The sequence below is a fragment of the Ctenocephalides felis genome, unplaced genomic scaffold, assembly GCF_003426905.1.
Source record: "Ctenocephalides felis isolate EL2017-DRISC unplaced genomic scaffold, ASM342690v1 CF-g0.4_SCAFFOLD_01886, whole genome shotgun sequence".
Classification (NCBI taxonomy): domain Eukaryota; kingdom Metazoa; phylum Arthropoda; class Insecta; order Siphonaptera; family Pulicidae; genus Ctenocephalides; species Ctenocephalides felis.
The window spans coordinates 20,076,505-20,137,452 of record NW_020538040.1 but is presented as its reverse complement, the minus strand read 5'-3'; the positions used below and the strand labels follow the sequence as shown (position 1 = coordinate 20,137,452).

At 27.0% G+C, this 60,948-nt stretch overlaps 1 protein-coding gene across 1 annotated transcript; it reads right to left on the bottom strand.

Annotated features, from left to right (window-relative positions):
- Nucleotides 1–7,688: 7,688 nt before the first annotated feature.
- Nucleotides 7,689–30,464, bottom strand: LOC113374736 (putative fatty acyl-CoA reductase CG5065). The gene is given in 10 exon segments (XM_026614708.1): nt 7,689–7,839; nt 9,941–10,198; nt 13,303–13,435; nt 13,760–13,861; nt 15,116–15,307; nt 17,720–17,978; nt 21,816–21,941; nt 23,895–24,017; nt 30,217–30,338; nt 30,341–30,464. Coding segments are annotated over 10 exon segments (1,590 nt in total).
- Between the last annotated feature and the right edge of the window lie 30,484 nt (nt 30,465–60,948).

Here is a 60,948-nt window from a genome sequence, read left to right as displayed (position 1 = left end):
ACTATACCTGAATACGTATATACATTAAAAATTTAAATAAATAATGTACATTACCCTTGGTGTAACTGACATTTAAGGGCCAATTCTGCAGTAAATAGGCGATAACATAGGGTTGTTATGGCAACGCTATGTTATCCTTCTTTCTTGGTACTAAAAACTGTAAAAAAATTTTTATTTGTTGTGCGATCAGGCGTATTTAGATATAAAAAAACGAGAAAGAATGTTATTACAACTGCGCATTTATCAAGTACGGTTTTTTTGTGTAAAACGCCTGAACGCAGCACATAGATATACATTTTTACAGTTTTTAGTACCAAGAAAGAATGATATATAGCGTTGCCATAACAACCCTATGTTATCGTCTATTTTACCGCAGAATTGGCCCCTTAATGTCATTTATCCTTTAATGTTAAAATTTAGCTTATAGACTTGCCACAACTTTGCGTTGTTTTAAAATAACTAAAAAAAGTTTAGTATTACCTTTTATGTATAAATGAAACTATAAAATTAATTGATGAATCACTATATATATTTATATAAATATAAAAATATTTATATATGTATTTATTTATATACATATATTAGATGATTCAAGTTTAGAACAAGGATTTATTTTTATATAAATTTAAGATGGTTACCAAAATCAAGTTAAAACTATTGATTAACAAATTGTTTAGAGCATACAATTCTTGTATTAAAATTAGAATATTCTGTAGCCATGACAAAGTACAATATGCATATTATTAATATATTATAGACATACTTATAAATAGGGACTACGGATTTGAAATATTCTATATTCTATTCTAATTATTTGCACAATATTTGTTATCAAACTTGAAACATGAATATTTAGTATTGAGTTAGGTAATTATGTTAAAATATTTCATAGAAATGGTATTGAAAATATTGATAATCAAATATTTTGTACGTCTATTAAATAATACGTAGAGAAATGTAGACCAATTATATTGATTACTATTATAAATAGTTATGAAAAAGTTTAAAGGTATTATGAGTTTTTCACTTGTGTAAGATAGCTTATTTAATAAAAAGTCGCACAAATCTGTTTTAATATTTTTTGGGGGTTTTATTCTGAGCAATAAAACAAAAAAAGAATTTATTTTTTGCAGTATCTTGTAAATTTCCATTATGGTTTTAAATCTATATTTCGGGGACGCTAGAGTCGATGTAAAATTTATTTACAAAAAATTGGGAATTGAATTTGAAAAATATCAATAATGCACATTACTTTTTAAAAGCTTGTCGTTACTTTTAATGAAAGTTCATTATAAATCTACAAATTTAATTTTGCATTAATATGTTATTATAGTAGCAGTAGATTTAGTTATCCCATATTTCTATATTATCATCTGAATTCATTAGATTAATCTTATTTATCCTCTTGCGATTTTTTATTTCCTGAAGGAAAGGTTAACATTTTTTTGCAGAAAATGCGATATGCTGAATTTATGAATTCTCATCGTTCCAAATAAAAAAAACAATTCCCCTCTATTTAAATATCTGCAAAATTGTTCGTGCCTTCAAAAAAAAAAATAGATCAAAAGATTATTTTTATTTTCTCCGTAAAATTTTATTTTTACTTTGCTATCATAAACTTTTGAGTTATATCGCTTTCAAGTACGACTTAGAGCTTTCGTCAAATAATCCCTATTTTTAGGTTAGTGTTAATAATTTGAATTAATTTTATCAATTCAAACTTTGGAATCATAACCGTGAATAACATTTCTAAAACCGCAGTAAAAAATAAAAATTAGGCATATTTTGGTCATAATTTATCAAAGCTTTAGGTTGCACTTAAAAGCTCATAATTTCCAAACAACGTGAGATTTTTTTTTCTTACTGAACAATTAAGAAAAATTATTTCACATTGTTTGCAAATTATGAGATTACCAGTGCTACCCAGAGCTTTCGTCAAATTATCACTATTTTTCGGTTATTGTTGTTAATTTGAATTAATTTTATCAATTAAAACTTTGGACCCATAACCGTTAATAATACTTTTAGAACGACAATATAAAAGCTCACTTGCACTTAAAAGCTCATAATTTTCAAACAACGTGAGATTTTTTATCACATTTTTTTGGACAGTTAAGGTCAATACTATCACCTCATTTCGGCTTGACGTTAAGTTTTGGGACACCCTGTATATTTATAAACGCTATTTTCAAATCTAATATGAACAGTGAAGTTTGTGAACTTTAAATGTGATTTATTTTCTTGTAATAATAAACGTCTCATGCAACTGAAAAATTATCATTTCTAAAAATGAATAAAACACATTCATATTCAGCGGTATTTATTTAATATAATAATATTTGTAACATCATTTCAATTTAATTTATTTAATTTAATGCTAATCTGTTGTTGTTATATCTCTACTTACTTACTTTTAAAAACTACCACATTCATTCATGTTTTTTCCAATCTATAATAATCAAGCGAGACAGGTTATAGTAATTATTATTATTAAAATGTTAATAGATTTGATGATTGTATAATATTTCCAGTAATTTGATAAAGGCATTTTAAAATTAAATTAATCAAATAAATATATTTTAAAAATACCCAATAATAATTTACTGCATATACAAAAAAGTTTTGACAAAAAAATCAACTTTACTCTGTTTTTATTACATATTATTGTATTTTATTGCTGACATTACTTCATTTTCAAGTTTGGCTTTCATGAAGGCCTTAGCCAAGTTTGTGGTGGGTTATCGTAACATATATTTATAAATTATTAATTCTAATACAATTCACATCAATTCACAATTCACTTGCAGAAAAATAAGTATTCATAATAATTAGTAATGGCTAAAAAATCGGGTATAACTTTAGTATCGTGGCATATTTTTATTATGAAAATAATAATAAGCTTATACAGAAAAGTGGCCTAATATAGAATTTTGACTAAATTGTAACGAAATGATAAACGTTATATATTACATTTTTACCAGGGCACCTAGCTTGCTAATTTCGGATTTTGTTCTTGAAAGAACTGAAAGATTTTTTAAGTTCTTATGATAATACTTTCTTTGGGTACCAAAAAGATTGTTCAAAATTCCAAATATAAAATATTTTAAAATTAATTGCATTGGAAACAATTTTTCGATTGAGAATACGTACATATAATAGTTTGAACTTTATAATAGTAAAATGAAACTGAACGTCAATTTACTGCCGAATTCCATAGATTTGCTGAACTCAAAACAACTTAAGAATATTTGGTTATTTTAATTGTTATTTTTCATTTTTGTTATGTTATTTGTGGCAAATTATGCAGTAAATTAAATTTAAAATTCTATTTTTTTTTGCATATTATCTGTTTTGTTCAAATAATCTTATACGTATAAATTAAATTTGAGTGTATGTAATATTGAAATAACCGTTTTTAATAAATGAACATGATTATAAATAGAGCACAAATACCAAATCAATATTTTTTAAATTTTTGTTTGTTTATTTGAGCTAATTTTTTCGAAGCGTTTTGTCCGTTTTTATTTTAAGACTGAGAAAAACATTTCCATATTTAGATTTTTTAAGGAATTTATTTGAAGATTAATGTTGATTAAATAAATAAATTAAATTGAATAATTTTTATGCTAGTAGTTAATACTGTGGTCCCCAATCTGTGGGCGCCGCAAGGGACGCAGCTGTTTCCAAAATATTATTTCCAAAAATAAATAAAAAATGATAAAAAATATAAAATTAAATTAACCCCATCCACTCGCGAATTCCGAAATTTATAATAATTTTGCCTTCGGACCGACGGCTTCCGAGTGGAAAGGGTTAATAAATAATTATTTATGTGCATATTTTTACATAATATTGATTATTAATTGGTAGACCAATAAATAAAATATAGTTTTAGTTGAGTATTTATAAAATTAGACTGTTAAAAAAATTAAGGGTGTAGCAACTATTTTTAAAAATGGGGTGGACAGAGGCGTGGTGCGAAAAGATTGGAAACCACTGAGTCTTAAAACACAAGAAATTCTATATTCGGCCACTTTCCTGTTCTGAACTATGTTGGCGGTGGAAAAGTCAATGATTCGCTTGAAAAGTAAAACGTGTACGTACATCATATAGATTCCTTACTCAGGAAACTATTAGACTAACCTAGGCAGTATGAAATTTAAAGCCCTTTTAGCCAAAGGCTCCCATAACGGCAAGTATTTTTTAGCAAATCTGATTCTTTGATGCAATCGGCTTTTACATAGCATATTATGCGGTTTTGTGGATTGAATATTCATTAGAATTTCATTTTTCAATTTGGCAAGCTAAATTTAATCCTATTCAGTTTTCCCACATTTACAACAGTTAGGTACATGAAATGAGTATAGCGAATAATATTCATTCATTTATCAATAATAATTATTTACACGTTTAAACCAAAGCTGCCTATTTTTCTAATTTGGCGAAACGCCTTACGTACAAATGACTTGATTTAAGCCATTTTAATTAGTTTCGTTGTACTAATTGTCTAGATTATGAAATATTTTCACCTAGCACTAGCAAAACTACTTTTTTATACATAGTTGTAAATGGCTATCGGCTGCTTAAAAATTTAATTTTATGAGGAATAGTTTTTTTCATATTTTTTATGTGATAACATCTTCGTTATTAAACTATTTGCTACTTATTAGCCCCGTTTTCGCACACAGATTATAATCGTTGCTGTAATAATAAGATACAAAGCACTACTTACATACTAATTTGTTCATAATTATTATCTATAACAATATATTATTCGAGTAATCGAAACTTAAGCACTTAATTACTAGAATCAGAGCTGGATACTATTTTGTTCAAGTTGTTTTATTTGTTGGTCCAATTTTTATGAAGACATAAAAATTCGAAACGGATCTAGCAAGTTTTCAACACCTTCATAAAGAAATTGAATCAGTATAAAACATTTTGGTTTTTATTCGACTATGGATTCTATGTTTTGAGATTTTTACAAAAGAAGATGATTATTACTAATATCGGTGCCTTATAGCAAAAGTCAAGGTTTAAGAGCTCTTTTAGTTTGCCAAAATCTGGTTTAGCAACACGTATTACAAACTACAATACAAACTACTACTGACTTAGACTTAAATTTAAAAGATAGCATAAATTATTTACAATCGGAGACGGCAGTCATGTTGTACATATAATAATTTTACTAATCTACTGAGAGTTCTTTTCTGAATTAGTCGGAACGACATGGATTCGATACTTTTATTTTTTATAATTAGAAGGAGCAAGAATAGAAATTATCTAAGTTGGTATTTAACCAAACTAGTTGTTAAGAGCTTTTATCTTAATAATTGCGCAGTCACTAATTATAAGTAAGACTTGAATATCAGTACGATATCAATGTCGTTGCGAAAACATAGAGAAGACCTTATTTGGAAATCTATTTTTTCATCAATGTTTTCTATTGATTCATATTTTAATTGAGCATAGATTATTTTTGCACTTTTAACCATACGTTATTTTAGATATTATGGTGGACCAATTCTGCGGTAACATAGACGATAACATAGCGTTGTTATGGCAACGATATCTATCCTTCTTTATTGGTACTAAAAACTATAAAAATGCCATTTATTTGCAGTACTATCAGGCGTTTTTTACCTAAAACCGTATGTTATAAATACGCATCACAAAGATGCACGTTTGATCGCTCAGCAAACAGATAGCATTTTGCACAGTTTTTAGTACCAAGAAAGAAGGATAAGATAGCGTTGCCTTAACAACGCTATGTTGTCGGCTATGTTACCGCAAATTGGCCCTTATATTTCATATTATAACAATGCTCGATAGCAGTGCTAAAAAGATAAAGATAAAATCGACACAACTCGACCGTTTTTTTTTTCTTCATTGAAAACTTTACTTTTATATGAAATTATCACTATATGCTTTTCAACGCATGGGTCCTGACAATATGGCATAAATTGAATAAATTGCCTGTGTGAATGCAATCACTTTAACATTTTTCGTTCTAAATTAATTCAGCTTAATTTAGAAAATCTCATAAAAAATAATATTTTATCATTAAAATAATAGTTACATAACTTTAAAGATACTCATGACTTATTGCTATATAAATGTTTTGCAATTTGATCTCCATGATGCTTAAACTCTATGTAGTTTTAAAAATATTTATAATTTTGAATTTAGAATTTTATATGAAGATGCGCTTCAATGAGTATTGTAGTTTTTCCTAATATTCAATTATTAGGGCAACTGGTATATATTTGATTCTTAATTTATATATTACAGTTTCACAGCATTAAATCATGAAAACCATTACGCCAATAACAAAAAAAAAACAGTTACAAAATGAGTAAAAAAATGTTAATTTTTATGTCATTGTTTTTACCAGATTAATATCTCTTTGCTCTTTTGAAGAGTTTGTTTCAACTTATATAAGGTATGTTTTTGTGCAAAATTTGTGGAAATTTGGTTAATCAGGAACGCTAAGGATTATATAAAATTGCAAATTTAATTTGCATGGAAGCATAAAGTAAAATACATATAAAAATTAAATAAAAAACAAATATAGAAATTAAAAAAATCTATTTCACATATTCACATATATAATAAAAATAATAATTTATAATAAGCATCCAAATTATATGGAAATACAAATTATGAAGGTAAAAAATATACTTAAATAATACTATATAATTTTGATTGAATAAATATATGTTAAATAATAATAAAATAATATAAATACAAATTTATAATAAATATTTTTGGAGTAAAACTTAGATATGATTTTCAAATAAATTATCAACTCAATTACCTTTAAAATTTTAAATAGTCTTTGTAGGCGATTTTAATAATAAGATAGATAAAATTTGGAACGACTTTATGACTGTCAATATCAAAATGTATTTGAATTCTTTTGACAATTTAAAGTATGAATTTGCTTCAAAAACTAAAAATGTTAGTCATGAACTTCTTTAAAGATCGTCGTAGATTTAACTATTGTACAAAAATTGCAAAACTCATATATTCAATTAATGAAATAATATTAATTAACTTGAATATAAATGTTCAATTTCAAACAGGTTCCAAATTGTCACTTGTGTCGCTAGATTAAATCTTTTGCAGCTTTTTTAGATCTTCAAAAAACAGCTGCAAACGCCTTTTATAAATGACGAGCCTTTTTTATAAAAAAAACTTAGTTCTATAATTCAATAGAACAGTTTTTTTCCTACAAAATATTTTAAAATCTAAATATATGTTTGATTATTATAAATTATGGAATATCTTTAATTTATTAAATATCGACAAAAATATTGCTAAGCAATCGATAACTTATTCATCGGTAAAGAATTAGCAATTTATGATTATTTATATTAAATTTAATTTTGACCAATCAATATTGTTTGCTCAAATTGACGTCTAATTCGCCCGAACAAATCTTTGAACAGTTCACAAAAATCATAGTCAACAGACACAGACCCAGAAAAAATTAAATTTTGATCACCACAAATCTAAACAATTGGCAATTAAGCTTCAAGATGTTTTCTTCTATACATTATAATTTGTAATGAATTTTAATTTTATAAAATTTATTCTATGCGTCATTTTTGGGACGTTTTGTCTGTTGTACATTTTGTTTGTGAAAAGTAATGACATTCGTGACGATCAATCAGTGGCAGTCGTTCTCAAACAATAAGTGGTATAAGTCTGAGTAGACCCAGTAGCATCTGTATGGCGTTATTCCACAAAGTTTGGAAATGTTTCGATCTGTTGTAGAGAAATCTCCAGGACATCAGGAACATGGCCACTTTGGACATCTGGTGCAGCCAGTATAATCTAGGGATAATAGTAATCGATTAGTAATACAATATTTATAGTCCTTCTGAAAATTCAGTAACGTCAGATGTGATCCAGAATGTCCATTGTGATCAAACAATTTAATTCAATTTTTTTGCACAAATTTACGAGTGCAGATAAAAATATTATAAATAAATATGGTAAATTTTTAACTAAAGTAGAGATAAATTCCAAGGTACGCAGCATTTCGTAAACCAGTAGCTTTCATATGTGAAAGAAGTTCCTAATTCGAAATCACGGTATTACTTAAAAACAAAACTCTTATACGCAATCAGTAGATATTTATTAATTCTAGGATACAGCTTTTTATGTAACAAGGTACCGAGTGGTTCATTTGTTATGAGATACTTAATTGTTGCATTTTACCAACATTTTTGTGATTCAAATATTTATAGACCTGTTAATTTGAATCAAATATTTGTTGTAGACAATTGTGCAAACATAATCTTCTTGCACATCCTGTTTTTACACGTGAAATTCTTTTTGGATATTTTTATTTTTACGAAATATATCGAGGAATTAAAGTTGTGAGCATATAATCAAATGAACTCTTTCTATATTTATAGTTCACTAATTTTATACTATCAGTAAAATAACATTAACGAAGGAGAAATTGCATTCGATGCAATTCTGTAGCAATGAAGAAAATTATGTTGGATCAACATTGCTAGATACCACGGGTTCTTGGAAAAAATTTACTAATAGGTGCGATGTTTTCCAATGTGTTTTTATCACCAAACACAAATCTAAAATCAAAATTGGGAGTCAAACTGGAAAAAGCTGCAAAAAATCTCCTATCTAGAATTTTGCATAATAAAAATCCTATAATTTTTGTAGTTTTCTGACCTTAAATGATCAATGTCTAGAGTAACGGATTTCAGCATAACATTTTTCATCTGTCGAGTATCTTTTTGCAGCTTCCAGCAATATTTTTCAAATATATTTTGAGAGAACTGCAAATGTGTTTGTAGATTATCTGGGGGGCTATGGGGAGCAAATGATGTTAGCAAATTACTGCTAAAATTTAAAAAAAATACTGAATAGAGATAAAAAAGCGTTGCAGAAACCCGTTGCCACTGGTCATGTATAATAACTCAAATAAAACGTCGATGTGGTCTTAGCAATGTATTAATATCAACTTTATTTTACATAAATAATAAAATAATAATGAAAAGCTCAAAATGGCCTACCATATTATGGTGATTTGCAAAAGCACATCGTTAGATGGCGACGTAATTATGGAACTTTTTTTTGGCGGTTTGTATCATGGTCTTATAAAACTTACTGAAATATTACGGCCTTACGACAAGTAGTTTAATTTTAAAAATTCAACAAAGTTTTAGTTGTTTGAAAATGAGTAGTTTTTTTGACGTTTGTTAAAATTAAAATTAGACGATAAATTTAACGATAGAGTACTTAGTCTTAGTGATCATACTAAACCATTGAAGTCCTACGGAACTGGTTCAATTACAAAAATTATTGATTTTTGATTACTTGATATTAGAAAATACTCTGAGTTAACGTGTTCGTTCGTTTTCAAATATATGTAATAAATTCACTCGGAAAACTACTAATCACTCATAAATTAATTTGTTTTTTTATTGATTAAGTCGATTATTTACATATATCGGAAAGTTTATGTAACTTGCCTCAAGGCAAAATACAATTCCAACTAGTTAACTTTATTTGATCCAGGTCATTTTAGTAAAAAAGGATCAGGTAACGACAAAAATTATAAGGTTTTATTTGTCATGCAGAAAATTTTCTAGATCAGAGATTTTGTGGTTTTTTAATATATTTTAATATATTTTTTGCAGTTAGACCCCCAATTTTGACTTTAGGTTCGTATTTAGCGGTAATGAACACATATATCACACACCCACCTAATACAGGCAACTTTTTTGTAGACCTGTATAATTGTCACCAATTGCATGTAAAAATACGGCAAAAATGACTGATGCAGAACAAAACCAAGAATGTGGAAAGTGGAAAGTGAATCCATATGCATGTATTATCGAAATACTATCGAAAGCAAGTTTGACAATACACACAAATCATCTAAATACGTCATTCCATTTACCTCGTCATATGGACTCGTGCCTTCTTAGCTTGTTCCTCTGTTTCTTTGAACAAAAATTTTCTGACTCCCAAAACGTAACTTTCGATGTAATGCGGCCAATCGATTTGGCGCACGTCGAACGGGAACGCCTCTCTATCGGACGCCGTTAGGGCGTCGCTCAGGTTCCTAACATTGGTGTCACTGAAGCGCCACTGTTGCGTCGTGAAGTACTCCAGGCATTGGACGGCTTTGGACAGCCTGAATTGGACGCGACCCATACTGGAAAATAATAAATACACATATAGATATAGATACAACACAGATAAATATTTTGTAGTTTTATTTATTCAGAATAATGGCACTACTGTATGTGCGTTACGTAGTTATGAAATTTATTAAAACTCTCCTTCGATCACTCAGGTTGTTGGTTTATAATTTAACCCTTATAGCTGTAGACTATATTAAACATTGATTTGTTGGTATATTATGTATTTGTTGCAGTTCTTATTACAATCACTGGTTTCTCACTAAGTTATGAAAAGAAGATATATTTATTGGTTATTTATAACACATGTTGTTTCGCGGACTTTTCTTTTAGAAGTGACAATTAGTTCCACCAAACTCTTTGCTACCCCCTCTACCAGGGGTAGCAACCATCCCGTGTAAAAGCTCAATGCCATGAAGATTGTCGCTTTCATGGCCAATATAATAAAATAAAAATACGTTCGAACACTACATTTTAAAATTATTGTCGATAATAGTTAACGTCGTTAATATGTATCAAATACAATTAACAATTTCCAAAAACTTTTAAAGAAAATTTGAAATAGAGAATATAAATCATTCATTGAATAAAAAAACGCTGGTGGATAGACTACGTACTCTTATAAATCAGAACCTAATTATTTCATACATTATACTTAATAAGTATGATCAAATTAAGAACTTCTATTAGCTTTTTAATAATTCAAATCATTTTTTAAATGAAAAAATGCGCAGGTAAACAGACTAAAACAAATAGAAGAACGGTGTTTTAGAGTTCTTTGGATGAAATATAGTACACAGTTATGTTCGTAGATCTTCTTAGAATAGCAGATATAACTTTTAATATTTGCAAATATCGTACATATCATTTGTAAAATAATCGAGTTTCAAAAATTCGGTCAGATCTAATATAATATTTTTCATTATTGAATATGGCAGGTTTAAAATATAATAATAAATGGACATTATGAAGTTGAAATACGTTTATTACCTACATGACATATTACGACTTGGTTAAAAAACGATAACGCACCTCAAATAAAATTCACATAAATATTAAACTAACTTGAACTCTATAATTTTTCAGTTATTTACTAAAATTGTTAGACATTCTTTATATCTCCTTTATATTTTTATAAAATTATCGTCCAAACTTGCATATTAGTACTTTCAGAAAAAGTTTGGATTTGTGTTTTTTTGCTATTCGATCTTGCAGAAATTTAATAATAATATATAGTGATAAAAAAGAATAGCCGAGAAAAAAATATTTCACAAATATTAGGGGCCGTTCATTAATCATGCCATAGATTTCTAAGGATTTTTGGACTCTTCTTTCGTGATACGTAGTAATTTTTAAAAAATTCATGTCATCCCTCTTTACACGCAACATTACGTAATTTTTTAGTATCTAAAAAAGTTGAAAAACTTTAATTTTTTTTTGTAAATTTAGGTACAAAATAAATACACGTGATTCGTTATTTTTTGTCAACCCCTCTACCCCTTTAGGCCTCACGAGATTAATGAACGCCCTCTTAAAAAAGCCATACTTAATTATTTACTTTATTAATTAGTTATTATCAACTAGTTTTTTTTTTAATATTTGTTTGATTTAATTCATATTTAGTGAAATTATTTAGTTACCAAATTTTCTTGTGCAATCTTAATTTTCAGCACGTCTAAATTTTCAATTTTCATTTTTATCTTCCCGTAGAAGCTTGTTTTCATCAAAAAATACAATTTGCTAATTTTATGTTTTCTCGACGTTACAAGTCATTCTGCATCGAAATAGACCAAATTTGGAGTAAAAGTGTGTGTGTGTGTATGTTTAGATGCGTGTTGTGAGTCGATTTTTGACCTTTTGTCGACGTTTTCTCAAAATTCGCTGAACCGATTTCAAAAATTTAAAAGCCATTAGATGTATCTCGATGAGGACTAGCGTTTATCAGATTCGCGGGACGATCAGCCGAGTCACTTCTTTGTAATTAGCAAAAAAGTGTGATAGGTGTAAATAAATCTACGTTCATCCAGACAAAATATTAATTTGAATTTTTACAGCATACGACTCTTAATGATTACAGTGTTCATACAAGCGTTCATTTGAAAATAATTCACAACTCCAAGGATAATAAACGAAAATCATAATATAATGGGTGAATTAATTTAGTGAACACGGTAAACAATTTTTTTTAAATAAATACAGTGAATAAAAATATCTCATTGTCAGTAATTACGTTGATTGTCTCTTACATTAATCATTAATCGATGTTATGACGATCGATGGAATGTCAATATTGATTCATGTGAAATAATTTATCCAGTTTCGTATTTAAAATTGATAATTAACCGTTTATAAACATGTGCATTAAATAATAAATATATATCAGTTAGGCTTGTGGTTTTCAAAGTGTGGGATGCGCTGAAATACAATTTTCGAAAATACATGAAAAAAGTTAAATGATATAAAAAAAATGAATAAAAAAAAACATTATTTTTTTTTCATAATATTGCATATTAATTTGCAGTCTGATAATATCAGAATTATCATGAAGGAAAATTGTTGAAAATATTACGGAAAGAGCAACCTTTTTTTAGCACGGGGGGAGAGAGAGGCATTGCGAAAAAGGTTGGAAGCCACTGAGTTAGGCTTTTATGGGTATTCTAATTATATTTTTGTAATTGAACTGAAAAGGTATTTAATAAACTCTATTTTTTGTGTTTAACAAAATCTCTTGATCATTTTGATTTTTTTAAATTGAGGAAATAATTTACCTATTGGAAGAAAACTTTTGTATGAAGCAATCCATAATTTCTTATACCAGGCACCCCTGCCTGAGTGAGATATGGAGATGTATATATTGCTAAATAAATGAATAAATTATTACAAAAAAAAACGATTTGATCGTATGTGTATAAATATGTATATAAACGTTTTTGAAATCCTTGCATTGTACTACTGTTTTCGTAAATATTGTTTGTTCCATTCTGAAGATGTTTGCTATTTTCACGTTGTGTAGATTTTATTTTTATCCATATGTCTGGACCAAATATAGCAATTTGTCGTAAGATACAATGTCATACACGACTATATCTTTTATTAAGATTTTTAAAATTTCACTTACATTGGTCGTTTTCCTGCAATTTTTGCAAAAATATCCATGATGAAAGCTGGAAGTGAGTGGACCAAAAAGGAAACAGTTTGATTCATGAATTTGTTACTACGCAGAGTTCCAGTTGGGTACCAGATACAGCCATCTGAAATTACACATTTATATGAAAAAAATTCGATCGAAGATTATTATGCACCTGTACAAATATTTAATTAATTGGGCTGAATTAAACAAATATTTGTTCTGTCATTGATCATAATATTTAAACAATATTTGACGAAATTTTGCATGCTCTTGGAAAAGGTGGTTATTGTATTTTTATACCAGTCATATGAAGACGATTGATTGAAGGTTTAATAGGAAAAATAATTCTAAAAATATACTCAAAGTCGAATAATATTGCGCAATAATAAACGGTCAAAACAATGTTTTGTTATTTATATATATTAAATAGTAATGAAAATTTTACCTAAGGGATGCTTTCGCATGTTGTCGATGCATATTTCTACAAAATCTTTCCACGTGATGGGTTTCTGCTGACCTGTACAACAGTTGTATACTGTTACTGTGTCTTTCCTGTAAAAAGGATAAAAAATTGTTAAAAAAAAATCATTTGAGAAAAACAAACAAATTGAGGAAAATAACAATCCAACAACATTTAGATCAGGAATAGTGTGGAGTAGTTTATATATAGTTTTTACTTAAGCTTGGCTAAGTTCAGTTGCTTAGTAGGTAACTCATTTCTCAGAGTGTGTTAGCAGTAAGTTTAAATAAATAATAAAACAATTAATAACTAATTAATGATTATACACTTGTCATCAAAAGTAGTTGTAATAGAACGAAACACACAATTTATCACAAAGACCATTCCAGAAATATAAACTTATAAACTAAAAAAAACTTGCACAAAATAGATGTTAATGTAAAAAAAAGATTTAGGGAAGAATTTTAGGAAGAATTTTAGCCTATTTAATGAAAGGTTTTATTACTTTTTCTTGTCTATATTTTTCAATTAATTAAATTATGGCACACCCTATGTTCCATTTATATTCCATTTTCTATGGAAAGATTTTTATTTGATTTCTACTATATTTAACACACTTCATTATGTATATTTTCTACATTATATTAACATACCATATTCATTTAATACTTAATCAGCTTTTTATAGAAAGCATTGGAATTCGATATGAGTACCTTCTCTATTGAACGCCCGCGGCAATTTTAATTTGTGGATCACTAGTTTATAAAGTGGCCCACAAAACTATTTATCAATTTGCAAAAACAAAACTGCAGATATCTAGCAATAGCTCAGTAATTCTTAAATAGTTTATTTTGCACACGTGTTCTAAGACGCCCTGTTAAAAATTAATTACTTTCAAAATACTTCTAAAATAAATCAATCAAATAAACTTCTACATATTAAATTAATACCATAATAGTTTAATACCAGATATATTGTAAAAAAGTGTTATGTTTGCGCAATTTCCAATTTTTTTCTTAGAAATTTTCTTTAATGCATCAGATTTGTATACAAATGTAATTTTTAGAAGCAACATAAAAGGCAAAACCAAAACCATTCTTTGCAGAAGTAATCTCGAATTTAAGGAATTTTGTTAATTTTGTTAAAGCTTTTTTTGCAAAAGGAATATCAAAAAACTTAAAATTCTTGGAATTCTATCAGAGCTCATAATTATTAAAGTAAAAGTTTCAAAATTTGATATTTTTTTTATTCAATATTTTGTGGCAACTGACAGCGAGTATTGCACCATCTACTTTAGAAATTACCGAAGAAAATATGTAAAGTAAAATATGACTATTTTACCTTTCTTGAGCTGTTTCCAGGCCGAGACCACTAAAAGATTAATAACTGTATCTACTGGCACCAAATCGGCAACTTTGTCATGGTGGCATATTATTGTCCTGAAGAAACCTTTTCCAACTGCCGAAATAATTCCAGTCGGACCGTTCCAATTATCTACCCAACCCGACATGGGCTCATTTTTACTTGATAACACTAAAAGAAAAATGATAGATAGAAACTAATAGTTTTCTTAGCAATTTAGATTTACAAGTTTGAAACCAAGTATATTCATAACAAATTTATTGAAACTTTTGTAAAATAGTGTATCTATATACAAAATTTAGTATTTTATAGCCATATCAAGCAATAAGATTTTTATATGAAATTTAATAAAACGCATATTTTTTCCATTTACACATTCTTCGAGAGAACACTCAAAACAAACATTTCAACTATTCGAGTAAAACTTTCAAATTTTATTCGAAAACTTAAAAAGTCCGTGCTTACACAGAAGAAACTTTGCACACATAAATAACAACTATTTTAAATATAGGACTACAACTTTTTATATTTATTCATATTTTTAGTCTTTAGTCTAATAACAAAATATTTTTCGGGCTATGAAATTGTTAGCAAAATAAAAAAAAAAGGTATTTGTAATAATAATTTAAATATGACACATGAAAATTTAAAATAAAATAGATAAAATTTGAAACATTGGAAAATACTACAACAAAAGGCAATTAAAATTCCGTGCTGTTTTTACGTCAATTACAAACTTTATCTGTAATTAAATTAATATTATTATATAAATTTATTTTATCTACGTCATTTATTTATTCATTTTTCGTTTTCCACAATCAAGATATTATTCAAATGCAATCAAACATATTCGAAAATGGAAAGTGAAATAAATCCCCTGGAATTGCGTAAAAAGTAGAAAACTCATTATAAAGCATCAAAACGTTTGAATATATTTTAGCAATTCAGAAGAAGAATTCTCTAAGCCATTATTTGCATAGCAGTGACAGATTTAAGCATATAATTGCGATGAACGCGCAATATTTGATGACAAACATGTTTTTTTGGAAATATATTTATAGAGAAAGTAAAGAGAGACACATGTATAACGGCAAGTTACCAAAGTTACAATTCCAAAAAACGTATCGTAAGGGCCCTATTAACCGTCGATATTTTTTTTTCAGTTAATCTTAACATTTTTTGTGTATTTTGGTTATAAACTATTTTAATATACTATTAATATAATTTGCATTTATAAGAAACATTTTTAATCAAGATATTAAAGTCTGAACTTAACATAATGAGAAAACATAATTTTGGACGGTGCGTCAATTGTATATTTGATGCGCCCAACCGTTCTCTTTTTACAAAATTAATGAAAATAAAACATTTTGAATAATTTTAAATATTGAGATCTGTCAAAAAATCACATTTTTAAAATACGCGTGAGATTCATATTGAAGACATATAGGATTTACCCTCAGCTAATTATTTCAGTGAAAATTTGGAATTTTGTTGAGACTTCGGAACAACCTTGTTCCAAAAAATTGTTGCCTCCACCCCTAACTTTTAAAAAAAAAATTATTTCATATATAGGGCTGATGTTTTCAGACTACAAATTAATATGCAATATTATGTATAAAACATACTAATTTTTTTGTTTATTTTTAACTTCTCGTAGGGTAAATTATAGTAATCGCAAAAAAATCGAAAATGAAAATTTTTATTTATCTGCACGTTTCAGGGTTTCTATACATTTTGGCATGCCTTAGAAAAAATGGCTGAATGTGTGTGTGTGCGGATACAAATTTTCGTCGACGATTTCGCAAAATACGGATCAACCGTTTTGAATAATTCAAAAAACATTCGATTCAACTAGACGTGCTGACAAAGGCAAATCTAGTCGTTTTGGAGATACGAGCCAAAAAGTGCCAAAAATTATATTTCAGTTTTTGAGATAACGGAGCGTCCTATGTTCATAAAACGTTTCACTTGTATTGACGAAATAAACAACTGGCGAAATTTTTGTAAAGGCAGGTCCAGCGTTTCCGGAGATCCAATAAAAAAAGTGAAAGAAAATGCCATTTGGCGGTCAAAAATGATCATTAGTCATATACACATATTTTTTTTAGATATTTTATAGAGATTAGAATAATAAGCACAAATTTTGTGTACATTTATATGGGTTCTGTAATGTTTACACATTAGACGAATACGCCGCGCTTACGCGCTTTGATATTTCGAAAATTAGCCATGCAGCGCGATTGCTTAAAAAAATGTTCAAATACAAAATAAAATATAAAAAAATCTAATTTGCCAAAGTCTCAAATTTTTTCAAAGTTTTGCCAAGTATTTTTTTTAAATTTAGCTTTCGGTAGGTAATTCTAGCAATTTGCCTTAAGGCACGATGCCATGCACTACTAGTTTTATATCATCAACGTTTTTTATTTGATTTTGAGTTAACTACGTCGCTTTTTGGATGCCAACACAATAGTTGACCTATCTCTATTTGATTAATTTATTATTACAATTTATGGTAAATTGGTGCAACGATTTGGAAATACATTATACATAGCAATATGACATGTTCTCAAAGCTTCTTACCAATGCTCGGTCGTACAATGGCCACGGGCAGTCCTTTGGCCGTGGTCAGCAGCATGTGTTCGGCCAAAGCTTTTGTAAATGTATAAGTATTTGGTCTTTTTCCTATCAATTTGCTTGTCAGATAGTCATCGATCATTTCCTCGGGCATCCACTCGACCATTTCTATTATCCTGTCAGGATCATATGGGGGTGGGTAGATTATTTCGTCGACTTCTCCGCGGTCACAATTGCAGTAAGCGGTCGAAACGTGTATTAAAGCCTGCGAAGAAAATAATCAAACAGTAATTAAATATTAAAACAAAACTATAAACGTACATAAATTAAATAAAATATTTTTTAGCTGCCTTAGTGTTTTATCACCCTACAGTGATCTTCGTCAATAGGGTAGGGTGGAGCACAAAGGTCAAATTTGACTTTGAGCAATTATATTGTGAAAGAAAACCAAACCAATTATATCACAACGAATGACACATATCAAATAAACAACTATCTGACTATCTTCAGTAAAATTCCAACTAATTCATAATTATAAAAATGTGTTTTTCTTCCGTTTTTCAAAAATTTGTCACTTGGTCCTTATAGAGGTTATATAAAAGAAACGGTTGAATCCAACTTAGAAATAACCATACATTTCATAAGTTATTTAAATAAAAGCTCAGCTAAAGATTATGTTAAGGTTTCGTAAACTAAACAACAGTGCTCATAAACCAAATGAACCAAGAACAAAAGTGATTACCTTTTTATGGTTTATGTAATGAATTTTTATTTCATTTTGTTATGGATTATCAAGGTGATGGCTGGTTATACATATTTTTTCCTCTACTTTCTTAATTTAGGGGGTCCATTAATCACGTGTCGACCCCCAAAAATTAAGAATTTTTTGACAAAAATATTTGAAAGTAGAGGAAAAAATGATACATTGTGATATTCCAAATTACCCCCCTCTTCCCCACCCAACATCACGTGTATTTTTAGTTACGTGATAAAACTGTAAAATTTTTGAATTTTTGAAAATGTTTGATTTTTTTGAAAAAATAAGTTAAAAAATAAATACACGTGATATCTTACTACACCCCCCCCTTCCCCCACGTGATGCTTCGTAATTTTTTGTCAGAGCCCCTCTCCCTAAAAACCTCACGTGATTAATGGACGCCCCCTTACTTGTTTTTAAGATATCAGTGGTGGATCTTTTTACCCGCGGACCTTCAAGCCCCGCAATAATGACACATTTTTTGTTAATGTATTCTCAAAAATATCTAAATCAATGGTTTCCAAACTTTTCGAACCGCGTTCCCCCGTTTTTTAAAAAATATCTCTTCTTAATTTTTCTAACAATGTTATAACAATTTTATAAATACTCGTGATAAATAGAAATGATAATATATGATATTATAATTTATTTATGAGGAATAAGCACAATAAGGGAATATCTTTTTTTTTCTAAACAAATGTGCTTAAATGGGTTGACAAAATTTTTAAAAATAAAACTAAAAAAACACTTCTTTCTCCAATTTCTCTCCAATTTATAATAAAACTTTAATAACAAAATGAACTTTTTACTTCTGATACTATCACAGCAATATTTTCTTAGAAGAATAATTTATCTAACAATAAGAATAAATTATTACGGTTGCGAAAGATCGCCATTTAAAAAAATTCAATATTTATTAGTAAATTAATAAATACTATAACAGTAGCAAATTAAAAATCAATATCGTCACGTTATTACGTAAGAAATTTATTATGCACCTTTTTACGATGCGATACTCAATTTTTTTCAATTACCTCACTCACCAAATACAAAATAGAAAGTAAAAACTATAATATTTGCCTTTATGAATTCTTCAAATATTGGTTGTATCTATATTTGCATTAATTTTGCACAACGTTTACCAAAATTGATGTAGAAGACTCTCCAAATACTAGAATATTCAGGTTCTGATTTGCAATTGTACATTAAGCAATGCATAGTTATCATACAGGGGGTCATTGGGGTCTGAAGAATTTTTTGGAGTTTTGAAATACGTTTAGATCGATTCATTAGTAAAAATATATACAGAAATATAATATACGTATATAATTCAATAAAGATATAATAATAATTATTATCATTGTATTGTTATTATTATTGATTATTCATTTGAATAATATGTAAACGACAATATGTTTGAATTTCCAAATACATTAAGCAAATATCAAAGTTTAACGCCTAAATATTATAAAAGCACGGATCAACTCATATTTTCTCCAGACTACTTTTAAACAAAAAGTTTGGAAATTGACAATCTTCAATATATATATATATATATATATATATATATATATATATATATTTCATTGCATTATAGATAAATGTCGATTATTCATGTCTGGATAAATTTTCATTTAAACTGTCTTTGTGCAAATTGTACCAAATTTAGAGTAAAATATAATTAGCATTTTCAGCAACTTCATTAATTTTATGATTTATTAATACTTTAAAAGTAAACCCAGCAAAGTAAATAGTAAATTGAAAATTATAAAATTGTTATGAAATATGTTTTTCATCCACATAATATTATTTAATTTCTCTGAATTTTTAAGTTTTAACTATGAATGTTAGAGTTCAAATTTCAAGTTTTACAAAAGCTATAATATAATATAAATAAATCATTGCACTTTTAGTGCGGTCATTGATTTCATCGAGTAGACATAAATCGTTATTTTTTTAGAAAATTTTGTGGATCACATATATATATTATATTTAAAGATAAAGAGTGTCCCAAACTTTGACGTCAAAAATTTCGAATGAAAAATATTTTTGAATATTATGAGCTTTTATGTGTAACCTTTTATGTGTATTTTGAGAGCTTTTCGAGGTTATGACCATTTTTAACTTCTCGTAGGATAAGTTATAGTAATGGGTAGAAAATCGAAAATGAAAGTTTTTGCATATTTTCACGTTTTAGAAGTTTCTAAACATGTTGGCATACCTCAGAAAAAATGGATGTGTGTGTGTAATTTTTGTCCACGTTTTCGGGCGCATGGATCAACCGATTTGAATGGTTCAAAATACATTCGATTCTTATTGATAGGGAAAGTGCTAATTAGTTTTTGACAAAGGCTGGTCCAGCCGTTACGGACATACGGAGCAAAGAGTGCAGAAAATTGAAATCAAGTTTTTGAGAGAACGGAGTATTCGATTTGAATGATCCAAAAAACAATCAATTTAGAATGATAGGGAGAAGAGGTGATTAGTTTTTGGCAAAGGCAGGTCCAGCCATTTCCAAGATACGGAGCTAAATGTACAAAAAATGACAGTTTTTGAAAGAACTAAGAATCTAATTCAAATGATTCAAATAACTTTCTGCTTGTGTTGACAAAACAATTGCTTTAGCAAAAAAAATTATTTCAAAATATGTTTCTTCTAAAAAATTTTTTTTATATATCGAAGATAATTCAGATTTTAATTTTAATTCTGACTTAGGCCATAGAGCTCATTTATATACTTCAAATAAATAATTTTAACTTTGCAATTCAGTTTATATAATTCTTATAAATATTAGACAATGTTACAGTATTTATAATAATCTATTTGAAAACATTTAATATTTTTCGAATATTTCGTTACGGTACGGGAAGTTTCAGTAATTTGCCCTAAAGCACGATGCCATACACCATTAGTTCTGTTATTGAACCGTAACTATGAATAACATTTCAAGGACCACAGTGAAAAACATACCACAATTTTCCAAAGTTTTCAAAAATTAAAACATTTTGTTGAACTATGGATCAAAAATTTTAAAATTAATCGATTTTGGGTGGCCCTCCTTTAAAAAAAAAATATTAAAGTGTGCTGACAAGTTTCATCAATAATTGGCGCATTTAATCATATATCGCATATATTATAAATTTAATAAAATAATCAAATACTTGATAATTTATCATTGAAAATTCTTGACTAAAAGAAATAAAACCCCAAAAATGACATGATTTCTGCTAATGCAGTTTACTCAGGATCAGTTCAATTCAAAATTTCCATATATTTGTGAAATAAAATAATTTTGCAAAATTCTCAAATAAATTTAATTATAAAATAGTATATAAACTAACTTACCTCTAAGGATGTCATCCTGTGACACAGTTCCACTAATCGTTTCGTTCCCAACATATTGATTGCCACGCTCAATTTCAGCTTTTCATCAAACTTGACAGTTGCCGCCGAATGGAACACTACGTGAACCTGCAATTAGAATAATACCTTTACTGTTGACCAATAATTCATTCATACACTGCAATTACTGTTATACCAGCACTTTTATTACAAAATAATTCCATAAGTAAATATAACTTTTTCATCTTCCCCGGTAAGTAATTGAAATCGCAGATAACAAAAACTTTTTGATATGGTTACGTTTCTAGAATCTATGATCATTTCGGCATATCTAGAAAAGAGTTTGCTTTGTTCTGATATATTTTTCAGTCACGTTTTCAATAGAACGGGAAAACCTATTTGAATTATTCAAAAAACATTCGATTTTTGCTAGGATGGAGCCTCAAAAATAGTAGAGAAAGTTTCAGAAAATTGTGGTGAAGCACAAGTTTAAGTCACAAGTCAAAGAAACTTCTTGCCAACGAATTGTTTCGATTTTGCCCAGAAATTGGTTACTAAATCTAAATCAAAAATATTTCATTATGTTTTTTTTCAATATTTGAACCCTCTAAAGAAAGTATGTATGTGCAAATACTGGATTTCATCCAAAATGCTTGAATAGATTTCAAAATATCAAGAGTTAATTTATTATATGATCGAAAGTTTTTTTTTCTCAATCAGTAGTTACTAGATGAAACTTTTGTCCACGTTTTTTCAAATAATACTCAAACATATCAGAAGTTCTAAAATAAATTTATATATTTCTATAACATATTATTTTACTTATAGTATATATATATATATATATATATATATATATATATATATAACAATCAAAAACTGATTGTGAGCATGGAAAAATTCAAATTTCATTTGGCAGAAAATTCGTTAGGTTCATCCCGATTAATTTCTGTATGCTAATTGGTTCATACATTTAAATTGAAAATAAATTACAAGTTACAATACAAGTACCTACTTTCTGGAAAATTTAAATGAGATATACTCTAGATCAATTTGTTATAGGGTTGTAGGGTTACAGGCTTATAGATCCAATTTGACTTTCAATAATTATATACTGTCTAACTAAATTAAATGAACTATACACATGACATTTATCAAATAAATAACTATCGAACTGTGTTCAGTAAATTCTTAGTTGCTAATAGTGCTAATTGAAAAAAATTTTTTTTTACTATTTTCTAACTTGTCATCTGCCCCCTGAGCGAGGTAAGAAGGAATAGCCAGAGGACAAACAGATCCAACGTGTTTTTTTAATTTTAAAGCAATTTTACGAAATAATAGCTACAACATTTACCATTACCTACATTTTATTATGTGAAATAAAAATTGTATGAGAGTATTTTGTACAAGGACTTGATTGTATATAAACTTAATCTGGCATTTTGAAAAAAAAATCACAGCAGGGGTCGAATAACTATTAATTGATTTATCTCTTTTGAAATACTTTTTTAGATTCATTTAGTATTTCTTGGTGTTTACACCTTTACTATATAAAGCTTTAGCTAGTTCTTAGTTGGTTACAACACTTTTTACAAAAAAAAATTAAAAATATACACTTTAAAATTATATTCAGGTATCTTGAACTAAAGCTCAAAGCCAAAATAAGCTCCCAACAAAAAAAGTACTTCTTATGTATGAAAATACTTCAAGTATAAATATAAAAACATTTACGTTTATCTCCTGATAGCGACGTCGTAAGAATTGAGGTTGGTTAGCTGGTTACATATCTTTTACTTTCTACTTAAAATAGTATCATCAAAATATTTTATACTTTGCTCGTTTTTGTAGGTGGACCTTTTTACCCGCGGTCATTTAACCATTTATATCATGTATCTTAAAATTAGCTGTAGAACCTAAATAGAAGCACATAGTTTTAATGAACGGAAACTGTTTAATTAAACACACTTAGATTTCAATATTAATTCTTACTAATTAGTATTAACAAATTGCAAATTCAATTATCTTTCTAAATATCATATCAAACTTAGTTATTTTTTAATTCTTGTTAATTAAATAATTTACCTGTCTACATAGTAGAGCTTGGTCTGCAGTTCCAATGCCCAATTCCGGTTCTGTAACATCTCCAATGATTGGCACAATTTTTTGTAAATCAGCCGGTCGTTCCCGACGAATTTTGTCAAATAACTGAAATAAAATAATACAATATATTAATACAAATTAAAAAAAATATTGGGTAATTTTTTAACTATAACTAATAAATGCAGGGTGTCCCAGATCTGGACGTCAAACCGAAACGGGGTGTTAGTATGAACTTTATCTGTTGTGAAAAAATTAGAAAAAAAACTCACGTTGTTTGGAAATTATGAGCTTTTATGTACAAGTAAGGAGCTTTGATGGAATTTTTAATAATGTTGTTCATTTAAACTTATTGTTAGTAAACGTAACCGTGAAAAACATTTATAAAACGACAGTAAATATTAATAACTCAATTACCCCAAATTTTTAAGAAATGGATCATTTTGTTGAACTATGAGTTTAATATTTTTAAAACCGGTCGATTTTAAGAGGCTCTCTTTAAAAAATTTACTTAAGTGTGTTAGCGAGTTTAATAAAAAGGTAAAATATTCGATAATTATATTATTGTGAATAATTTTGAGTAAAAAAATGGAATCCAAAAACAATACGATAATGTCAATACTGATCACCCCGTTTTGGCTCGACGTCCAGGTCTGAAATTAATATGGATGTTTTCGAATTTATTTGCTCCCAGGGGCTCAAATGCTTCTAAATTGATAAAAAAAAATTCTATGAATGTTTTAGCTCCTAATATTAACTTTAAGATAGTCCGCTCTCCAACCAAATTTTCTTGGTTCTTTTTCCTAAGTAAATATATCAAATTTTTGTTGTAATTTTTTATTTATGATCAAAATAAGCTTAATACAATGTTATTCTCAAAATTTTGATTCACTTGTCGCTAAGTTATTAAATTCTAAGAAACATATAATATTTTACCCATGTTATGTTTTGTTATGTTATTAATATGATTTAAGAGATGTTTCTAGATTTTATATATAATTTATGAAAAAAGCAATAAATAATCTAGAGCAGCAAGCAATAACAAGCAATAAATATACAATATAACGTTAGTTTATAAATATGATATTGATACAGATGTAATGAGAAAAGGTAATTGGTATTGAATTGCAAGATTCTATATAATGAAAAATGATACGTCTTCTAGAAAAATGTTTCATTTCAAATGTTTTTCAACAACTCGTTAGAGATAAATATTTGTGACCGCGGAGCTAAAGATTTTTTAGTTAATATAAAATCGGAAAAAGGTCAACCCACACTTATTATTTATCAATATACTGCGAATGGGTAAACCTACGTTCATTAAGTATTAATAACAATATATTGAGGAAAATAAACTTCAGTTAAAGCTAATTTATCCCAACGTTCTGGATTTCCTAAAGAGCGTAGGCGGTGCTTTCTTATTCTGCGCATAATGTTTCCTACTTTTTACTTTATTTTGAAAAACTTTCGATGAAATGAAAAATAATATAAATGCTGTATTACAAACGCAAACTATGTTTAATAATAACTATCAAATTTTCATTTGGCAAAAAATAGCATGCGGAAATTATATATTAGTTTAAGTCTTTGCTAAAAATTCCTAAACCTAAGCTGTTTGGAATTTTCATATGAATATTATAAAGCTTTTAGATATATTTTTTTAATTCTAATATTCACTTCATAAAATTAACTTAAATTTTTTTATTGTAAATTTTATTTCTGCAACAATCATTTCAAATTCAATTTGAACCTTCTTCATGCAAATACATAAAAATAGTTAACAAAATACTATTTATTAAATATTCATTATTTAATATTATTTTATTAAAATATATTATTAGATATATTCACATTGTAATAAGAAATTAACTTCTGCATATTTAATACAATACTAAAAATATATAAAAAATAATATATACTGGTTGTCCCGTTGAGGTGATAGTATTGGTCAGAACCTTAATTGTCCTGAGAAATATTAGAAAAAAGTTATCTCATGTTTAGAAATTATGAGCTTTTAAGTGCAACCTACGTGTTTGATTTTTATTTTTTCAATAATACAATTATCAAGTATCGTACCATTTTAAAATCCTGATTAATGCATCAACTTTCGATAAAACTTGCCAACACACTTTAGTACCTAAATTTTTTTTCAAAAAAAGGCCTTTCGAACTCAACCGATTTTGAAAATTATAAATTCATAGTTTAACAAAAAGTATCAATTCTTGAAAACTTGGGGCTAATGTATTATTATATTTTTTTACTGTTGTTTTAGAAATGTTATTCACAGTTATGGTTCAAAGTTTAAATGAACAAATTTTTAAAAATTAACACCAACAACCGAAATATGATCATAATTCCACCGAAGTTTTAGGCTGCACTGGAAAGCTCATATTCTGAAATTTTATTTTAAAAATTTTTCCAGAACAGTTAAGGTCAAATCTATTACGTTAAAGTTTTGGAGCACTCTGTATATATTATTACCTTCCAGAAGTTTATGATTTCATAAAAAAATGCAATTCGCTAATTTTGTTTTCTCGACGTTTCAAGCCATTCTGAATCGAATGAGACCAAATTTGGAAAAAGTATGTATGTGGAACTTTTTTTGACGATATATATCATGGTCTTATAGAACTTACTGAAATATTACGGCCTTACGACGAGTAGTTTAATTTTGAAAATTCATCAAAGTTTGAAAAAAAAGTAGTAGAATGAGACGATTTACTTGGTATAGCGATAGAGCACTTGGTCTTAATGAACATACTAAACCATTAAAGTCCTATGCAAACTGGTTTAATTATAAAAATTATTGGTTTTTGAAAATTTGCATTTAGAAAATACTCCGAGTTAACGTGTTCGTTCGTTTTCAATTATGTGTAATAAATCCACTCGGAGTACTTTTAATCACTCATAAATTAATTTTTTTTTATTGATTAAGTGGATCATTTACACGTATCGGGGAGTTCATGTAACTTGCTTCAAAGCATATATCAAAGGATTTTAATAAAGATAAATAACGATCTTAAAGGTAAAATAATAATGTAGTTCATATATTAAATATTTTTTATGTGACATTGGGTTAAATTAGCCTAAAATAAATGGATGTCGCACATGGGTTTTATTTTAAGGTCATTTTCGACTGCCAACACGCATCTATGGATAATATCATCCCTATGGGGACTTATAGAATTTTTTGGTCTATTTTTATTCTGGCTCATTCTAATTATGTAACTAATTTAGTTATAAAATAATTCGTAATAAAATTGAGTATAATATAAAAAAATTGATTTAAACTTTTTTGTTCTAGAACATATTCAAGAGTAATAAAATGTATTTTTAATATTTATCGACCTATGTAGTTGATGTTTAGCAGCAAATAACCAAACAAGACTTCATAAATAAAAATCTATATCGTAATCGTTTTACATCTGTTTTACAATTTGCTGGCAATACTAGGGGCAATAACAATACCGTAATATTTCATTGCATATGAAAATCGTAAAATAGAACTAAACCACGTTTTCTATTTCTATCGTTTTACGAGTATTTCGTGCTCGAATAAAATAAGTAAATATAAGTGAATATACGACAATGTTATTGACATTGATAAGTTATGTCTCGTTATGGCCAATATCTATAATTGATTATATTTGGGGGTTCGGAAACTTTGATTAATTTTTTAGTCTGATAGAGTCTTGAATACATTCCATATTCGGGGCACCCTAATAATATAACTTGATCATATATAAATATTATTTATATATATATATATATATATATAATTGTAATAAATTGAAATTTTTAAAATCGGTCGACTTTGAGAGGCCCTCATTTAAAAATGTTCTATTTTCACCAAAGCTCTGGTTGCACTTGAAAGTTAAAAGACAATACTATCACCCAATTTCGACAGCTCTACCATGAAAGCATTGGTTTCAAATCCTAGTAGGTACCTACTATTTATAAAAATTTACAGAATAAAAACGTTCCAGCATACTAGATAGAATATTGAATAGTATATTATATAAATTGAATTAATAAAAATAACTAGTGGCGTCGTGCCCCGTATCGTAATAAAATATTCGAGGAATATAAATGTTTTCAAACAGATTATTATAAATACTGTAACTTATATATGATTACAGAAAAGTAAATAAACAAACTTAATCAATCGAATTTAAAATGTAGGACATTGTCTAATATTTATAAGAATTATATAAACTGAATTGCAAAGTTAAAATTATTTATGTTAATATATAAGTAAGCTTTAGATCTTTAGCTAGAAAAAAAATTAATTTGAATTTTTGATATTCAAAAAAATTTTTTTTTAAAAATTAAAAAAAAATCCTAAAAGCAATCGTTTCGTCAACAAAAGCAGAAATTATCTTGAATCATTCAAATCGGATACTTATAATTCTCTTAAAAAACTGCGTTTTTTTTTTCATTTTTTGTCAGGAATGCCAAAATGTTCAGAAACCTGCAAAACGTTAAGAAATGTAAACATTTTCAAATTCGATTTTTTGAGAATTGCACTAACTTACTCTAAGGGAAGTAAAAAAAGGTATGTAAATTGATAACTAAAAAATAAATATATAAATAGATTTGGCATAAAGTAATTGGCTAAATGCTGTAAGTCGAGAATTACATAAAAAAGTAACAATGCATCATACTGCAACACCTAGTAAGTCAATACACTAGTAATATATTTATCTTATATTCAACGCCTCAATAAAAAAATTATACTTGTTAAACAATATTTAACATCTATTCTAATAAAATATTGTAGGTATCTCCAATATACCATACAACGTTAAAAATTATTTTTGCCTAACAAGTAAGTCGATTGAATGTTCTGGAAATTAATGCAGGCTGTTATTTATATTTGAACTGATAAAACAATATATTTTTTGCAATTATTTCTAGTAAATATTAAAATTTATTACCTAAAAATTGCATTAACCTATCCAACATTAAAATAATTTTTCTTGAGTCGATTGAATGTTCTGGAATTTTATGCAGGCAGTAATTTTATACTAGCACTGATAAAACAACATATTATTTGCTGTTGTTTGTAATAAATATTAAAATTTATTATCTAAACTTTGCATTAACCTATCCAACGTTAAAAATAATTTTTCTTGAGTCGATTGAATGTTCTGGAAATTTATGCTGGCAATATTTTCCACTTGCACTGATAAAACAACATATTATTTGCATTTGTTTGTAATAACTATTAAAATTAATAAACCAAAAATTGCATTAACGTTGAAATTGATTTTGCATTACAAATTTTACAATTCTATTTCAATTTTCACAAATAGGAAAATGATAAAAATACATATTATTTGTAGTAATCAATTTTTTTATTGCCCAAAAATTATGTTAGCCTATCAACCTTATAAGCTTATTGCATTACAAATTATGATAAAATAAAAAATATTTTAGATAATTCTATTAATGCTGTAGCAAACATTAAATATTTTTTTTAACTCCCCGTAGGGTAAGTTATAGTAATCGCAAAAAATCGAAAATTATTTTTTTTATATAAATTCACGTTTTAAAGGCTTCTGAACATTTTGGCACACCTTAGAAAAAATTGATGTATGTGTGTGTGTGCAGATACAAATTTCCATCGACGATTTCGCAAGCACGGATTAACCGATTTAGATAATTCAAAAAAACATTCGATTCCTACTGATAAGGAGACGTGCTGAACGGTTTTTGGCAAAGGCAAAATCTTTCAGAGATACGGGGCCAAAAGTGCCAAAAATGGTATTTAAGTTTTTGAGCGGTCCGATTTAAATAATTCAAAAAATATTTTACTTGTATTGACGAATGAACAATTTCGACTGTTAGAATTTTGTAGATTCAGTTTTGCAGATTCAATAAAAATGTAAAAAATAATGCCATTTGGCGGTCAAAACTGAACATTAAACATATGTACATCGTATTATAAGATATTTTATAAGATTATAAAAAAAGTACGAATTTTGTGTACATTTATATGGATTCCGTAGCAAAGTTTACATGTTAGACGACTTCGCGCGCTTACGCGCTTTGATGTTTCGACTTCAAATCAGCTATGCAAGGCGATTACTTAAAAAAATGTTGAAAATTTTCAAAACAAAACAAAATATAAAAAATCAAATTTTTCAAAAAAGTCAATTTTTTTCAAAAATATCAAAATTTCTCAAAATTTTATTTTTTTTTAATAATTTAGTTTTTGGTACGGCAAGTTCCAGCAATTTGCCTCAAGGCACGATGCCATGCACCACTAATTATTTTTTAATTGGGTCAATTAACATTTACTTACCGGTGCGTCCAAAAGCTCCTTCAACCTCGACTGCACATCCTGTCCCTTTTTGGACCGTATCAGTAAAAATTTCCTTACTCCTGGACACGACCTCAGCAATTTCTCCACCAGGACTTTTCCATAAATCCTGTCGCTCCAGTGATAAAAACGCATTTGTCCATATAAAACTGTGGTACGGACTTATATCCCAGGTTTTGACAACCACTGGTCGAACTCACGTCGCATAACATTGCAGCTGATGATGCCATTTTTATTGATTCAGATAGATAAAACTATTTATATTAAATATTTTGATTTAATTTCCACTCGTTTAATGAAGATATTATCGTTGGATGCTTTATATCGAAATAATTAATTCGGTATTTAGAAAGATTTTAGTTTGATAATTATATCACTTTTGTTAAAATCGATGTCGAATTAATATCCGTCCGAATCGATATCACTACTAAATTTTATATAGATTAAATAATTGTTTAACAATAAAATTAATTTATATTATTGTTCTAAACTTTGGATAATTGAATATTCGAAAGATTGTTCAAGATGATATTGTTATTTTTATTATACCTACAATTTTTTGTTAGCTATCCTAAATGAAAATATAGTAAGTTTTATAGTTTAGAAGCGATTTTCAGCTCTTTACGCATGTATATTAATGCTTTTAGGTACTATTGTAATATTAAATTTAATTATTGTTATATTTATTTCCTTGAAATTTTATTTCTTGTGAATTACATTAGGTTTATAAGAGAAATTGTGCGCGAGTCTGTCAAGTTCACAGGGCGTCAATTTTGAATTAAGAATTAAATTTCTTGGAAGCGGTGAGGAAGATGCTTGTTGTTTTAGAATAATTAATTATTTTAAATAATTAAAAATAATTGAGTTTGGGTAGATAATTCTCAAAGATGTGTTTGTTTATTTGAATAATTGATTTTCCAATACGTCGGCCGTGGTTCAGTAGACGCTAGGATGTTATATGAGTGCGCCTTTTATGCTTCATTTTCGTTTCTTGCTAACCTGGAATGGAAAGAAAATCATTAGTTAATTATATTAATTATTAATCTATTCTTGACTAAGTAATTATTACAACAGAAAAGTAATAGGCGAGATAGGGCGGGGCACAAAGGTCCAATTTGAATTTAAGAAAATATACTGTCTAAACTTTCAAGGCGTCCACATCAGCAAAAAAGAACTTTGGAGAACCACGATAGTGGATTTCAATACACTTTCCTAATATCAATTTTTATTATTATTTCAAAGTCAATTAATAATTGTCTGAACTTCTACTTGTATCTTTACATTAAATGTTTAATACAAAACGTTTGTACAAATAGATTATTATCAAAAAACTGATATCGACTAAATAGGGGTTCATAGTCAAGCCTAAGGGGACCACGACACAAACAAGTTTGGAAATCTATGCTCTAAACCAAATAACAACACATAACAAACAACTATAAATCTATGTTCAGTAATACTTCTAGTTAATTTTTATTTATAGATATATGTTTTTTAGCTATTTTCTTACAATTTGTCACCTATTTATTCCTTTTTACTCCATGGACTGCAAATAAAGGGACAGTCATCGGACAAACAGATATATTATGTTATTTTTACAAAGATCATACCCTAGATAACCTTGATCTGGTATTTCGTGAGAAATATTCATTAGCACATATGGAATAACTATTAATTTAATTCAACTTTTGTAAAATTGCTATTTTTAACTTTATCTACTTTTTAAATTACTATTTTCTTATTGTTTATACCTTTGCCAGTGTAAAGGTTTAGTTGGTCCTTTTTACCTCATGTAAGATTTTATAAAATTTACATAAAAATTACTATTAAATCAGATTAATAAATACCAATACAACTTATAATCTTATAATCCTATTAAAAAATATTCCAGTATCATAAATCTATCTTAAGCTATTAGGAGATAATTGGTATTGTTTGGAAATCTATAACAAAAGTATTTTCTTTTCAGTTAGTTTATGGTTATGAGCACTGTTGTTTAGTTTAGGAAACCTTAATATAATTTGTGTTTTATATGATGTATTTATATGATTTATTTATGTTATTTAAGAGATCATTTTATATAACCACTACATAAGCTATTTATATAAGCTTACACGTGAGTGGGGTAAAAAGGACCAAATAAACTTTTACTCGGGACAATGCATAAACAATAAAAAAGTGAATGAAGTTAAAAATAGTCATTTACAAAAGATTAAACAAGTAATTATTCCAATTCTGCTAATGAATATTTCAGACAAAATACCAGATCAAGGTTATATACAATGTTATCTTCGTAAAAAATGTGCCCATGAAATTTATATTTTGCATTGGTTAAATATTGTAGCTATTATTTTGTAAAATTCCTTTAAAATTGAAGATAGAAGTCAAATTGGATTTTTGTGCCCCGCCCTACCCTATTTAATCATAACAAGGGAGGCTTCCTAATAGCCATTACTAGAAAAATTTAGTAAAATCAATTTAGTAAAAACAGTAGATAGATTGTCATTCAATAAGAATAAAAATTTCTTATACCATGTGTAGTTTATCAAACATAAAAAGTACATTACATGAATTTCGTTCCAACCCCTATAGCCAAGTCGCCACCATTCTCGGTCAAGTTATTTTTATAAAATTCCCAAAATAACCCTTTCATCATATAATATATCTATTACGAGGCATGTCGTTGTCTAATATTTTATGATAATACGATTTTGAAAGATATCAGCCGGCTTCCATGAATGTTGAATGAAACGATACAGTTCACGCAGATTAAAAATAACCGATAGTGATTGCAACTCAATTATTAAATTGACTTGTCTCCGATGTTATGATGGCTCGAAACGAAAATAACGTTTTCATGTCACGTACGAAGAGAAAATCAATGAATTATTAAAGAAATTAAGAATGTAACGAGCATAGAAAAATATATTTTACTATTGATTCTAACGAAAAATTTGATTTCGAGTAGCTAAATAGTGAATCAAATGATTTTATTTACTGTTGTTATAAGTGTTCTACCCTTAGCTCATTATTTAATTTCCACCTTTTCTATCCATTATTTCTTTCCATTTTTCAAACTTCAGAGTATCATTTTCAGATTGACTTTGGAATACACTTAATACAAAACTACAATTTCAATGAAGAGTATTTGAATGCATTTTTATGTTTTTACAAGATATTTAAATTCCATAAAAATTTAAAATAAAAATTATCAAATCATATCTCTACATTTCTTTACCTCATAATCTTATAATTTTAGTACACAATTGGTACTGTGTATTTTTGTTTAATATGTATCTAGTTTTAACTAAAAATTTAAATCTTAAATTTTCAAGTGTTTTGAAATATTTCAAAAATGCCGAAAAAAATTCAAAAAATGCAATATGCAACATTGGAGCAAATAAGTTAAAACAAATCTTATTCAAAATTCAATAAAAAAAACGTTCACAAGTCATAAAATATGGGTTTGTGGTAAGACGATAAAAATTTAGAGTTATATGTATTTTTCAAAATTAAAATACAATTTCAAAAATTAATGCCAAGATTTAAAAAAAATCTGAAATATAATTAAAATAAAGAAATTGACTCTAAATTTTAAAATCATCAAAAAGAAATCACGTTTCAACACTAAGATAGTGTCATCATTCAACTATACTAAAATAATTATTCTAAACTCAATAGACAGCTAATATAAGAAAAACAACTTATTTCTTATAAAGGTAAACACTATGCATACCTAACTAGGAAGACAAATATAGAAAAGGAAAAAATATTATTATCAGAGACGAAGTTGATAAAGGATATATATATATATATATATATATATATATATATATATATATATATATATAATAGGGGAACTAGGGGCTATCTGTAACAGATTTTTTTTTAATAGAATCTTTAACGATATTAAAATATTTTTTGTCTCGATTGGACCTGTAAACCGTTCTTCTGCATATTATTGTCATAGCTACGCTACATACAGAACTGTGCAGGTGCGTCATTTTTGACTTGAAATAAACAATTATATTATCCATGGAATTTCAGTTTGCGTTATTGTTATCGGTTAATTCTAAATTTTACATATCATAATTTGCTTCAAATTTGTCAATCTTTGATAAAGTGTAAAAAATTTATGATTGCTAAATTGTTTAAATAATTTTCTTGAATAATTTAAAAAAATACACCGGGCGATAGTTGAAACAAAACCTTGGGGTTAGTTGTAACAGTCAAGAATTATATACAGATTTAAGCAAAGATGATTGGCTGAAATTCATATTTTATATTTGATACTTATTTATATTTATAATATTTTTCTATTCTATATTTTATAATTTGTATTATATTATAGTATGGTAAAATATGGGAACATGTAAATTGTGTAACATGAGATACTATATATTTTATTTGTATTAATTGCACTTCGATTTATGATAGGAACTTCTATGACATGACACTATATGTATTTTATGTGTATTAATTATAGTTTACGTTGATTTATGAAAAAAATTACTTAGCCAACATGTCAATTTTCTCAACAACCAAAATTATCAGAAGTATTAATATCGTTTTTTTTTGTTGACGTTACTACTTTTTCCGGTAGCCTCAAACACGGGGTAAATTGTAACACCGGACCTTTTCTAGAAAATGATTAATTGTGGAATAATGAACAATAGTAATAGAATAATTTTTATCGGATTCGGTAGTGGAATAGCTTTTTTTATTTCATTTTAACTTCCCGTAGGGTAAGTTATTGTAATGGGCCGAAAATCGAAATTGAAAATTTTTACATTCTTCGACGTTTTGAAGGTTTCTAAACATTTTAGCATACCTCGTAGAAAATGGATGTGTGTGTGTGTAAGTGTGTATGTATGTATGGATACAAGTTTTTCGTCCACGTTTTCGGGCGCACGGATCAACCGATTTGAATGGTTCAAAAAACATACGATTCTTATTGACAGGGAAATGTGCTGATTAGTTTTTGGAAAGGCAGGTCCAGCCGATTAGGAGATACGGAGCAAAGAGTGCAGAAAATAAAAATCGAGTTTTTGAGATAACGGAGCATCCGATTTGAATGATCCAAAAAACATTCAATTCGTAATGACGAGGAGAAAGGGTGGTTAGTTTTTGGCAAAGGCAGGACCAGCGGTTTCGGAGATACAGAACTAAATGTGCAAAAAATGGCAGTTTTTGACAGAACTAAACGTCCGATTTGAATGATTCCAAAAAATTTCTGCTTGTTTTAACAAAATAATTGATTTTGGAAAAAAAAATTTATGCTTCAAAAATTTTTTTTTTAATTTTTTTTTCCAAAAAAATTTTTTTTGTATATCGAAAATAATTCAGATTTTAATTGTAATTCTGACTTAAGTTCTAATATACTTTAAACAAATAGTTTCAACTTTGCAATTCAGTTTATATAATTCTTATAACTATTAGACAATGTTACAATATTTATAATAATCTATTTGAAAATATTCAATACTTCTCGAACATTTCGTTACGGTACGGAAAGTTCCAGCAATTTGCCTTAAGGCACGATGCCATACACCCCACTAGTTGTTTATTTGTTGACCTTATATACATGTACATTAGTCATATATATTTTATGGGTTATCTTTATAATTTTATTTTATTTTATTGTATATATTATATAGTCTACGCAGTCCATATACACTATTAAGAATATAGTGGAATAGTTATAGTATTTATTCATCTTCATTTCATAGGAATATAATCAATGGGTCTCAAAATATTTAATATATAATTCAAAAAAGAATCTGTTACAATAAGCCCCTGACTCCCCTATATACTAAATATCTAAAATCATGTGTATAATATGTAGGTAAGTGTAACGGTACTAGATGGCATTAACATACTGGTGTGAAACAACTTCTAAACCTGATCGTGAAAGAGAAGAGACAAAAACGTCGAAAAAAGTAAGAAGAAATTGTTATTGACTGACTAACACGTCGTAAACGCATTTCGTTTGAAAATGAATTTGACTCTCTTCGTTAAGACTACTCCACGAACAACTGATCTCTTCTCTATATAGATACTATGTAGAGCTGGACATTGGAAAATTTACATATGAACGTGTAAAGCATCATATTCACTTTAGAAAATCATAACTGATATAAACAGAATGACTTATTTAAATATTAATTAATATTAATAGCAATACACATATTATACATATATTTTTGTACGAGCATGTATAATTATATAGGTCATATATGTGTTTATATGCATATCATCTTGGGATTTTTTTTATTTTATAGAATCTTATAAAATTTTTCCACATGCTTCGATATTTATTTATTCGTCGATAACTATTAATAAATAACTTTGAGCATTATAAAAAAACACTATTAATATTAAATATTTCTTGTTGTAACAATTTTTTTTAAATTAATGTATATTGAATTCCATTGATTATTCCACTGATCTACAAAATAATGGTGACTAGTGGATGTAGGTATTCCTCTACCGAATCAAGTACAAACTAGTTGTGCATGGCATTGTGTCTTAAGGCAAATTGCTGGAACTTCCCGTACCATAACGAAATATTCGAGAAATATTAAATGTTTTCATATAGATTATTATAAATACTGTCTAATATTTATAAGAGTTTTATAAACTGAATTACAAAATTAAAATTATTTATTTAAAGTATATAAGTGAGCTTTAGAACTTTAGCCAAAATTAAAGTTAAAATCTGATCTATTTTCGATATACAAAAAAAAATTGAGAAAAAAAATTGAAACAATCATTTTTTTCAAAAGCAATTATTTTGTCAAAACAAACAGAAAGTTTTTTGAATCATTCAAATCGGATGCTCAATTCTCTGCAAAACTGTCATTTTTTGCACAATTAGCTCGGTATCTCCAAAACTGCTAGACCTGCCTTTGCCAAAAACTAATCACCACTGCTACCAATTTTTACAAATTGAATGTTTTTTGGATCATTCAAATCGGATGCTCTGTTTTCTCAAGAAATCGATTTCTATTTTCTGGACTCTTTGCTCCGTATCTCCGTAACGGCTAGACCGACTTTTGCCAAAAACTAATCAGCACATTTCTCTATCAATATCTCTCTATCTATCCGTTGATCCGTGCGCCCGAAAACGTGGACAAAAATTGTATCCATACATACATACACACATAAATATCCATTTTTTCTGAGGTATGCTAAAATGTTCAGAAACCTTCAAAACGTAAAGATATGCAAAAATTTTCATTTTCGATTTTCGGCCCATTACTATAACTTCCCTACGGAAAGTTAATAAATCTGCAACAGCTGTTCATTATTCCATAATTAATCAATTTCTAGACAAAGTGCGGTGTTACAACTTACCCTATGTTTGAGGCTAGTTATATCATCTACCAGAACAAGTAGTAGCGACAAAAAAATGACAATAATGCATCTGATAGTTTATTCTTTACTCATTTCTAAAAAAAAATTACTTGTTTCTAAGTAATAATTTCCAAAACTATAACTAATTCAAGTATAATATATAATGTGTCCTGTAGTATAAATTTTCATCATAAATCAACGTATACCACAATTATTATTCTAATACAAACTAGTGGTGTAGGGCTTTGTGCCTTAAAGCAAATTGCTGGAACTTCCCGTACCAAAAATTACATTAAAAAAAAACCTTTGTTTTTAGAACTCTGTAAAAAGCGATTTTTCAAACTTTTGAAAAAAATTGACTTTTCTGAAAAATTTGAAAAAAATTACCTTTTTGAAAAATTTGATCTTTTTATACATTAAAATATTTAGGAAATTTTGAACTTTTTTAAAAGCAATCGCAATATATTAGCTGCGTAAAAACGAAATATCGAAGCGCGTGGGCGCCGTGTCGCAATTTTTCTAGAAAGTGAATAATTGTGAAATTATAAACAATATTTATAGAATTGTTTTTATATACTAAATACTAAATACTAAATATTTTTTTAAAAAATTTATATATAACAGATAAACCCATAGATATATAAAATATGTGATAATTTGATGTGCATATGCCTATAATGATCATTTTTGTCAGCCATATGCAGGACGGTTTACATTTCCAACCGAGACAAAAAATATTTTAATATGTCACTAATTATCCCTGTTACAGGTAGCCCCTAGCTCCACTACATAATTGACTTTAGCACTCAAAACTAAAACTATCAGATCAAAGCCAGAGTATATACTCAACAATAATAATTTGATAATACAGACTCCGACTTTGCCTATGATACGTCAAAAAGTTTCTGAAAGTTGTTAAAATTAGTTACAACTACGGCCACCAAAATTCAAAATTACTTACAGTTTTAGTGTTAACTGCAAGTGCAAATTATGTACATTGAAGGGTCAATTTTCTGATAAAATTGAAATGTTATAGTAACAATATGTTACGGGTCTATTTTCGTATGAATCGGTAGTGACAAACCCCCAAAAAGCTATGTATTTGCTGTGCGATTACGCGTTTTACACATAAAATCTAACCTACAAAACGCACAAACGTCTTAAAGCTACTTAATCACAAGTGCATCACTTTGATGTTTCATTGATAACGCATACGTGATGTTAGGTTTTATGTGTAAAACTCCTGATTGAACAGCAAATACAAGGCTTTCTGTCAGTTCATACAAAGATAGACCCTATGCACAGTGTTACTATAACATTTCTATTTTATCAGAAAATTGCCCCTTATATTTATTATAAATTACACTAAATTTAGAATATTTATTCTTCATGTTATATGTTAGTACTTACTGATGATGAAATATTTCTTGTTAATGTCTTGTTTATAAAACACAATCAAAAAATTAAAAAAAAAGTTAATAAGTTAGATGTTAGTAATTCATGTTTATTATTATTGTTTTTGTTCAATTTTTCGTTTTATTGTTTGTTTAATATTATTGCGTTTTATATTAAAATTCTTTATATGAGTCATATTTAAGATGATTCAAATCAGGTGTGACTAACATACGATATGTTAGAATAATTAAGTCTAAATTACCCAAAATTTTTATCGTTTAATTTTAATGTTGGAAGTAGGTTATGAAAAGCCGATTAAATTTTTAAAGAAAAATTTACTTCATGTGTCCTCAGATGACAATACTAGTACGGAAAAGCTTAAATAGATTTATATATTTGACTATGAATATTTTTGAACTCTTTGACCTGCAAAATCAAGAAAAAATTGAGAAAAATATTAAATATTATATAAAGAGATGTATAAATGTTAATTATTATATAATATAATTATATAATATTTTCAAGATTTTCCTGTATGTTGTTGCAACATATTGTAAAAATTAGAGAACTTAAATTTTTAAGTCTATTCTCACAAGGGGAACCTCAGGTTTCCTCTCTTGGGATTTGGATAAAACTTTGCATGGTGATAGTATTGATAGTCCAACCGAACCCCATTAAATATTATAGGCATATGAGAAGAGGTTTAATTATGAAAAATAATCAAAGTTTTGAAGAATAGACCGGGCGCAATACGTACGCCTACAGTGTTCCGTATCAATATCAATAAGTCTCGGTAGCTCTGATATCTTACAATAAGAAAAATTAATTTAATTAAGATATTTTTTTTTATTTTTAGTAATTTGTTGTTCATAAAGAGATCTCACAAAATACATAATGCAGGTACGAGACATAACCTGATCCAATAGCATCCAAAATAGTGCATGTTTGGAGTTTTTTGTCCTCACTTATTTTATGATGTAAAAAAATAATGCAAGGTTATGCTAGAATAAAAGCATGCACTAATTTAAATTTAATATAAACTACAATTTAATTGTTAAGGAAATTTAATTAATAAATTGCATTAGTGATAGAGTAGGCGACGCTCTTTATCAAGCAAGCTTTCTGGATGCCTAGACGAAGGAATGCCATCAACTTAATTCACGCTCGTAAAATGACATAAAAACGAGAATAAACCCTTTAGCACTTACTGATAATTATAATAATCTGCATAAAATATTAAATTTGTATCGACCCTTCAACTATAATTAATATTACCATTAATTAAAAGCTACTGAACTTTTACGTGTTCGGATTGCATTAATAAATTAGCACGCGTCAAGAAAGAAATTTTAAGATCATTGCATTGTTATTGTCATATATTTATTTATAGATTCTATGCTAATTTTTAGCATACCATAAGTTTCGCGTATTTTAGTAATGAATAGTTTACCGTTTTAGGAAGTGCAAGGATAAACATTGTTGAATTTTTGAAAAGCATTGTTCATATTTGGGCAATATATATATATATATATATATATATATATATATATATACATGTACAAATAATTTAAAACCGCGAGGATATGATATTTAATTAGTCATCAATTGTAGCACATTATTCAAACTATTTTTAATTTAAATATTTCAAATGATTTAACGACTGCATTTAATGAACGCATTAATTCCTCATTTAACGTTTTTAATATTTTGATTATAAAATTTTCATTATATCAGATTATTTTAATGTCGGTATCAAAAAATGTTTAATATGAAATGTGATCAATTGTATGTGTTTTTTGAAATGCAAGTAATTATTTATTAAAACACGTTTACAATTTTTATAGTATTATATCTAATAATAATAATACTCACTTGTTTTTTTAATTAGGTCTAACACCTAAATAACATTAAAATTTAAAAGAAATAATGTCACAAATGTTAATTCATTTTTAGTACGTCAAGTGCCTGTTTCTTAAACTGCAAGTACAAAGTAATTGCTTTTTGAAATAAACATTTTTACGTACTTTTTTTAAATTGTAATATATATTTTTCATTAACTTAGCAATACTAAAAAAATTTTGCTCAAACTTATTTTATTTTTTCTCTTATTATATGTGGACTGTTACATATGATTTTTTGCCAGACAAAAATTAATTCATATAAATATATTACAAAATTTATAGGACTAGTGTATATTCAAAAAATAGAGACATTTGAAACTTTGATTTGAGTATAAATTGTTAAGTGTGGTACATAGCTATTAATTTCATATTTGCTATGACAGATGCTTTAAGAATTAGCATATTTAAATTGTAATTGGTACAAATTCGTTAAATAAGTTTTCATATTCTTCGGTTTTTCATTTTGCCCAAGTAGATCAAAACTTAAAATATTTAAAAAAAATTTAAGAGAAGAAAAATTCATTTTTTTTAATTTTTACATAATTGATTCAAATAAGCATAAAAATATACATATGAATTATTCCTCAATATTTAAAAATATAGACAAAAATTATTTCTTTCGCTGTTTTTTTTTTTTGAATTATGTACATGTAACGGATAAATTATCGGACATGTAACGGACTATGAGACAGATGACGTTCAGACATCATTAAGGTTCCGTGCCAATTTTTTTATTACGAAATCCTAAAAATGTTAATGACATTACAATTGTATGCTATAAGTAATAATATTTGTGAATTTGACAATATGACACATATACGAGATTAAGGACAGAAGTCGCAATTTCAGATAAATCCAATAAATCCTAATGCTGTTGCACATTATTTTCGGATTCAAACTATCTCAAAAAATAGCGAAAAGTCTACTGAATTAGGGGAAGTACGGACAAAATGAGATGGTGTTCTGTTTTTAATATTTTATATTAATGATATTATAATCAGCATCAAACGTTTTTAATAAACTTAGATCTTTTGACTACCAATAATTTTTTATTTAAGTAGTAACTATTATAATATACTTATGAAAGAAAAATTCAACTAAATACGAATACCGTTTTGTCTTAATCCAAAATGACATATAAGGTAAAGACATACATAAATACTAATTTTTAAGACAGTTCACAAATAAATAATTGTTCAGAACGTGAATAAAGGTCTTTGCAATAATTGTAAGTCTCTTGGTTTTGTCTGTGGACCTTTTAGTCTTTTTTTAGAAGTAGTTAGAGTAGAAATTAAAAGCTAATCACCTTTAACTAGATTTAATTTTATTTATTGTTGATCTTGAATGAACTAGCCTCTGTAGATTTTGCAAAAGAGTACTATGTCATTTTGTTCATTATCCATACAAGTATCTAACCGAAAGTAAAAAAAAAACATTATTCACAAGAAATTGATCGAAATCGCATTCTCTGGCATAAGTTCATCGATTTTAATAGAAATAATTACAAATAACTCAAAAAACGTGACAAAACCACCCTCAAAATAAACTTTTAACTGATCACTGCGTCAAAATTGACAATGACCCTCAACATCTGACAAGATTTTATATACTAAAAGTAGCCAATTTTCAAATAAGGCCACTGTGTCATTTTATCCATATGTACCACTTTGTTCGTATATACTCTATATTTACGTAGAATGAAAAATATGGATGAAGAAATATGTAATAAATAAAGCTATTTTAATAAGAGACCATTATCCATGTTGACAGATCAAAACGAATAGAACGAATTTTGAGATGTAACATTCTTTTTGCATCCTGAATAAGCGGGAATCCAATATTGTACAATTATCATTATTGCGGATATTAGCGTACCGTAATTTAATCATTTCCGTTATCATAAGATATGAAACGTGATTTTCTGAAGAATTTTACGATTGACCCACTTTGCAAAAAATTTAATAGCGCATCGCGGACCAAGTAGCGGCTCTATCTTTTGACTAATTTCTTAATACGACTACAACCATGAAAGATGTTTCTGGTAATGCATATACATACATACATACATACATACATTCATATATATATATATATATATATATATACAAAATTTGAAAAAAAAACAGATCGGTACATTGTTATGCTACTATGGTCAGAATTATTTGAAAAGTGGAACATCGTTGGGAAATTCTATTTAATTTAGACTTATTCTCTCATAAGTTTTTTTTTCAAAATTCAAATAACATATTGATTGATTTATAACTAGTTTAATTAGCTTAATCGTTAATTAATTTTCATAATGAATCTTAAATTGGCATCCTCTTGTTTGAGGTACTAATTAGTATAGAAAGATCGGTATTTTTACATTCGTTTAAACTTTCATTAAAAGTGATAATTGAATCAAATGACATAATTTTGGTAGTTGTTTACATTTTATTCAAAACTAGTTACTATTGAGTTTTTCTCTGAGTGATTCCCAAAGTGGAAGACATTCAGGTGGTCCATGTCCGCAAAAAAAAATTTAGGGGTCCACAAAATGAAAATGGGGGTTCATGGAAGTGTGTCACAATACACCACAAAAAATCATATACAATATTTATATATAGAGCTAAAAAATTATTAATAATATTGTTTTTTTTATAAAAATATGGTTGAGCTTGTAATGACCGCCAATTTGCTGACTTTTGAAAGGCTTGGCAATATTATTTGCTCTTTTTGACACAGTTATAGTATTTTTGGACACAAAGATAAAAAACAATTAAATAGTTGTAAAATAGATGGTATTATAGAAGGTTATCACTGACCTCCTAATGAAAAAGCCAGGCGTCATTACCCGGGAGGTGTAAGATTAAATCTTACAAAATCGTTGCCAAATGTTGATAATTAATCATATACTTTTTGTCCACTTTATTTTTTATTATTATTTTAAATTCAATTAATAAATATATTAATTCAATTAATGCTAATAAACTTTAGTACAGTTACAAATTTATAAAAAAAAACGATACCTGGTAAATGAGGGGTCCAGGGCAAAGCCCAAGGGGTCCACGACACAAAACAGTTTGAAAACCTATGATTTAGAACACTACGAAATGCTTCAAATAATGCATTTAGTATAATTATAATTATTTGTTTATTTGAGGTTTGAAAAAATTTGTAACTTCACAATTTTTTTGTCGGAATTTATCTCAAAATATGATGAAAATTCAAATAAATGAAAGCGGTTTGTACAGGCAGTTTCTAGTGAAATGACAAAGCAAAGGTTCTAACGATTGTGTGTATATTTACTGTTTACATATAGAATTCGGTATTAAAGAATAATTAACATAGAGATATTAATAGATATTTAAAGTTATACTCTGCATCCACTACTTTTTATAAAAATAATATTTAAAATTCGGAACGAACAATTAGATTTTACTTTACAACTTCATCAGAACTCTTCTATATTAACATTAGCCTATGTTATTTGTAAAAAAAGGAAATCTACGAATCTTTATAATTCAAGACCATTTCAAATGCATATATTGATATTCATCAGATGTATATAAGACATTTGACGTGTTTTTGACAAAAGCCAAAGTCACCCAAAACATTTACATCCATCGTGACCTCAACAATGGAGAAAAGTATGAATCCTATTCGAAATGTGAAGCCGTTAAATTGCGTGCAAATATACATAATTTGCAGTATTGTTCTGCCTTTTTAAACAATGTTCGGTACAAACGTGCCATTTTTTGTCTATGTGAACTGAATTTACGAAAAATATCTAAAACTTTCTCTGGAGAGATTTGAAATAGAAAACAAAAAATTTGTTCATACGTTTGTGGAACATTCGATAAAATATAGTTCTGCATGTTATAGATAGGTATAGATAGATGTGCGAGTACATGCTAAATAAATAGTTCGATTTTAAATGATGGTAAATATGCGCAGGGCATCTAGAGCGTGGCGGCCCATGTGTACATGTCATTAGCCTGCTTATTGGATTAATATCATATGTATGCAGGTACACACGACATCGACATATATATATATATATATATATATATATATATACATATATAACAATTCAAAACTATGTTAACCGAACATATAAATAATTTAAACTATAACCTAAGATTTTTTAACCTAAAATTTTACATTTTGAAGAGACCGTAAATAAAAGAAGATTCGCTGAAAGGTTGTTTTTGCAATAGCGGTTCAAAATTTCTTAAAAAGTGACAAAATCCCATCGATTTTTCATTTCTTGCATAATTTGAACATGTGCTAAAAACAGATTTAGGAAAAAGTGTGACACTTCTATCCTAGACTGCAAATAGTCAATACATAGTTTCGACAACTTTTTAAAAATTATTCATGTTTATTTGTATGATTTCCCATTTGTGATGTTGGAGAATATGTATTGTACCACTATGCACATACTCATACTATGGAGTAATAATGTTTTCATCTGTTTTATTACGATACTAAATTGTAAATATTTTTTATCATTATTATTATTTTAATATGAAATTTATTACATATTATTTATTTAGTTTTAATTGAATTGTTTATATATAATCAAAATTCTGTCTCTTGACGAATGTTCTAAAAATTATCGACGTTTCGGAACTTGAACTTTTAGTTGGAGTGATAATCTTAAAGTTAATATTAGGAGCTAAAACTTTCGAAATATTTTTTATCATTTTGGAAGCATTTGAGCTACTTGGAGCAAAAAAAATTCGAAAATATTCATATATTTTTATATATTCATAAGGACCACCCCCATGTATATGTAAATATTTATAAATGGATAACTTTCCTTTTTTCGCGAAAAAAATATCAACAAATTTTTTTTATATACGTTTCAAATGTTCACGTTTTACTTTCACCCCCTCCCCCTGCGTTGTTTTCAAAAAATATTTTACCCTTTTTAACTATTTTCCCGAAATTTGTCTCTATGACCACATACATACTCAAATGTATGCCTAAATTAATACATGAACACGTGCATACACATTCACATATATACATTTGCTCAAAAATTTTAATAAATGTTAAAATGATTTTATAATTGTCCATTATTTGTAAAGAAATACTTAAATATTATAAATTATAATTATTTCTATTTTTGATTAAAAATCCAAAGTCACCCCTATCATTACTAAAAACTAATGTTTGTTTTGTTTCAATTCTAATTAAATTTTTAAGTAAATCCTCAATTTTAATTGATTTTTTATAATAGTTTTAGCTTCTATAATTTCAATAACATAAATTTTTAAAAAATATTTGTCTACTTAAAATTAGATAAATTAATAAATATATATGTACACTAAACAGTGTCTCATAAATTCATTGACACAAATTATTTGAAAACACAATCGCAGAAAATTATTGGAATAAAAATGAATAAATTATTATTGAAAATAATATAATTAATTAAATGCATAAGAAAAGTTATACATTAACATGTAACAGGGTGGCATAAAACTACTGCTTTACGTTTTCAATTCAAATTCTTAGTCGTTTTTATTAACAAATCGTGAAATTTACACTTAATTCATCATTAGGTTTAAAATAATTTAAAAAAAACTATAAAGTTTCAATTGAATTTTTAGAATAATGTATCAACAACGGAATCTCGTATTTTTTACCCAGCTCGTATATTTTTTTTACACAGAACTGAAAGCCGGTCTCTTCAGTTACAATCAATGATTTTGACTATTACACTATAAATTCTTCTTATATTTATATATATATATATATATATATATATATAAAGAATTATATAAGTAAACCTTAATCAGAATAGTCCCTTTTATAACCGGTATTCCAAGTTGTTATCTCACCTGAGATGACTCTTAGTTACAGGTTATAGGGCAATATTAAAATTAATCAGGATAAAGATCTTTAAAGAATAAAAAGTGACAAAAATAAAATAATTTTTCTATCTTTTCTTTTAAAATAATTCACTGTTCAAAAATTTTCATTCAATTCTTAATTATAAATCGCTTATAAAATACAAGGTGATGCAATTGTTAATTAAATATGCGTTTGCTTTAATTATAATGCGTCAAAGTTGAAAAATAGCAATATCTTTAAATTAGAATATGAAAATAGTTTTAATTTATTACTGAATAATTAATGTGTTATATTAAAACTCTGAACAAATAAATAATATTGAACTCATATTAATATTGTTTGCTATAATCTAAATAATGAAAGAAATACATATTTTTATCGTGACAATTCAGAATTCTGTTTGCATAATATAGCAATTTTATGAGTATGTATTTGGAGTGATGAAAATCCTTACAACATTATTATTTCATATTTAAATGTATTAAATTTTTTTGCAGTAATTATTATATCGTATATAATATACTACAAAACAATCAATCTTAAATTTGTAGTAGTGAAACTAAATTAATTACTTTTTATAAATTAATTTTCGAAAAACTAAGCTATCTAAACTGTCTTATAAGTATCCAATTGTTATATAGCTACTTAATGCTATTTTATCATATCTATAATTTTTTGGAGCTTGTTTTTAAAATTTAAAAAATAATATTACATGAAAAAATATTTTATTAGCTGTTATTGAAATCAAACATATTTTATATGAAATTATCATATCAATTTTAATTTATTGAAATCAATTTACAAAGAACAAAGCTATTGAATTTGTCTCTATTGTGGCAAATCGTTATTTAGTAATTTAATGCTATTTTATATTTTATCTGTATTTTTTGGAAATTCAACGTTTAAATTAAAAAAAATTAACATGAAATAAAATGTATTTGTTGTTAATAAAATCTAAAATATTTTATATTAAAATTTACGTGTTTATAATTGAAAAATATCGTTTTAATTTTAATTTATCGAAATCAATTTATGAAAAACAAACTATCTAGATTATCTTATGAGTGACCAATCAATATACAGCAACTTAATGCTATTTTATATTTGCATATCTTTTTTATAATTTTTGGAGTTTCAACATCAAAATTAAAAAAAACATGACTTAAAATTAACATGAAAACTTATTGTATTAGCTATTATAAAATACTAATATATTTTATATTAAAATTTATGAATATATAGTCAAACAAAAATCATTCCAATTTTAATTTATAAAAATCAATTCACAAAAAACGAAGCTATTTACATTGTTTCTATTATGGGCAATTATTATAAATAACTAAATACTATTTTATATATGATTGATATTTTGTTTGGAGACCTGACGTTAAAATTCAAAAAAACAATAATAATAATAAAAAATAACATAAAATTTTTTTTATTAGTTATTATAGAAATCTAATACATTTTTATTAAAATTTATTAGTCAAAAAATATCAATTTAATATTAATTTAAAGAAATCAATTTACGAAAAACAAAGTTATTTAAATTGTTTCTATTGTGGCCAATCAATATAAGTAACCTAATACTATTTCATATATATTAATGATATTTTGTTTAGAGATCTTACGTTAAAATTTTAAAAAAATCAGAATAATAATAATAATTAACACAAAAAATGTTGTATTAGCTGTTATAAAAATCCAAAATATTTTTTATTAAAATTTATGTGTGTATAGTCAAAAAATATCATATCATTTTTACCTTTCCATATTAGCTTCCACAAAGCTTTTCTGAATTCCTTGAACTTAATAAGTCTTATACAACAGTATAAATAATTTAAGTTAAGGTAACACTTTTAAAGTTGCACTTTGAATATTTTAACGCGAAACTAATTATTGAATTACATATTTTCAAATTTTACATACCAAAAAATTCAATAACACTTGAAACAATCACTTGATTATCGAATCGCGTTTACAAGTATTTTCAAAAAATTGAAAATAGCTAAGGTAATTAATCACATGTAAGTCTTGTTGTAAGTCACAATTTTTTATTCAAATTCAATTTGATCGAGAATAATATAAAATGTTGACCGTTCTAGTCTGTGGATCGATTTGAACTGTTGATGAATTTTCCGCTCGGAAATAAATATGCGGTTTGTTCTACAAAAGCGTAACCGGTGTTTGAAGACCATTATGAGCATGTGCATCGACATACTCGAAAATAAAATAGTGGGAGACATATGATTTTTCTTTAATTGTTTTAATTTTAATTTATCTTGAATTGTCGCTTTTGAAGCAGTATTTGAGAGTTTTTCATCGAAGGCTGATGTTACGTAAGTGATGCTGTAATTAGAATGGCCAAAGAAGGTAGCTGTAGTGCCAAACTAGATAAATTACTAAAGTCCATATTAAAAACATCAATCAGATTTTTTTATATATGTCTGTAAATAAATATAAACTGAAATTGTGACATATATAGTTGAAAACTAGTATAAAAATGTTTAATTTTGGACCCTTCCACAAATCTACTCTCCGTCTAATACATAATAGAGCATAATACCTAAAAATATGTCAAATATATAAATATAACATTTCGAAAATTAAAATTCGTGAAAAAAAGTACCAAACAATAAATTAAATAGTGAAAAGAAATGATAACTAGTGGTGCATGGTATCGTGTCATGGCATGGCATTGTATGAAAAATTGCTGGAACTTCCCGTAACGTAATTTAAATTCTTGTGAAAATTTTGAAAAAAATTAGATTCTTTGGAGAATTTTGATCTTTATTGAAATTTTTTAAGAAAAATTATTTATTAAAAGTTTGAAAGTTTTGAACTCTTTAATTTTTTTTCTAATTTTCTTATTTTTCTTGTTCAAAATTTTTCAAAATTTAAAATTCAAAATTTGTGATCCGTTCAAGTCGGTTGACTCGTACTATTGAAATTATCTAAGGCATTTATTTAAACTATATAAGTATACCCTAAACATTATAACTCTTGATACGGAACTCATATCAATAAAAGCAAATATTGTACTTATTATTAAAATCTGTATAAAATGTCCGATAATTGATGTACATATGCTCAACGATCATTTTTCATCAATATATGGCTTTTTTTTAACTTTTTTGTCTGAATCTCCGAATTTGCTGCATTCTCAAAAATTTAATCAAATCATCATTCCTCTCAAAATCGTGAACGAAAATTTGTATCCGCACATACATAAAAACATAAACACACATCAATTTTTTTCAAAGTATGCCAAAATGTTAAGAAACCTTTGGAACGTAAAGATATGCAAAAAGTTTCTTTTCTGATTTTTTGCGTTTTGTATAACTTACCCTGCGAGAAATTGAAAATAATAAAAATTGAAAATAACAGTACTATTAATAAATAATATTAATTAATATTAAATCAATCAGATTTTTTTATATATGTCTGTAAATAAATATAAACTGAAATTGTGACATATATAGTTGAAAACTAGTATAAAAATGTTTAATTTTGGACCCTTCCACAAATCTACTCTCCTTCTAATACATAATAGAGCATAATACCTAAAAATATGTCAAATATATAAATATAACATTTCAAAAATTAAAATTCGTGAAAAAAAGTACCAAACAATAAATTAAATAGTAAAAAGAAATGATAACTAGTGGTGCATGGTATCGTGTCATGGCATGGCATCGTATGAAAAATTGCTGGAACTTCCCGTAACGTAATTTAAATTCTTGTGAAAATTTTGAAAAAATTAGATTCTTTGGAGAATTTTGATCTTTATTGAAATTTTTTAAGAAAAATTATTTATTAAAAGTTTGAAAGTTTTGAACTCTTTAATTTTTTTTCTAATTTTCTTATTTTTCTTATTGGAACATTTGTGATCCGTTCAAGTCGGTTGACTCGTACTATTGAAATTATCTAAGGCATTTATTTAAACTATATAAGTATACCCTAAACATTATAACTCTTGATACGGAACCCATATCAATGAAAGCAAATATTGTACTTATTATTAAAATCTGTATAAAATGTCCGATAAATTGATGTACATATGTTCAACGATCATTTTTCATCAATATATGGCTTTTTTTAACTTTTTTGTCTGAATCTCCGAATTTGCTGCATTCTCAAAAATTTAATCAAATCATCATTCTTCTCAAAATCGTGAACGAAAATTTGTATCCGCACATACATAAAAACATGAACACACATCAATTTTTTTCAAAGTATGCCAAAATGTTAAGAAACCTTTGGAACGTAAAGATATGCAAAAAGTTTCTCTTCTGATTTTTTGCGTTTTGTATAACTTACCCGGCGAGAAAATAACAGTACTATTAATAAATAATATTAACTAAAATAATAAAAAAAACATTGCAATATGTATGCAATAGTAAATATTGCAAAAAATAAGAATTGCTGATGATGATATTGAATTTTTTTCTGTGGTAGGTTGGACTAATTTCCAGAAATCTTTGTGCTCCAAGCAATTAGGATGATCGACAATTCTTCAAAAGTTTTGTACTGTTCGAATATCGATCCGATTTCTTTATTAGGTTGTCGTAATGAATTAACCAGTTAGTGACATACATATGTACATATTGTTCCAATCTATTTTTTGCATTACTGAATTTGATGATCGGAATATTACTCTTCTTAGCAGTATCTCATAAATGAATCTCATATGTTCAGCAAACTTGTAAAATAGTAGTTACTTACAATTATTCAATCGACTCTACAATAATCCATAACATTCTTTCAATAAATCATCAATTTGTTTTTTTATTAATATAAACTCTTCAGTTGAGTTTGGGTTTTAAATCTATATTGAACAATGCAATGAAATTGTGATTTATAATGAGGATTAAATGTATTCTTTATTAAAAGGATAAATTATTAAATATTAATGAATTTCAAGGTTGAATTGTTTTAGAGAACTTAGAATGATTAAGTCAGTATCACAACAGAAGCAGGTTTCTGCCAAATAAGATAAGATTATAAGTTATATATAATAGACCATTTCTAATACGGATTACCAAATGTGAGGAAAAACCATTTAAAAATCTGGTAGTTAACAAAATGTTCGAATAATTTTTTTATATAATTGACATTCTTAACTGAATTGAAGTTTGTCTATTTCTTTGTATTTTATTATTAGTACTTTAGAAATTTATATGTGTTTCTTTATTTATATAGTCAAACTTTTCCACAAAATCTCAGATTAACGGAACGGATTTGTCAAGTGGACTTTTGACCGTTAAAAGATTTGAAGATTCATTTCTTGGCTACTAATTAATATCAATTCATTAAACATTTCACTGAGATTTTATTCTTTATTGCAAATTTAGATATTGTAAATTAATCAATATTATTATTTGTAATATTATGGTTATCAATATTATTACAAATCAGTGTCTATCTATTGAGCATTTGCTTCTTTACTTAATTCAAAACTAAACCATTTTAATCATACTGGTAATAATATATCAATTTAGTGCAACAAGTTTTTTAGTTAGTATTATAGGCATTTTTAAAGTTATGTACCATGTTAATTCAAATGTAAAAAATTAGAGTGAAAAAGATAAAATCAAACAGCGTAGAAGTGAACCTAAAAATCCGCGGGTAATAAGGTCCAGAAATTTAAGAATTCTTTAACAATAATATTTGAAAGTAGAGGGAAAAATGTGTATAACCAGCCATAAATTTGATTTACATGACGTCGCTATTGAGAAATAAACGGTAATGTCTCAAAATCATAACCAAAGTTTTTTTTTCGTGTTAGTTTTTTTGGTTGTGAGCACTTTTATTTAGCTTACGAGATTTTATTATTTTTTAAGGTATACGATTTAAATTTTTGTAAGATTTTTATTACTTTCACTGTTACTTTTAAGTTTAACAGTTTTAACAGTTTTTTACATAACTTCTATAAATGCCTAGGGTGGGGTAAGAAGAACTATGTGAACATTTACCTTGGTAAAAAAATAGCAAATACAGCAAATAGTGTAAATAGTGTAAGTAATGTAAATTTGGTTCACAAAGAGCAATTTTACAAGAGATAATTAAAAAAATAGTTATTCGAACCCTGCTAATTATTATCTCTGACGAAATATTTTACAGATATTTACAGATCAAGGTTATATACAGTGTTCTCTGTAAAAAATGTACCTATGAAATTTATATTTTGCATTGGTAAAATAATGTAGCTATTATTTCGTTCAATCTCTTTCAAATTATGCTTAAGACATTGGACCTGTTTTTCTCTTGGCTATCCCATTTTAACCCGCGTGTGGGGTAAAATGAACCATGTGATGAATTTTTGAAAAACAGCAAAAAATTATTTTTACAATGATTATTTGGGTGTTATACTGAACATGTGGTTTTTACAATACAATTGCTCAAAGTGAAATTGAACCTTTGTGTCCCGCTCTACCCTATACAAATTATCTTTATTATAAAAAACAACTTGCAACAACTTTTTTGTAATAACAATAAAGCTAAAGATGAAGCTGGTCTATAAAATGAAAAACTTACTTGTTATAACATTGTAAGAAAAACTTAATATGAGAACTATCCACTTTTATTTTTCCTATAATAATTCTAGTAGTAATAACAATATTTTTTCGATTATAATTTTTTTTTTTTTTGTTTTGTTATGTGAATCATTTTTCATAAATATTTTTTTCCGTCATGTATTTGAATTTAATAAATCATTAGATATTATGTGTCAGAGTCATAAAACTTTCTCTGAACGACATATGATTCTATTGCAATTCGCAAATGGCTTCTGATAAAAAATAAAAGTAAGTCATAGAAAGAATTTCTCGGATCGTTTGCCGAAAGCAAGAAAGTTTTTGCGAATATCAGCTGACGACGCGAATCGGTATAGTTTTTGGAAACGATAGTCAAAACACGACTATGTCAATTCGCAGGTGACAAAACTCAAACACGGATGGAAATTATCAATTAACACGGAATTAGTGAGCGTTTCCTGGTTATGCTGGAAGATTAGGGCAGAGCGGGGCTTAAAGGTCCGCGGGTGAAACGGTCCATCAGCAAAATTTCAAAAATTAGTAGAGTTAAGAATTTTTTAACAACAATATTTGAAAGTAGAGAGAAAAATATTTGAACATTTGGCATACCTTAGAAAAAATGGATGTATGCGTATGTGAATGTGTGTGTACGTGTGGGTGTGTGTGCGGATACAAATTTTCGTCGACCATTTCGGGGACACGGGTCAACCGATTTAAATAATTTAAAAAATATTCGATTGATCGTATTGATAAGGATACGTGCTGATTAGATTTTGGCAAAGGCGGGTCGAACTGTTTCGAAAATACGGGGCAAAAATGGTATTTAATTTTTGAGAAAACGGAGCGTCCGATTTCTTGATTCAAAAGACATTTTATTTGAAATACAATAAAAAGAGTGAAAAAATGCCACTTGGCGGACGAAAATGATCATTAGACATATGCTCATTAAATTATCACATTTATTATAGATATTTTAATAACAACAAATTTTGTTTACTTTTCTATGGGTTTCGTACTAATGTTTATCCATTATACTGCGACGCGGCGCCCATGCGCTTCGATAATTTGTTTCTACACAGCTAACGTATCGCGATTGCTTTAAAAAAAAGTTCAAAATTTCCAAAATATTTTAAAGTATAAAAAAATCTAATTTAAAATGGTTAATATTATTCAAAAAAAATTTAAAATCATCTCAAAAATCAATTTTTTTCAAAGTTCTAAAAAAAAATTGAATTTTTCAAAAATTTTAATTTTTGATAAGGTAAGTTTAAGCAATTTGCCTTGAGGCACGATCTTATGCACCACTAGTTTTATAATATAATTAATTTATTCCTAATTAGAATTGGGACACCTTTCCACAGTAGTTTTCCTAGTTCCATGGTTCTCTATTAAAATCGTTTTTCTAAAATAAATTCTGTATAAATTCATACCAATTGGTTTTGTTGAAAATTATTGTAGAACAAGAATTTTATAATTATCGTTCTGACTTTGATTTCGCAATTGTTTGATAATAATAATAATAACAAATAAGTGTCTTTTAATTGCCAAGTCACATATGTGAGAGTTCAATTATTAAAATTAAAGAGTTAGAATCTTAAATATTTATTTTATAATGTAGAGATTTAATTGGCATTAACTAGAGCAACGTGAACTATACAAAACTACATACAACTAATAAAAAAAATAGTAAATGTTATAATATGAACAAATATTTGGAATTTCAAAATTCCAAATATTTCGAAAATGGAATTTTTTCAAAAAGCGAAGTTTTTGACTTGGATGACGCGTAAATTACCGAAAATCATCTAAAATATGATAAAGAAATCTATTTCATTAAATCTATATCATATATAATATTGAACTTTTACTGATTATATACGAGATGGCATATGTATATACGATAAATAATCAATAGATGTCTTTCTCAACTTTTGCTTTTCCTTCTAATTTTTGAAGCATTTCAAAAATAAATGTGAATTAGTCATATTTTTTTGACAAAGATTTGTTTAAATTTTATCATAATACATTTAATAGTCTTATCATTATTACGATGTACATATATAGAGAAATATTTATAAAAATTGTAGAATATTGTATTAAGAGATTTACAAGAGTCTTTGTTGATATAATTTGGATGTCCATCTGCCTGAAGATATATAAAGTATGAAACGATGGTCACCATTCAAAAAAGGTGCAGAAACTAAAAATTTAGTTAACAAGCTAGGAAACGTTATCAAGTTTTTATAACATAAACATAACTGAAGGTTATACTTATAACACATACTTATATGAAAGTCGAAATATTGACTATTAAAAGGATTTATAGTAAATAGTTAATTAGAAATTAACTATTTGTCTTGGTAACTGACTATTTAGTATATTTTGTATTGAAAGAATTAACAGGTTTTTGCATTAAGCAGTATATGTTTTATTAGTCATTTTGCTGAAAAAATTCCAAATTTATATTATTATAATAAGTATAAATAATTTTATCCAACTAAGCTTCCGATTTGCTACCGAATAGAGGTCAGTGCCAGCATTCCATTTGTAAAAAGAAACCGCTTCGTGTTTCTTTATTATTTTTACTTTTAAATGTTATTTTATTATATATATATATATATATATATATATATATATGTATACATAAGAGAGCTAGGGTCTTATTGTAACAGTGGTAACTAGTAACAAGCGTTTTTCAATAGGATCTTAACAAATTGTTAATAAATTTTTAACATTTTTAACAAATTTTATTACTTTTTTAAACATCTTTAAAAAAAACTAAGATTATAACGTTGCATTGAACTATTTATAAACTAATCTTGGTTTTTAATTATAAGATTTATAATTATAAGATTTATAAATTTTAAAATTGCTAAGCTTCTAAAATTATAGAAAAATTAAAATATTGTTTTGTCTCCATTGGAGATGTAAACCGTTCTGCATTATCTTGTCATTGCTACTGCCTGCTGCTCTCACTTGTATTTTGCAACGAAAAGATTTATACTCGCTTAAATAATACGTGTTAAATAGAGTGTCCGGTACTTGGTGCCTTCCGGCGTTACGGGACTTTCCCCTATCTCATTTATTTAAAATTTATCAATCTTTGATAACGTGTAACAATTTTTGTGAATGCTAAATTGTTTAAATAAATATCCAGATTAATGTACAAAAATCACCCCTGGGGTTAATTGAAACAAAACCTTGGGGCTAGTCGTAACATACAAAAATTATTTACAGCTTCAGGTTAGAAATATTTTGTGGAATGTATAATTTGTAAGATGTGGACACATGTAAATTGTGTTGCAGGAGACACTATATCTTTATTACAGGAGACATTATATAATTTATTTGTTTTATGAAAAAAGTACTTAGAAACATGCTATTTTTTATAAATAGGCTAATAATAAATAACCAATGGTATTTTTGTCGTTTTTTGTTGTCGCTACTTGCCTTGGCAGATGTTACAACCAGTTTCAAACACGGGGTAAGTTGTAACACCGCACTTTTTAAAAAAATTCTAAAATTAATTAATTTTTTCTAAAAAAGTATTAATTGTTTGATAATAAAGAACAGTAATGAAATTATTTTTACTTGGTTTGGTTGAAAAATAGTTATTTATCTAACAATTTTTATTTCGTATAAATACAATCAGTGGATCTCAAGATATATTAATTTAACTTATGTAATTGTATTTGAAATTTTATAAATTAAGCTGAAGATGGAAGAACTGAGTTTTGAAAATGCTTTATATTATAGCATTTAGATCAGTGGTTTTCAACCTTTTTCGCGCTGCGCCCCCCGCTCTAATAAAAAAAATCTTGCGCTTCTCTTAATCTTAATTTAATTTAATTTTAATTCTCAACAATTTTATTTCATAAATACTTCACTTATATTATCATCATACAAATTAATATATTATGTAAAAATTAATATTATTTAAAAATATATATTAATTAATTAATATTATGTAAAAATATGCATAGCAATTAATTTTTTGTTTATTTATTTATATCATTTCTAAGTTTTAGATTTATTTCCAAAAATAGTATTTTGGAAACAGCTGTAGACCTTACCCTTGCAAAAAAGGCGCGTCTCACAGGTTGGAAACCGCGGATTTAGATAGTGAAATTCAAGTAACAATTTATCACGCGTTTAGTCAGAGTACTAATAATAACTAAGTATTCATATCGTCAACATTAGGAAAGATTAGGAAAAACAAACACCTGTATAAATCACAAAAACAAGTTATTCAAGGCAATTTGTAATTACTATTTTCAATAAGACTACTAAATTATTTGTATCGGATGAATCATAAATTGCAGGATTAATTAGATTACTTGCTCTCGAATAATTAACTTTATATAATTAAAATATCATTAATACCTGACAGAGATTCTGCATGTCATGCATACATATATCACAAGTGTTATTTTTGCTTTTAATAAAAAAAAACATGTGTAAGTAATTCTACGTACATGCTCTTGTTTGCTATTTTTTTAGTTCATTTGTTGTATATTGCACCTTGAAAACAATTATTATATCTTACATTACAATACCTAATATATTGACTTCAATATGTTCATCCTGTGTGCAGATTTAAGAGAAATCTTTAAGACATTATTTTATCCATTGCCCTTGGTTTACCCTGATTATCTACAAAACACTTGAATTGATTAATAACTCTGGATTTCACTGTTTTTCAATTTGTAATATTAATTAAAATAATTAAACAAAGTGCTCATATCGCTAAAGTACCCGTTAAAAATAATTATTCCGCAAGCAAATTGTAATTGTAATTGGTAGCATATCACAAAAAAAAATTTTCATTTTTCATTTTTTATGTCATGGTTATTATTTGATAAAACGGTAAATGTATTTTTTTAAGTGCTGTATATACTTACACAAAACATTGAAATAAGAACAATGTATTATAATTACTTTTGTGAAGGGTATAATTTTTTGCAATTTTGCATAATTAGTTAAAATATTTCTCAAAGTCGTAAAGATAATGAAATGTGAACAGTGTTATGAGATATTTTTTTTTTACACTTTTTCTTGTAAACATTTGTCAATAAATGGCATGAAAACATCCTTGTATAAATCTTAACATATTCTATAATATATTTTTTACACGAATAATATTATTCCATATTATTACAGCCATTACATTAATATATGAATTCAATATTTTAGCTCTTCGAATTGTATTTTCTTCTATAAATTAAAATATGAAGAATTTTTTTTGGTCAATGGCATATTGTGAACTTTAGCCGGGGGGCTAGAGACTGCAACCGTTTTTTTTTTTCAATTAATCCACTGACTATATTTCTACTAAATAAAAGTGGATGGTTGCTGTAATTATTTCTCTACCGAAACATGTAAAAATAGCTCCACAACTGTGGTTCATTATTTCACAATTAATTATTTTGTATGAAAAGTGCGGTGCTACAACTTATTCTGTGTTTGGGGCTAGTTGTAACATCTACCGGGGCAAGTAGTAACGACAAAATTGACATCTTTCTAAATAATTAATTTCATAAATGGACGCAAACTATATTTTAACTTTTAACTTTATAATGTCTTCTAAAATAAAAATGTATATTATAAATCAACGTAAACTACAATTATTACCATAATACAAATAAAAGATATAGTATCTCATATTAAAAACTTTAAATTTCATCTAATTTTCTCTACTTAAATCTGTATATAATTTTTGTATGGTACAACTAGCCCCAAGGTTTTGTTTCAACTTCACAACCCCAGGTGTGATTTTTTTTACATGAATGAAGATAACTATTTATGCAACTTGGAAATCACAGAAATTATTACACATTATCAAAGATTGATTAATTTGAAACGAAATAAGATATATAAGATTTAAAAGTAGTTGATAATAATTACCACAAACCGAAATTTTACGATAGATAAATTTTATATTACCTGTCAAAAGTGACGCACCTGCACAGTTCTGTATATTGCGTTGTCCTGCGCGACTGTAGCTAAGACAATAGTATTCAAGACGATTTACACGTCCAAGGGAGATGAAAAAATATTTTCTATCGTTTAAGATCCTATTGAAAACGCCTGTTACTAATTACCCCTGTTAGAAATAGTCACTTGCTCTCCTACCAACCTACGTTGAAAAATTTGTTCAGTTTTTTTTCCAATCAGTTTAGTAATTTATCAATAAATTTAAATACAATCACTCAGTAGAAATAAAAAAATTCAAATATGACAGATTATGTAGTAATTCATTAAAATAGCTTGTCATCGTTTATATTAAATTTTTACCTTGTAATATTTTATTTTACAAATAATTTATCATTATTATTAATTGAAATCAATATACATAATATTAGGTTGTCAAATATCTCCCTTCCGCCTTTTTGTATTAAAAACCAAGAGCAAAAAAGCGGAAGGGAGATATTTGACAACCTAATATGTTATAAAAATTAAAATCATCGATCACATAAAAAGATCTCATATACTTCAAAAACCTGATTGAAAATATATGCAATTTTATTTTAAAAATTCAAACTATTTTGTTTGATGCACATGTGTTTCGAAATATTTATATCTGCTAACCCGCTGAACTTTTTGTCGAACTTTAAAGCTCATCATCTGTAATATTTTTAGATAATTAGTTAAGTATATGATATATTTTATTACTGGACGCATGTCATCTGATTAATTTGTAAAAAAAACGTGGATTAGAAGCATGTCGATTTAATGGTAATAATAATAATAGTTGATAGTTGTTGTGAAAAACATGGAAAGTATGTAAAAATAATTTAATTTATTTTTTTATATGGAGTGCATGAGCAAAAACAAGATAAAATGGTTGTCAAATATCACCCTTCCGCCTTTTTGTATTATAAACCAAGAGCAAAAAAGCGGAAGGGAGATATTTGATAACCTAATATAAACTCTATATAATAATATAGTCAGTTTTACTTAGGGATAATAGCGTTTCGTTCATACAACAAAAGTGACAACCCATATTGCCGAAACGCTGAATTAATTATATATTAAAATTGTGTATATATTATATATAATATTTAAAAAAATATTTTGAAAAAGACGGAGGCTCATAGCTCAAATATATAAAAATATATTATCTTACCGTAAAATAGGTATAAAAAGACGTATAAGTTGTATGTCATATATTATAAATACAACTAAAAGCAGAGCATCTCGTAGAATTCAGAGTATAATATAGTATAGTTCTACATAATTCAAATATGATATTATCTCTGGTCAAGCCTGGAACATCATGTCCGGCCAATACGCATCTTCTGCCTTCTTCAGGTACACCCAGAACATTCGCGAATTGCCCATTCTTGTTGGCACTTGACCTGGCTGAAATGCTTCAGGGAATTCCAAAGTGAATACATAAATATATTCTCCCAAATGGAACTTCAAGTGGCATAGCTTGTCATCAGCCTCCGCAATTACTGACACGTCTTTCGCCATTGGCCGGTTCAGTCTTATTAAAAGGGTTAAAGTCGAAACAGTTTGGCTGTATGCAAACGATAACCATCCCTGGCTTTCGTCTTCTTCAGATTCTTCAGTTCATCCGATCGTCCTCATCTCGAGAAAGTCAAACAGCACACTTCTAGAATTTCTTTTCTTTTCGAATGAATAATTTTCAGCCATTGGCGCATTATCCATTTTAACCT